The sequence below is a fragment of the Halictus rubicundus genome, chromosome 7 (genome assembly GCF_050948215.1).
Source record: "Halictus rubicundus isolate RS-2024b chromosome 7, iyHalRubi1_principal, whole genome shotgun sequence".
NCBI lineage: Eukaryota > Metazoa > Arthropoda > Insecta > Hymenoptera > Halictidae > Halictus > Halictus rubicundus.
In genome coordinates, this window is record NC_135155.1 from 11,793,044 (window position 1) to 11,865,132 (window position 72,089).

The following is a 72,089-nucleotide window of genomic DNA, read 5'->3' on the forward strand; positions in this document are numbered from 1 at the left end:
TGTTGAGTTACCGATTAGAAAAATTAAAAGAGACTATATAATCAGTATTTAATCGACCGCTTTGAATAAAAATTTTACCTTGCTGTAAAGTTCTTTGCTTGTTCATGGCACTTTTTTAAATGGCAATACTTCTGACCGCAGACCGCTACGTTTACATCTAGATGACGCTAATGAAATTTGAGAAAAGAGAGATTTTGCAGGTTTGAAGGTGTGCGTTGGGGATCGCTCGATTTTTGAAATTTTTTTCTTAGACGGCCGCGGCGGTAAAAAAAAACGGGACCCGAGGGTTTTGCCGTTTAATTATCCAAAGCTGCTCTTCATGGCCATTTAATTTAAAGTTTCGAACGGTCCGGCAAAGGACATGATTAAAGCTCCGGGAGGGTTTTGCTCTCGATGAGATCTCTCGTTCGCCCTGGTTCGGGTCCCGGTCTGGCCCCCGAAACGTTTCCGGTGGAATTACCTGGGGCTGTTACACGTGAAAAAAATTACGCAGCCTCGTTTTTGCGAGGGCGGTCGAATGCCTGCCGAAAGTTCGAGGACACTCGTGTCGGAGCACGCGAATTGTTAGACGGCTCGATTCGATTCGGCTCGTTATTCTGCGCGACTGAAAACTTCCCGGCGAGAATCGGACCCCGCGTCGCCGATATCTACCTAATTACTTTCTTTAATGAACGCGTCCCTTTGATCATTCTTCCCCTCGAAACACGGCTCGGTGAAACTCGCGACGCAAACGCTAAATGTTCTTCTGTTTCGCATTTGATCTATTCATTCCGTAATGAATGCGTAAAATCCGCAGTCTAGTTGCGGATCGTTTTGATCTAGAAGTACTGCTACGGTCACAAGTTCGGTATACGTGTTCCCGAAATCATGGTACTAGCAGGGAGTTGAAGTATCTCTGAACTATCTCTAAAATGATATTTTCTACGTCGATTGGTTAATTAAAAAATACACGGTTCCGTTAACAGAATTGAAAGTGACCTTCACGTGCCCTCTACTTCTCCACCTGCAAGAAGACCATTGACACAGAATTATCTCCTACCCGAAACTTTAGTTTGAAACATTTTTCAATACCATTGGTAATTTCGAAGATATTCGGGAAATTCGCTTCGGATCGGACACCCTGTATACGTGTACAGTTCGCCACTGTGTTTCTACGTATACATAGATCGATGCATCCACGTGACCCGATCGTTCTCCGATCGTCGTTCCTCTGCCCCCGAATAAATAATATCCGGCGTTTGCTCGCGCCTTTCACGTCTCGCAATTGACTTTCAAATTAAAGGACGGCCCGACCAGGTCCGGCTCGGCCCGGCCCGCGACACTCGTCGATATTCGAAAGCAATTAAACTGCCGCGCTTTTTGCCTGGCCGCTTCCCGGTTTCCGCTTTCCGCGTCCAGCTTTCTTCTCCGATCGGCGCGGCAATACTTATCCGCGGGCCAGCTTCCGCGAGGAGCAGAGGTAAAGCTGCAAAGCTTCAAAGCGGCCTTTGCTACCCGGCTAATTCAGTTCTCGCGAGATGCTACCGACGGCAGAGTACCCGTTTCCACGTCGAACAAAAGCGTAACAGTCCTCGAGCTCGGCGCGTCTTCAGCATTTCCATCGAAGCATCATCGATTGAATGCGCGACGACGCGCTCCGTCCTGTTCCTCGCCGCGATCGTTGTCCGTTCCGAGTTCCGGTCCCGGACCGTCTTCTCGCGAATCGAGGCAGATTCGAGGGTCCGTTTGAGGTACAGTGATTTCTCTATACAGGGTGTTTCACCTAACTCCTGCATCTATAATATCTCGCTTGTTTTTTATGATAGAAAGAAAACATTAGTTGGTTCAGAGGAGCAAATATTATGATAGGCAACAGTTCAAGGTTATATTTTTTCAGATTTCAAGGTGATCAAAGTTTCGTTTAAATGCAATGATATATTTTTGTTATCGCTATATGACAACCGAGGTCAAGACCTGTAATATTATGACCTTCACGTGGCCTTGAGTATGAAAAATTCATAAAAGTACAGGTCGTACAGGTACAGGTCAAGTCGTATTACAGGTCGTTGGATTCGTCTCGACCTCGGCTATCATATGGCGATAACAAAATTATATCATTCCACTTAAAAAAGCTTCGATGACCTTGAAATCTCAAAAAATACAACCTTGAACAAATTTTGTTGCCTATCATAATATTTGCCCCTCTGAACCAACTAATGTTTTCCTCTGCGCTTTTCTTCTATCGTACAAAAACAAGCGAGATATTTTAGATGCTCGATTTAGGTGAAACACCCTGTATATGTCGCCAAGGCCAGGATGGTAAACGTCGCGGAATTATCCCCACTACCGTATATCCCGTTAGAGGCCACGAAGCTCGAGAGGCCTCGGACGCCGAGGAGTGTAAACATAACTCGGGTGTGTCTCGGATATGCAAGATCCGTGTTTGTTGACATATATCGAGAATTCACTGTACCGCACGATCTGAACAAATCGCCGTTCGTCCCGCGAACGCTGGGAGTAAAGGCGTCGTCTTCGACGGAAAGTAGTTGCTCTCCTCCTCGAGAGCGCGGCCTAATTGCTCGTTGAATTAATTGAAAGCCAAGACAATCCTTTTGACGTGTAATCTCGAACCGACGAACGGATACCCTCGAGAGCGATGTCTCGCCGGGAAAGAAAGACAAGGCAAACGCTCTGGCTCGTCGAACACGGGAATATCCGAGAGGGTATTATGCGCGAGCAACCGCCTCGGTACACAATGCATAATCCCGGCTGCCGTCTACCAGGAGAGAGAGAGAGAGAGAGAGAGAGAGACCGCGAGCCTCAAAAATGCAACGGACACGATCGATCCAAAATCGTTAAATATTTTTCCGCTGGATTTTGATCGAAATTATTCTACTCTCGCCTGCGTATAAACATTATATTATAATAATTAGATGTTTTATAATACGAAGCTCTTACCGCAATAATAGCTGTGCAGTTTTATGCACAGATAAACCGTTCCAGGCGATCAGGATTCATACATAAGTTGGCGCGAAGAAACCACTCGGGAAATCGCATTAATTAACAGACTGGTGAGATCGGTGTTCCGATATTAAACCGATATTGTGCTAGACGTAGCCGCCAACGCGACAGATTTTCGCCGTTAATTATCAACCCGTAATTCTTCGAGCATTCTATAGAGGGAGTCCGATAGCGAGAGAAAGAGAGAGAGAAAGCAGTCGATTTGCATGTTAATCGCGGCGTCCCATCGATTGTCGAACCGTCGATACGGAATGCCGATAATTAACGACGCGTTTTCAACAATTTTTCCATCGGTCCGCGTCGAGTCGTGTCGCGTCGAGTCGATGAACCGAACCTCTCGCTTCGGACGTGGGATAAAACCGAAGAGGCGCTGGCGCGCGCGCGCGCGCACGCGGGCGGATCCGTTAGTTACACCGATGACGGAGATGATTAACGATATAATTACCTTTCCGCGTCGCGTACCACACACCCGTCACTACGGCCGGTATTAATTTTCAAGTGGCCGAAACTACATCGTTAGCCTCGCTCGATAGCACCATGATGAATCGAATTTTTCCACCCCGGACCCGAGTTATTCTCCTACGCGTTCCATTAAAACAAAAAAAAACAAAAAAATCCCCCGATGGGATCGGGTCAACTTTTCGACCCCCTGTCAGCCGGACCGGATCCGTCGATGAGACCTGTACGATATTACTCCCAGAAAATTACTCTGTCCCATCGATTATAAATATGAAACCGTCGCGCGGAAATTCGGACATCGCACAGTCGATTCCCATCATAGTTCATCGGAACAACGAAATTTTATTTTCATCGAATTCTCTACGCATCGCGAACTATGTTTTGACGTGGTATCCGCTGTTCTGAAATTTTAAATAACACAAGTTTTTATTGTATAACACGTTAACGATTTCAAATCTCTCTCTCTCTCTCTCTCTCTCTCTCTCTCTCTCGCATCACACTTCTTTTTTATTATAATCGTTATTCATCACTAGAATGTGGATTTTATGCATTTATGACAAAAATAGGTAAGCACAATTTAAAGCAGTGGACATATTAAAAAGATTTAAGAGCACCAGCGTGTTGGTTTTAGCTTGATAGAGTAATTAAAGGAAGAAAGAAATTTTTATTTCGCTTTTGTATCTTACAATGAATGAAAATGTTTTTTATTTTGCATACAGATCCGCAGTCTATTCATCACACAAACCTCGACTTTAACATTTCTATAATACAGTGAATTCTCGATATATGTCAACAACACGGGTCTTGTCAGCGTCGTGTATCCTCCAGGAGGCATACCCGAGCCGCGTTATGTTTACACTCCTCGGCGACCGATAATCCCGCGACGTTTATCATCGAGGCCTTGGCGACATATATAGAGAAGTCACTGTACCTGCACTCGTCCCTCGTCCGTATCGAGTCTCTTATCCCTTGTCTTTTGAACCATACAAATCTTGAATGGTTTTGTCTTGGTCGCTCGGCGTGACATTTCCGATTCGACACAATAGGCAACGAGAGTTATTCCAGGTCTCGTTGCCTCTGTGCGGATGTTGGAAGTTTCGCCATAGTTGGCGGGTTCGGTGGAAATAAGCTTAATTAGAGAAAGCGGACAAATAGATGGAAATTATTGGCGCGTCGATTTCTGGTGTAATCAAATAATTACGACGGTAGCACTCGCTCCGAGGCCCCCGGAGCATCGTTATCGCCTCTTCAGAGAACTCCGTTCGCGAAGCAGCTCCCCGAGGATTCAATCACCGTCTCCGGAGCCGTTGAAAGGTCCTGTCAGTTTCCGATTTAGCATAACATTCGCCTCCTGATTAGACTGTGTTTATCGGTTAGGCGCGTCGCGCATTACAGCCGAATTGTTTCACGACCCAGGAATATCGAACGAGGACCGTGATCGGTTTCGTGTATGCTGCGTCAACAGAATTCTTGTCAAACTTCAGCGAGCATGCAAAGTAAACTCTTGCGGTCGAAGCTCCTTTTCTCAAATTACATGCGACAGTTAGCCACGATTCTTATCATTTTTCCATTCCAAAGTCATTTCAATTTAGGAACGAAGCAAATCGTTTTATTCGAATCGCATGTGTTCTAATCCTTTACGCGTCACTCATCAAAATGCCCCACACGAACATTGTTTGGTATCAAGCAGGACGTACACTGTAATAAGCAGATATTTCATTTTTTTATTCAGACTCTATCGAGTTTCACACTAGATTCACGGGAACCGTGAAAATGACGGATTCTGATATTTTTAATTTACGGATATTGAGATTGTAAAGGTACATATTGATTTCTTAGGGTGTATATTATTAAAACAAATGGCTACAAATTTTGACAAATACATTCGTGTAATTTTTATAATGTAGTGCTTCGTCATCCTAGTGTTAAACTTGAAAGTTAGTCTCAAAAGCGTTGATGCCAGTAGAAAACCTAACAGGACTATTAATGCACAGATTCTTACTGATCCGTACTGTCCGTGCCTCGCAAGAAGTCTCGCGAAACGGCACAAGGACAAAGAGGACACTCGCTCGTTCCGCTTATCCCCACCATTGATGCCCGCGTAGTCCCAATGTTTAGGCTCTGACGTCACACGCTACATAGTATGTGCAACCGCTTTAGCCAATAGAGCTGCTGGAGGCGTGGCTCTTCCACTCTGACCAATCAGCCCCGCATTCCTTTCACGGGACTTCTTGCGAGTCCCGCACAGTACTTCCTGAAGAAGTCTTCCAAGCGTTCAGTTGCATTCGAATACAGATCGTAAAGGAGGAACGAGATATAGAAGTGGACCACTCACCTTTCGTGACTGTTCAATATATATTTTTCGACAGGTGTCGTGCCGCGTACGAGGGAACACAGTGGTGTTTGAACCGCGCCGCGTTCGTCGACGGAAGGGAAGAACGATGACCATCGGGCCAAAGATAGCGATACAGAATAAGCTGGGTGGGTGGGGGGGGTGGGGGGGGGGGGGTAACGTTCGTTTCATTTTGGCCGGCGCATAACAAATGGAAGTTGGAGAATCGGAATATCCTCCGTTGCACCGGTCCCGGTTCTCGCAGACGACGACCAAGTCCGTTCTATCCGCCGCGATTTCCAACTATTCGCAGAAATTCACCGTCAGCGTGTTGGCGCAGCTCTCCCGGGGAATACTAATCAAGTTTTCAGGTGATTCGTAATGGGAAGGCTGCCGCTGGTGTACGGGAATTAATTCCAACTCCAATTAATATCTACGGCATACCGCGGCGAACAATTCCGAGATTCCAATATGACGAGCATCTGCTTTGTTTGCCCAGGGTGCCGATCCCGGTGTATCGACAGACCCTTCTTTCGCGACCCTGTTCAGTTTTCCCGATTCGAAACGGTTGCTATTGGTACAGCGTTCTCGCATGGACAGCGTAGCGCGCGCAATTTCCCAGAGAAACCGGAAACCGCTTCGCCCCGTGTCCCTGGCGTACAATTTTCGGGAAGGGACGCCCCGATTTTTGAGATTTCGAATTCGGAGTGCTTTCCATACTTTTTTTTTTACTTTTCCCGGTCTCGTGCTTGATTTGACGCTCTCGAACGGACGGTATCGACCAGATTTTCTAATAGTTATTTTGCAGCAGGATTTTTCAACCTTTCTCTGGTTTCGCAACCATTGTTTTACGGTTTCGTTCAATGGGTGCTCCGTTTTGTTCAATTGTCTCTATTGTGAACATTGTTTTCTTAAAAATGAATAGACAGAAGAAATTGTTAAGTAGTATTTAAGGCTCTGAGGAGAAGGTTTGTGAAGAGAATAGTGGACGGATAACCTCGGTACGCGAACGGGAGATAATATCTTCGAGATCCGTCGACTGGAACTACAACCAGCAGCGAACTAACAGGTAAGCGAAGGTAACTTCGGCGACTTCCGGTTGACGAGCAAGTAAACGTCGCCGGCATGAAATGAACGTTCCGCCCGCGATAGTGTATCGCGTCTCGACTCGAACAGTATAAAAACGTACAATAGCTCTCGATAGCTCGTGCCTGCTCGGCCGTAGGTACGCGCGCGTCATCTCCCAAATGGATTTCGCCATTGTTACCGGGGGCTGTGTGGCCCGCTTTGTGTACACTGCCGCTCAAAAGTATCTGAACACTTGTCATTTTTATATATTAATATTACCGAACAATATGTACTATCCGAGTAGCCGAACAGCTACCGACATAGTTCACCAACCACTCGAGCTTAAAGCAGAATTTTTCTTCTGGAATTTTTCGCATATTCCTTACCACGACTCACACGTCGATGTACGCATTCTCTACGAAGAAGCGTTAACCTACTTACGTTGAAAAAATCTATTTACTTTAGATAGAAATCTATTAATTTAATGTATACAGGGTGTCCCACGTAACAGTTTTCACGATTTTTTAAGTACTTGCGATAATCCGACAAAAAATATTTTCAACAAAAGTTCGGAAAACATTTTTTTTATAGTATTCGCAAGGTCACCTTCATTTTTTTACATGGCACTTTTTATTTTTGACTTAACAGTATTATAGCCCGTGTCAAGACGAATTCAAAGACCTAGTATACCATGACATTGGGATGACCTTGAAGGCGAAGAAATGAAAATTTCAACAAAACACAACAATCTGTTTGAATGGGCGATAATAACTTGTGTTTATCATTGAGACTCTATATTAAATTTGCAATTTGAACGTTGAGATAGTGTTAGTATGTCTGTGACAAAGTATTTCGACGGAAAAGTGTCTAAACTGTGGCCTAGTACAACTGATACAACTTCTTAAGAGCCAGGGGTGGTCACGTGACTGTTTCAGAGTCAGCAGGACGGTAACAGCTGTTGAGGCAGGTGAAACCATTTTTCGCCTATTTTTGTCGGTAACGTGGTCACTCTACCTTATCGCGAATCTACGGAGTCCGCTGAAAGAATCATTCGACCGATCAGCTACTACTTGTAACAGTTAAGAAAATGTCCACGTACCTATACTTTCGAACGGAACTGTATCTCCCTCCCCCTTCTCCGTAAGCATTGTCTCGAACCGTGCAGCATTCTTCGGAATCGTTACATCCGATTAATCTCGAAATTTCGAGGAAGGAACCCGCTCAGACCGTGGCCTCGACCCTCCATTTCATCCAGGTTCTCAAGGATGAGGAGAATCTCGAGAAAAAGCTGGCAGGGGCCAGCTTGAATAGAACGTTTTTCGAATGGAGCCCTGTTCTTCGAGCAACTGCTGCACGAATTTTCTTAGTTGCGCGAGAGTCTCGCGCGAAAAAGGCGCACTCTCCATTACGGCTGATCGTTCGCGCGAGCCGAAGTGGATCAAAGGTGCGCCGCGGAAGCTCCCAATCGTCAAATGGATTTCGCTATTTATACCGAGGCGACGCGACCGGTTATGCTCCCCTCCTGCTCCTCCTCGAGCCCCATTCTTATTTCCGTGAAACACTCGGATAGAACCGTGTCGGCCCCTCCGATTCCCGATAATGCTCCCTAACGATCGATTTGATTCTTTTTGCGGACGGTCGAATAACTTTCGGACTGCTCGAGCAAGCAAAAGGGTTCGTTTGATTATATCTGAACGCTCGGCGTGATTCCGAGAGCGCCGAGACAAAAGAGCGGCTTGATTCCCATGTTGCAGCCGGGGGAAGTCGGGTCTTGTGCCAGAAATAGGGTGTCTTTGTGCAAATCGGTTTCGGTGCATTGTTTTAAGGAAATCGGGGCAAAGAAAGAATTTGTTTCCAAACGGTTCTTTGTTGTGCAAACAATCTGTTCAGCGTAGAAGTTTACTCTTTCCGGTTTCGGAATGAAATAGCGATTTTATAAAATAAACGTTCGAGAACGTTTAAGAAATAACTATGGTCGATGGGAACTGTGTAAAAATCGAGGAGAGTCGTGTCGGCACGGTAAACCGTTTGTCGCGTTTTAGTTTATTGTTCTGCGGCACACGAGCTGGACCAACAGTATTGAATTCTCAATACGGCTTCGCTGCGTCCCATTAGAGTGATTTCTACGTAACGGGTTGCCAGGGCTTCCTTTCGCATCGGTTCCGAGCCGCGTTTCAATTTTATCCGAAATTACCAATTAACCCTTCCGGCGCTGCAGAGTAGTTTTATGCGAATTCACTTGTGTAGCCTTCATGCGAATCGGGCTGTTAATAGCTCCGCTATACGATCTCACGTTTAGCAATCGAGGGATCCATTCAACTGATTCATTTACTTATATATCACGGTACAGGTCTATCGGAAACTCGGTAAATTAATTTTTGTGGGTCGTTGATTCAGACTCGTCGATACATTATTCTTGCACTTGTATATAAAGAATATAATCGCGTTGATCGACATTGACGAAAACTTTATTCAAAAATAAAGTTTGATAGACAAAAATTCAAGGTAAGATCTTAACCCCTTGCACTACTATTTATTTTGTGATTACAGTCATTAGAAATTCTTCGTCGTTCAGAATTTCATAGGAAGAGAAGATAGTTAATATTTATTGTATGTCTTCTCCAAAGGATATACAGGGTGTTCGCGATAATTTGTCCGAGCTTGTCTTTTCAAAACATGAACAATGACAATTCATATGTTGAATCTATTTCTTTTATTTCTGCCCTCGTATGACCCTGAAGACCATAGTATACTACATGTTTGAACCTGTCTCAATGTCCGTTTTCATTTGGCGTAAACAAATATGTGGCATACCATTAAAAAGAAAGCGAAGGGACCTGTGTTTCTAGAAAAATATTAAAAATACAAACAAATTTAGATACGCTATCATAGTGCTAGTAAAATATACTACGACTACCTCCTTTTCGGTTTTTTTCTAATGTTTATCCTTTACGAAAAGATCGCTGATACAAATTATCGCGAACACCCTGTATATATCATCTACAACAAAATAGAATTTTATTTCGGTTCAAATGAAATTAATAACCTATATATTTATTAGACTCGAGGGCAAGAGGTTGAAGATCAGCTTTGCACAAAATGGTGTATCAAGAATCTGCAATAGTATTTCTTGATCAGAACGCTTCGTGGCATTTGCATCCTAAAATCGGACATTTCACATGCAACAACCTAATATGTAGATCGCCGACAATTTTCCACGTCCGAGTGGCAAAATTCCCGTTCGACCGAGCAGGTGCCGTCAACGTCGGGCTGTTTCGAAACGAAATTATGGTTATCGTTGGCCCAGAACGTCGCGTCGGAGCCGCGTCGGCAGACCGGAAGCACGCCACCGGGCCAACAGGTTTCTGCTGCTCGCTAGCTGCGCTCCCAACTCTTTGAATCGAAGACAATAAAAAAAAAAAAAAAAAAAAATGAACTCTCCGGGCGAAGCATTCGGGTTTCGAGGAATTCTCGAATTGTGTTCCCAGCATGGACGGTCGTGAGTGGTAGATGCACGGTCCCCGTGGGAGAAAGACGCGGGCGCATGGCGTGGCGCGAGCGGCGCGGCGTGTAACAACCGTCGTAACTTCTCGCTCATCGCGTATTCCAGTCAGCAGTTTCGGAAGAGCGGGTAACGTCCAATCCGGAGCCGAAACTGGGTCAACATTTGCTCGCCAATCGGAGAAAAGAACGAAATACGTCCACAAGAACCGACCCGATCCGACCGCCCTTGCGATGTCGAACGAGACTCGGTCAGATGGGCTCCTCGGCTGTCGATCTGGTATCCGGGACTTCGATATTTTCGATCCGTTTCGGGGATCGACATCATCTCCCGTCTCTTACAAATTACCTCGTCCTGTCTTCGATGCGGTTCCCAGTCAGTTTTCCGTATTGTTTCCTTCAACGCGAGAACCGGATCGGTGCACCGAGCGAGAAAACCGATACGCGTCGATCGAAATTGCGTGACTTCTAGTTTCGGTATTTCAATGAAACTCGCCAGCTCCGACGCTCATACTATTGCCTTCAAATCGTATTAATATACGAATGATTCTACTGCGAATACTTTCTGCAAAATGAAAATTGTTTGCATATACTGCCTCAAGTTGCACCTACTCATTCTTGTCGCAGGCAGTGTGCCGGACCGAGACTTGTTCCCCCACTCCAGTTTCCCCTTCTACCGCGCTATTCCTCAAGTTTCCGACGCGTTTCCCCTCTGTCACGCATACTCCGGGGTGCTGACAGAGAGAGGGTAACGTTTCCTCCTCGATTTGAGCTCCTTCCCCTCATCTGGCGACTTTGGGAGGCTCACGAGCCACAAGCGAGTCCTCTTCACACTCCTGACCCGATATTATGGGATTCAGTGTCGCCAGAAGAGTCCAAAACTGGACTCTTTTTCCTCTCCTCCATTTCCCCCTCCACTATCCCATTCCACCACCATGAGCACACTCCAACATCCCCCACTAAGACCGTAGACTGGTCACGTGACGTGCCGCGTGGTGCCTGCGCGATTGAGGCGACGCTGGCGTTTAGAATTGTACTATCGTCCAGGTACGATAAGCGGTAATAACCTAAAACTTGCGACATGTTATGTTATTGTTGCGTCCCCATCGCGCACGCGCAACGTGTCAAACATTACTCTGGTCATCGGAGAGGGGGTACACTGTACTCCCCTCGATTTTCTCGATCTGGCGACACTGATAGGATTGCATGCCGAACAGAATGTTTTTCGTTCGCGGCAAACAACTACGAATCGACGCGAACGACTTTTCCAATGGCTTGCCGTGCGATATTCTTCGCAATGTTTCACCTGTGCGCGGTGCAAAGGTGTTGCTCGGCACAGAACGAGGAGTCTCAGGTGGCAGGTAGCACGACAGAGTTAGCGAGAGAGGAGGCGGACGGGATGGAGGAGGATCTCGATGTGACGGTGGCTATGACGGAACAGGTTATGGATCCCAACGTAAAAATAACGATCGTGCCGGACGTGGACGAGACCGGGGACGACTGGGACGCGAGCTGGGACGCGAACAGGGTTATCCGGGACGTCGCGTACTACATCCGGGCGCACAAATTCCAGGACTTCGATCGGCGTTATTACAAGAAGCTCGAGGACTCGCCGAGCAGACTTTACGAGGAGTTCCCGAGGAAGCCTTTAAGATCTTTGCATTGGGAAGTGCGCAGGTATTGCGTTCCGTCCGTGGCCGATCCACGATCCCCGGATCCTCCGATTCCTAAACGCTTTGTCGACCGGCCGCTCGATTATTCCATAACCGAGCCGAACATATACGCTCCGCGCTGTGCACCCTGCAACCCCACCCCGTCGCCCGTAGTGCTTCAGAATTCGCCGGGTTTCGTCAACGTACCGACAATAACGGCGACCTTTATTACCATGAAAAAGCGGGACTCGTTAACCATTCAACGGCTCCCGGTTGCTCTTTAATTAGTTCCTTTTGTGCGGCACCTTGTTTATTTTAACTTCTACGCCGGACAACGACCTATTGTAAGCGAATATCGGCGTTCCGTTGAACGGTGCCGCCATTTCTTACAAAGATGGCCAGAGTACCGATTTTCGAGGCATGGATCACCTAGCACAGGCCTCGGCAACTTGCGATCAGTGTCGCCTGATGAGGGGAGGGAATCGAGGGGAAAAAGTTACGGAGTGTGCACGACAGAGACGAAACGCGTCACGTGACCGGACAGAAGCGTGGGGGAATAGCGCGGTAGAAGGGGAAATTGGAGTGGGGGAACAAGTCTTGATCTGTGACGACACTGCTGGCGAATCGCGAGCCACAGAAGACTCCTCTCCCCACTCATGAGATATCCTACCAAACTCCTGCGGAGTGTACTGTGCGTGCCGCACAAGAAGTGTCGTGAAAGGAATGCGGGACTGATTGGTCAGAGTGGAAGGGGCACGCCTCCAGCAGCTCTATTGGCTAAAGCGGTTGCACATACTATGTAGCGTGTGACGTCAAAGCCTAAGCACACTGGAGCGTCAACGGTGGGGATTGGCGGAGCGAGTGTCCCCTTTGTCCTTGTGCCGTCCCAAGAGACTTCTTGTGAGGCACGGACAGTATACGCATTATGTTCGCAGTCACGCTAGGCAAAGCATGAAATAGTTGATAGTGGAGGATGTGAAGGAGAAGTTGCCCGGGCCTGATCGAACGTCACCATCACAATTCTTTTCGATATTAGCAGATCGTCGATTTTGGTTTTTATTATTTGGAAACAACTTAAATTTAATTATTTCTGTATCTTTCTCACAAAGACGCAATATTACAGGAAATGCACGTTGTGCGATGCAGAGATGAGAAAAATTTGACTCCGACAACGAATGGGAAATAAAAAGGAGGAAATAAGATTTTATTTGCCGGTAATGAATAGATGGCGGGTCTTTGTCTAAGATAATAATTGTTTGCATTGATTGACATTTTCTTTCTTCTTTGAATTATTTTATTAAGCTGAAACTAATACACCGATGTCCTTAAATTTTTTTCAGTATGCACAGCTTGAAATTGTTCGTATCCATTTGCATCGTGAGTGCATAAAATCCGCAGTCTAGTAACGAACGAACATGTAACCGAGCGGGTATTTTCACTAATGAGAATTAATTCTCGTTGTTCGAGAGATGCCACGATTTGTGGAATTTCGTTGTCGAGTCTCGGCTTTCATTGTGTTTTAAAGCGCACCTGCGCGCTTTCGGAGGCGATAAGGTTACGTTTCATAATTCAACAGTGTAAATTGACCGGCTGCCCGATTTGATCGATCATCAATATATTCCGGAAGACATGAATTATTACGGCCGGCTACGGGTAAAATAAGAACAACCTTGTGTGTGTGTGTCTAACATTTTTCACTTAAAATTGGATTGAAACCTCGATCCGGCACGGAACGTTTATATCCTCTTCTAGAGGCAGTCGGGATGTGTACCACGTGACGGATGTTCGACCCGATAGCGCGTGACTCTAAAATCTAAAAATCGAGATCGAGATCGAGAGGAGCGCGTATCAAGAGGCATTCGAAGATTAATTTCCAGACCCCTTCCCGGAAGGAGTTTTCAATTTTCGAGAGCTCAAATTGAAGCTAGAAATGTGTATGATCGCAATTTTCAAATAACCGCGATCTCATTCAAAAAATCTCGAGAAACAAGAATCAAAAGGTAGAAATTCCTTAAAATTGGTTTTTCTGCAGTGTCTCGTAGAGATTTTTTAGTTTTCACGATCGGATGTAAAAGCTGGAAGAAAGCACTCTTCGATAGGGTGGTTGCAATTTGAAAATAAACACGATTCCACGTCGGAAATTTTGAAAATCTCGATCGATTGGTCGCGAGAATCAAGGTTCAAATTAATTCCTCGATGACGTTTCTTAAACTGCCCGCGTCGCTCTCCGAGTGTTCGGTTTCCGAAAATGAATGTTGGAAGAGTGCAGCTCGTGCTAGATTCATAGCGATTTGAAAATACGGTCCCGCGGTTAAAATTGAAAAATTTCAATAAATTGCCCCGGGTAAATAGAACAGGAGCGGGAAAGGTAGCTAAATTTAATTTTTCGATGGCTTCCAGAGGAGTCTTTTTAATTTTCGAGAGCGCAAACTAAAGTTTAAAGTACACACTTCACGATAGATTGGCTGCAATTTTAGAATAAAAATAATCTCATACCAGCGAGCCAAAAATTGCGATCGATTGCATCGCGAGGCAAGAGTAAACAGTAAAGGATTTCGTCAAATTGACTTTTGGATGGCTTCCAATATAGCGATTCAAATGTTTGGAAACGTAAGTTCGAGCCGAGAGAACACGCATCAAGATAAATCCATTAAAGTTAATTACAATCTCATGTCGAAAATGAAAAAGAATGTCGATTAATTGTCTCTCGGAAAAAAAAACTACATGCATAAATGCTGAAAATAATTCCCGCGGAGTTTTTCATTTTCCAGAGCGCGAATTATAAGGTCGGGAGGATGTTCTTTGCGATGGACGGGTGGTAATTGAAAAATAATGACACCCTGGTGTTGCAAACCTAAATGATCGATTACAGATACTGCGAGGCGAGTTTCGTCGAGTGTCTGAAGTATCTCGAAAAAAACGTTAAGCTCGCAGGCCTGAGGCGAGAGGACGACACCGCCACGATCATGAAAGAGCAGAATTGGAACCTGGTGCACAATAGTAAGCAGGTCCTGGCCGCTCAAAAGGACTGTCAAGCCGCTCAGAAGCGTGACAGACTAACCGCGGTTCCCTTCCAAGGTCCGATAGGCAAGTGCCCTTATCCCCTTCCGGGATACTTCAATCAAGGATCCCCGAGTTAACGATCAATATCCCAACAACGCCCGCTTTCACAGCCTTTCGATCTCTCCTCTCTGCTCCCCGCCTTCGAAGCATTCTTACACATTCTTTGCATGTTCTTTCGATACCCCTCAATTCGTTCAAAAAGTATTCGTGAACTTGAACAAGAGAAGAAGAAGCATTAAAAAACCTTCTCTTCATTCTTCCCTTGGTCGCCATGCACAGCCAAGCACAATTAGACAAGTGTAGCTCTGAATATAAAAATTTTCTGTGAACTTGAACGAGAGAAGAAGAAGCATTAAAAAACCTTCTCTTCATTCTCCCCTTGGTCGCCATGCACAGCCAAGCACAATTAGAGAAGTGTAGCTCTGAATATAAAAATTTTCTGTGAACTTGAACCAGAGAAGAAGAAGCATTAAAAAACCTTCTCTTCATTCTTCCCTTGGTTGCCATGCAAAGCCAAGCACAATTAGACAAGTGTAGGTCTGAATATAACAATTTTCTGTGAACTTGAAGAAGAGACGAAGAAATAAGGTTTAAACAATTCCGCGATTGTTTCGATTGTTCCAGAACGGTTCCAGTGGCGGACGACTGTGAGCTACTACATGTGCTGGTACACGATGTTAGGCGTCCCAGAGCTGAGCATTTTCGGCGAGGCCTGCGACAATCATGCGAACTGCGAGGTCAACGGTGGGAACGGTGATCCGCGGGCCGACGACACCAAACCGTATGCCTGCGCGCTTTACAGTTTCTGTCCCGATCACTGCTGTCCCATGAGGCAAATCATACACATGTCGGATTGCTATCGCTCGCCGCGAAACCCCTGCCACGATGGGAACACGGCATGTGCGTAGAAATCAACTACCGATTTTCTCTCTCTCTCTCTCTCTCTCTCTCTCCATCTCCCGTCCTAAGAGGATTGCTTCCGTTTTCCGAGCCAAACACCTCGGCTAATTTCGTTCCGGAATATTGCGTTTCATCGGCCATGAAACACGCTGTTATCGCGGCGTCTGCTATTCCTCGCCGCGATATTTATCAATTATGCGCTCCGCTTAACGACCCGCCGCCGCGCCTGTTAACGTCTACCAGCTCTGCGGTAACAAATTTCTTTGCTTGTTCCGACGTTTCTCACGATTCCGTCGACGCCTTGCGACGAATCCAATAGACCGTGTTGCGTTTCCAGCGAGGAGCCCGATTCAGTGCTGAATTTTCGGGAAATTGTTATTCCGAATCGGTGCCAGATTTTGCCTAACGACGTTATTCCGATTCGGTGCTGCAGGATTTCGAGTAACATTGTTACTCTGAGTCAATTACATTTTACATCTTGCATTAAATAAAAGAGCTTCTTCAACACCGGTGACTCAAATGAACTTCTTCAATTCTTATTATGTTCAATCGTGAACGTGTTAAAATAATCCGAATCGTCATTTGTTGAAAACGATAGCGAAGAACAGCAAGATGAAATGCAATAACAACTTGTCGAAAATGAGCAGAGAAATGAACAGTGAAAATATGCTGGTCAAATACAGTGTGTCCCACGAACTCTGTCCACTTGAATATCTTGGTTATTTCAAACGGTACGAGAAAATGTCACTTACAGAAGTCGTAGGGTTTAAGAAACAACATATAAATGAGTTCGTGGGACACAGTGTATGCGTTGAAATAGCACGGATATTTCAAGTGGACAATGAATAGAAAATAGATGTTTATAAAAATTTTGCTGGTTCACAGCTAGGAAAGAGTGCACTCTGAATCGCCAAGATAATCAGGAGTTGCTCAGTCTGGTGGCGAATCAAATAAACGTAAGCTGCGACTGTCGGGAAAAAGGATACGAATGGTCGTCCAGATACGGGATCTGCGTGGACGTGAACGAATGCACACGTAGCACGCATGATTGTTCCTCGGAAGACGGCGAGATGTGCATCAACATGCCCGGCAGCTACAAGTGCGTCTGCAAGTTCGGCTACATGCACGAACCGGGACAGAGCGCGTGCACCGTCAGCACCGAGCTGAGAGACGTTCTAACTATGCCGAAGCCCGAGGAAAACGACACGAGAACCAAGAGCATCATCGAGACGATCATCGACGAGGTTACGAGGTCGACCAGTAATTGCCTCGAGATCGATTCCTCCTTGCTTCGTGGAATTGTGTTCTTCGGCTCGTACGAATTATCGACTGTTTTATTTGTTGTCGGTTCCGATTTATTTACGCTACTTTTACGGTAATGAGATCGAGCACACCGTGCTTTTCATACGATACGGTTTTTCCGCCCGTGCGAGGCGGTAAACAGTTTTATTTTATCGTTAGCGTAACACGGAAGCGGATAGCGCCGATTCATGCTCAGAGTGTCCGTGGCCTTTACTTACGCACGATACAGATATGTGATACAGTGTGCTGCTGCGATCATAGTCTGCTTTTAAAGACGATGAATTGCCTAATATTTTTCTGTTTCTAGACTGAGTGAATCGTGTAGTTTCTTTCCGTTTGTAGACTCTGCAAAGTGTCTGATTTCCTTCTGTTTCTAAACGCTGTAAATTCTCGGATTTCTTTCTGCTCCCACGTATTGTAAAATGTACAATTTCTTTCTGTTTCGAAACGTTATAAAAAGTATGATTTCTTTCTCTTCCCTCGGATCGACGTAGAGTTAATTATTAGGTGTTATTGAAATACTAATATTATATATTATATTATGAAATACTAATATTAGTGAAATGCTAATTGTTGATTTAAAGAGCAAAGATATTGATCAAGCGTCGTCGTAAGATCTGTTTTGCAACTATTTCGAAGTGCACGAGGGGGCCATGGAACGAATATTAAGACCATCGAAATTATTCTTCGAAGCGGGCATAATGTTACGTCAATTTCGGCAAACTGCGACGTGGAAATTTGTGCATGTTACAATTCAAGTTTTAATCTCGCGCGTAACAGTGCGATTCCGTGTGTTCCGTACGCTATCGCGAATGGCCCATCTCGACGGTTATTTGCGCCAGTATGGGAGGAACCACGATCTCCTACGGCTTTCGGTATTTAGCGTAATAGGCACGGATAGAAACGGTTAACGTTTAGCGCCCCTTCGTTTCTAGACATTCCGCGAATCTCATTCTTGAATGGCGACTCAAAAGTGCCTCTAAAAATGGCGAACGGAATACCTGAATATTACGATGTCGGACGATCCGCTTTGCAGATTACATTTGTTCCTAATGTTTCAAACAACCACTGTAATTTCTTGCTGACGAATACACTCGCCGAAACACAAACAATCGTTATATCTTTATAACGAGTATACTCGTCGAAAGATCAAACAATTCATATATATTGATGACGAATCGAAAGCACAAACACTCGTTACATATCGACGACGAGTAAACTCGCCGAGGCACACACCATTGTTACATCTTGATAACGAGTATATTTGCTGGGGGAAGTAAATTGTCCTTATATTGATGACGAGTATACTCGTCGCAAGCACAAACAATTTTTATATATTGGTGACGAGTAAACTCGTTCAGACACACACAACTGTTACATCTTGATAACGAGTATACTTGTTGGGGGAAGTAAACTGTCATTATATTTATGACGAGCATACTCGTCGAAAGCACAAACAGTCGTTACATATCGATGACGAGTAAACTCGTCGAGGCACACACAACTGTTACATCTTGATAACGAGTATACTTGTTGGGGGAAGCAAATTGTCATTATATTGATGACGAGTATACTCGTCGAAAGCACAAACAATTTTTATATATCGATGACGAGTAAACTCGTCGAGGCACACACAACTGTTACATCTTGATAACGAGTATACTTGTTGTGGGAAGCAAATTGTCATTATATTGATGACGAGTATACTCGTCGCAAGCACAAACAATTTTTATATATTGATGACGAGTAAACTCGTCGAGGCACACACAACTGTTACATCTTGATAACGAGTATACTTATTGGGGGAAGTAGATTGATATTATATTGATGACGAGTATACTCGTCGGAAGCAAAAGCAATTGAAACTCCTGGATGACGAGTATACTCGTGACGCACAGCAAAGAGGTTAATGAACGTTTACAGTTCTACGAACGTTTAAGGAGAATGTTACCTGCAGGACAGCTTAGTTACCAATGGTTAAACTACAGCATACACAACGAAGCTGACGCGAATCCCAAACGAGTAAACGAGTTTAAAAAGGAAAATCGATTTGGCGATGGGTGGTTTTCCTCGAGAGGAAGGTGGAGGGTGTCCCGGCGAGTCCGAGTCCAGCGATATTAGGAAAGCGTTCAAATTCTAAGAGCGAACCACTCTCGAATGGCATCTGCACCACCTTTCCGGGCCACTAATGGCTCGGAAAGGGTCGATCTTTCAGCGGCGACTCTTATATCGCGTTTCGCCCATTCAGAATCAAGTCCACGCTCGGGAAAAGGATCGCGAGCCGTGTCGCGTGATAAAGCGATTTAGACCCCGTAGACCTTGCTAAACAGAGAAAAAGGGAGGGACAGAGAGAAAGGAGGACACTTTAAGGAATTAGGCAGGTGATGCGTAGGCGGGTCTAAGGACGGTCGTTACTTTTGTACGTCGCCATTAGCCCTCTCTGTCAAAGAGAGACAAGCCGGGTACCGACGTGAAAGCGGGCCGTTCATTTCCCGCGTAAACCGTTTCGAACCGATTCGAACCGATTCCAGAAATTCTCTCTCTCTCTCTCTCTCTCTCTCTCTCGTGTCTTTCAGCAATTCGGGACCGCTTGACCTCTACTCCGACTCTGACCGACTGAAAGCGGTGTTGATTTTTTGGGGAAACGAAGAGCTCTTCTTAAGAGATTTAATCCGAGTATATGTCCTTTCGACTAGCTTCCTCCGTGTTCGAGTCTCTAAGTTACAACGCTGCTCGCTCGTGCTCGGATCTCTTTCGAGTTGGACAAATTCTCTTTGGAAATGCTGACTATTCTGTCGAGGAGCGACCTATTTACGAGTAGACACGATCTAGACGCTCCACGGTTAGCTATTCAACTGATCTAGCTTGTCCAAGTTGCTTCCATCCAGCGCGGAAATCGATTCTCCGGATCGATTGTACTATTCGCAAGAATAAACATTAAATACAGACATTGCAAGATGGCGGAACATTTGCGAATAGACAACACTTGGATTGAAGCACATTGTTTACATTTTGAATTGACTCGGTTCGATTGCTTTAATAATAAAGAAAATATCCTATTACGTAGCATTCACAATGAATTTATATTCTTTCACCTTGTTAACGTTTATGACCTTGAACGACCTTGAATGACTATATCGTCGAAATTGTCTCGAGAAGGGCTGCAACCGTAGGAGTTCAAAAATATGTGGTTCCATTAATAAAAAAAAGAGATGACCTTCATATCTACTTGACGCCTCCACCTATCAAAAAACTATTAACATCGGATAATCAGCCCCTCGATACCAAATAATTTTGGCCTGATGCGTTTTTTCCTGTCACCAATAGGAACCCAGTTATTCAGGTGGCCGGTATTAAGTGGCTCACCCTGTATACGCTAATGATGCAAGTGGGTTAATTTCAATATAATGAACAGATCACGGATTTTATGCATTTACGACGAGAACGAGTGACCGCAATTTAAAACGGCAGACAAACCGAAAGAGTTTAAGTCTATCAGTGCAATGTTTGTTAACCTACTAAAACTATTGGAAGAGCAAAGAAATTCCAAAGTAGTTTCCGTTTCTTGTATTCGTTTACATGTAGCTCTTCCGGTTCCGTGATTGCGACCGATTAGAGGATCTTGGCCCTGTACGACCCGGAAAAAGCAGTATTTCAGTCGAAACGATTAGACGTTTCCTGTTTTCTTTTACGAGCCGAGCCGAGCCGATTCGGCGCGCGGCGCGGTGCGGCGTCCACGCGTTACGGCACGCGATCGCTCGCTGGAAGCAACGATCTCACTTTCGATTCGACCCGGCGAGCGAGTTGCATAATCGAGACCAACGACGCGACGCGACTTACGCGAATCGCGTTGGTGTTCGTTCGATCGCGACTGTGGATCCTCACGCAAGCTTCCGTCTCCATAAGTTATTTTACAGAAATCGGTACGGCGTGGAAAGTGTGTTCGCGTTGCCGACCAGAAACTTTCGGCTGTTGGAAACGGATTTGTTATTGCTTTTCGCGGAACGTGACATTCCTCGATGCTGAATTACAGCGCGAGACCGCTTGGGTGCCAACGTGTTCGTATTCGTTAACGATGAACGATTAAGTTTTTACATTGGTAAATATCATTTTTGTGTGCGGACTCGAGTCGGTTCTGCCAGTGAGTCAGTCCTAGGTGCATTTCAGCACTTTTTCGAATTCGAGCTGGTCGAATTCGGATTTTGCAGATGCGTTCGCAAGTACAGGGATAAGTAACTGCGAGCGAAATGAGAAATAGTGTCCGCGCACGCATTATTCAGCTTATTTATCGTTTTTGCCGAGCCGGCATCGTTGACCGGGCGAAATGAGATGCCCTCGTTTAGAGCGCAATTACGGGCTGCAACGAATTGCAGCTGAAAATGCTCGGCCGCTGCGCCGCGCTGCGCCGCGCCGGGCGCGGAGCACGAGTGTCCCGTAAATCAGATATTTTGCTTTCGCAACCGAGTCAATGATACGTCGTTGCGATATTTTCTCCGTTATATCGTTTTCATGGTAATGTCGCGTCGCCCGTCGCATCGGCGCGCTTATTAATTTACGGTAATTAACTCGCACAGCCCGCCGTTTTGTCCAGCTGGCTAGTTGTTCACGATCCTTCCGCGGAAATCCTGAAAAATTCATCGATTCGACGATTTCTCCTTATCGTCGCAGAAAATCCAGCCACTCGGACAGCTGATGGACCGTTTTACTCGAAAACATCAGAGTATTGCAAATTTACTCGACATCCACTACCTAGAAATATATTTGTAAAAGCTACTAGACGTAAAAATATAATATGAGCACTAGACGTCAACGTAGACGCCAGTGAGCGTCCTAGTATATTCTAGTATATTCTAGTATATTCTAGTATATTCTAGTATATTCCTGCATATTCTGTTATATTCTAGTATATTCTGGTAAATTCTGGTATATTCTGGTATATTCTAGTATATTCTGGTATATTCTGGTATATTCCGGTTTATTCTGGTATATTCTAGTATATTCTGGAATATTCTGGTATATTCTAGTATATTCTGGTATATTCTGGTACATTCCGGTTTATTCTGGTATATTCTGGCATATTCTGGTTTATTCTGGTATATTCTGGTATATTCTAGTATATTCTGGTATATTAGAGTATATTGTGGTATATTCTGGTATATTCTAGTATATTCTGGAATATTCTGATATATTCCGGCATATTCTGATATATTCTAGTATATTCTGATACAATCTGGTATATTCTAGTACTATGGCGTCTACGTTCAAAAGAGTCGCAGAAATCCTAAATTCAGTTTGAACTTGAAAACCACAAAATTGCAACTTCGTTGGAACCAGCGTGGTCAGATGAGGGGAAGGAGCACGGATTGAGGGGAAAAACTTTACCCCCTCTCTGCCGGTACCGGATTAGTCACGTGACATTGTGATGCAGACACGACAGAGGCGGAACGCGTCACGTGACGGGATCGTGGCGGAAGCGTGGGGGAATAGCGCGCTGGAAGGGGAAATCAGAGAAACAAGTCTCGATCTGGCGACTATGGTTGAGAACAGAATGAATAGAATGAATTTCATTTAGCAGAAAAAAAATTGGAATTGGTTTGACAGGCGAGATTTTTCCGTCTGACCGTGTAAAATCGATCGGCGAACGATTTTCTATTTGGCCCGGTTAAATAACGGCGCCGTTTTCTAATCTCGTTCGGTCCTTGTCCGAACACGCCGGCGTTCTATTAAGTAGCGATCGATATCGACTCCGGCGCCCCCCATCAGAATTGCAAATCCTAAAACCGCTTACGGTAATTGCGACAGCGATCCTGGAGTCCTCCGCTCTGTAACGAATATCGTCCTATTCATAATCGGCGACGCGTGCATTTCGGAATTATTTAATAACGGCAAGGATCGGTGATTTTAGAACAGAGCTGCCGGGAATCTGTTTAGCAAATATAGTGACTCATATGCTCCCCTGTAGAAAGTTGTTACGTACATATATATTTATCCGCAATGCGCGTGAGTTATTATACACCGCGTTGCAATTAACACTTTGCTTACCGAGAACCTGTTCGAGGGCTTCTAAATGGCTGTGCTGTGTAAAAAGGATCTAAACAATTTCTCTCTCCATAGCAATTTCAAGAGAAAGTCTCATTTCCACTCGCCAAGCAGAATTTTTATTCGCATTCAAACCAAAAAGTCTCTAGGGCTGATCAGTACAATGAATTCTCGATATATGTCAACAACAAAGCTCTTTTGCCAGCGTCATATATCGTCCAGGAGACATGCCCGAGCCGTGTTATGTTTACACTCCTCGGCGTCCGAGGCCTCTCGAGCTTCCCCCGGTAGTGGGGATAATTCCGTGCCGTTTATCATCCAGGCGTTGACGACATATATAAAGAAATCACTGTAGACTGAGGAGTTTACGCATCTATGATAAGAACGAGTCGGTGCAATTAAACGCAACCTTTTGAAATAATTAAAGTAAGACAGAACTTTTTGCTTGGCTTCTATCGTTACTAATTGATGCAGAGAATTTTCCGTAATGATCCGTAGAGAAAGTTGACGATACTAGTGCTTCGTCTTTTCGAGAACGCCGGAGGCCTTTCTGCCGATGTTAGTAGAGAGTAGATTCTGCCAATTTCAAGTTGCCGCCACGAATGAAGTAGTACGAGGTTCTCAGGAGAAGGAGTTGAGATCTGTTACGTCAGAAGGTGACATTTCCACGTGACGCTCGATGTCTCCGATTCATGATTACAATGATCGTTTGATCACGAGCCAGACTTGGGTGATTGTTCATCTTCCGAGGGTCCTCGACTTTCTCGAACTCCTGCACCACTTGAAAAAACAAAGAGAAAAAGACACCAGCGTAGAAACACGTGTGTCGAAGTTTGCAAAACAAACCCCGATTGGTCGAGAGGAAAAGAGAACGAAACGTACGATTGGAGGTACAGCGGTGACAGGAGGTAAACATTGGCGTCGACGTGTGGATCGAGCTTATCCAAGTCGGTTGATAAGTCCGTCAGAGCGTCGCGACGTCGTTCGGTCCGGCGGTCGCGCGGCACTCCTTTTTAAATTGGAGCGATTCCGGCAATTCTGCATTCGCAAACAACGTGGAACAGCCGCGTTGCAGTTGCAGCGAGAATAGAGCCACGGCGAACAAGTACATTCTGCTACGCGGCGAAACACGCGCGTCCCGAAAAATGCACATATTCATAGATGGAAATAAAGCCCGCGTTCGCATATAGACGGGAACGTTACAGCGGAATCGCGTCGGCTGGCCGTATGCGCGAAAAATTCGTGCGATCCTTCGTTGGCGCGCCGCTCCAGTTCGAATTATTCCGTTCGAGCCATGTTGGTCTGCGTCATTTTACCGCGTTAATTGGAGAGGTACGATTAGCTTAAGAAGTGTATAAATGTTTCGTAAAAATGTACACGATTCCATTTCAGAAGACAAAACAAAGTGGAAATTCACGAGTCCTTGACGCCTCCTTCCGCGAAGAACAAAACTGAGAACTGTTCATGTTCCTGTGACTAATAATTAGACTGCAGATCTCTACGCGTTTATGGCGTCTGAAAATTTTCAAACAATCCTACAATATAAAATTCCACGGAATTTAGTGCGATTTTTATTTATTTCGGATCTGCGAAGGTCGCTACCACTGTGAATTAGATTTCATTCGTTTTCGCTTTCCTAAAGTTTGCCTTGAAAAATTGAAAATTGCATAAAAATCCGCAGTTCACTGATAATATACTGTACATCCTATACAATATTTATATGGTGTATAGAACACACCGTGCTGAGTAAAAAAGCCTTTACATAGGTCAAAAGGTCAACCGTTTCTGAGATATAAACATTTTCGTTTGCTAACATCGTGATTTATCTACTACTTGCCTTTCGATGTTTACAGAAGATTTTCCACGTGTCCTGCTTCCCTCGATACACAACTGACTGATTCCGAATGAAATCTACTGTCGACACTTGAATTGAGACGTTCAGAACGCGGTTTATAAACACTGAAATGAGCGTCCCATACGATGGAAATAAGTATAAGCTGATCATAATGCTAGACAACATAAATGTTCATATCTCAGAAACAGTTGACCTTTTGACCTACGTTTACTAAGGCTTTATTACTCAGCACAGCGTGTTCTATATACCATATAAATATTGAATGGCTTTTTTGAACACCCTGTATAAGCAATGAATTGACAACCTTATTGCTGCTCTGTGGATCTTTATGCAAAATTAAAATTGTCTGGATCAGTTGCAAGAAGCGGGACAGTTAAGATAGAATAGAAATTTATTTGGACTCTTAACAATTGTACCAGAAGAAATCCAGGATCCGCTCACTGGAGGGTCAAGGAAAATAGTATAAATTTTTTGAAATTCACCTCGAATCGGAGAAACACAAAAATGCAGTTTAGCGTGGCTAGGTGTGGCTCGGGAAACACAATGCGGCGTCACGACGCCAATTCGCCCGGCTCGACGAGCTACGCCGGCCCCGTTGTATAAATGCAAATTAATGATTGTTTCATTTCCCCGGAATTATTTAGCAAAGCACGCCGTTCAACGAATTCTGCGACCCGCTGTTTAATATTTATAACGTTCGGCGAACCGCCGTGCCCATTGTTGACGCGAAACCGCCTATCAGCGGCTGCTTTTACCGGAGATCGAAATAAACAGTTATCTTTCGTTTTTAAAGAATGCTTAAAAAAATCTGTATAACAAAGGTCTTAGTGAACATTTTACGTTAGAACGTTCGTTGAAAGGCATAATCAAGCTTTATACTGCGAAATACGCATGCCAATATTATACATTAATAACGTGTTCAAAACGTCGATTTAACTCTAATAATTTCGTATCACTTATTATTATAGCACTACAGTGATTTCTCGATATATGTCAACAACACCAGGAGTCATGCCCGAGCCGTGTTATATTTACACTCCATAGCGTTCGAGGCCTCTCGAGCTTCCCGCGGTAGTGGGGATAGTTCCGGGACGTTTATCCTCCAGGCCTGGGCGACATATATAGAGAAATCACTGTGTTCGTTGAATTGCGTTCAGTATTCATTGCAACGATCAAGAGCTTCTTAAATATCGATGAACAAAGCGTCCGTTACCGTTACAGACGAACTGTGATTTTTTACGGTTTATAAGTTCTAATCGTACTAGAAATTTTACTCACAAGAACGCGTTTCATGACCTATAATAATTGAAAATTATAATGTGAGCAGTTTTTCTTAAAAAGACGTTCGTGTCTTAAGTAGAACCTACTAAGAAGATCTATAGCCTTCTCAAGTGTTGGTTTTTGCAACGGAGATGGGTCAGTCGAAAGCATAGTACTTGTCCGGTGACCTAACACCACGTTCCCCGGCCGCAGACACCGGAAGATACCTTTACGGCAAAGGGCGAAGACAGTTTGGGGTTCGTTTCGGCTACAGAATCGGTCGAGCTGAGAGTTCGACGGGCTTCCACTAGCTCGGCTGCAGTTTCTACTGCTCCCCAGCTCCTCGAGGGTTGTATAGTGCTCCGTAACGCGCGACGATAGCAAACGAGAACCACTTTTGGGCCAACGTTCCCCCAGAGTGGTCAGAGGAACCGGCGAATAAGGAGAGAAGTCGCAGATGATACCGCCCGGTTTTCGAATTTCCGCTTCCCTTGCCGGAAGTATGCAGCGGGAGAAGCTCATTTTGAAGAAAAATTTCGCTGCTCCAACCCTCTTCAGGAACGCCAATACACGTGTACACTTCTCTACGTGTACGCTCAACGATGAGAACAACAAGCTCGGCGTATAGGATCACCGTTCTAACCTCTTAAGTGCTGTACGCAACTATAGTGGTTTTCGTGGAAAATATTAGGGGGGCCCATAAGTTATCAATTATTTTGAAATCTAAAACAAACTTTGTAGTCAATTCAAGTTTTTATTTCTTAATTTATTGTATAGTCTCCATCATTGTCAAGGACAGTTCGCCATCTTTCCTGCAAATTTTCAATCCCCCTCTTGTAGAAATCCAGACATCGCAAAGTATGCAACGACGAATATGATCCGCGGCCATTTTATTACAGGGTTGTAAAAAAATTATATTTTTTAGAATATTTTGAACACAGGCTGCTTTACCGAAAGCTGTGAAAGAATACGTGTTTCCTCTTTAGCGATCGGTACAGAACTAAAGGCAAAACAAATTGTTTGCAAATAATTGATTACTTATGAGTACCCCTAATATCAGTTTGAACGGTACGAACCACTATAGTGGCTTTTAGGAGACAGAGTCGTGGACGAGCGCGCTGCACTTAAGAGGTTAATCAAACGAAAAATTAATCGAATTGTTTCTCAACGAAAACTGGCAGATCTGCGAATCCGGAACGATAATGCAGTTGGTAGAAACGCACCGTTTGTAAGCGCATAAACGCGCAATGCTCGCCGTTGAAGCGCCCGGTTTTGCAGTGGTTCCATGCAAACTCCGTGTTGCCGGCAATCTTGGCGAGCCGGTGCTCTCATTTACATGAAGATGTTCCGGACGTCTTCGGGATGTCTGTGCACGATTAAGGACCGTCCGTTCCTGGTCCTCGACGCACCGGGTTCAACAGGGATCGCGCAAGAGCGGGGGGCGTCTCGGGCCACGAGATCTAATTAACCCTTCAAGCGCTCTATTTCATATCGAAGGACCTGCTTAATTACTTGAAACCGGGGCGATACACTCGACAAAAATAGAGCGGGTACACCTGCCGTAGATATCGAAATGCAACGAAGCGACAAATGTTTCCAGTTTGCTTCTCGATTGTTGCTGTTCGATGCTATTCCGGCACGGTGTTGAAATTTCACGTTTCTTGGCTTTTAGTTTATTCTAGTTTGTAGTTTCAAAGTTTCTCTTGTAATTTATATTTAAACAAAAAACAATATAGTCAGCATAAGCCTCGAGAGGATTGATTGTTATTACTTGTAAATTTTATTCTTTTCAATTTCTTTATTTTGAGATGCTCACTGGTTTCATTGGATTGTTAGCTTAATTTTTCAATTATTCAACGAAATGATAGTATCCGGGGCTAAGTGGTGTCCGGCGTTAGGAGGTTTCCTCCTAAAAGAGTTCTTAATCAAGATTAAAGATTTCCCGGAGAAACTGATCTCGAGTTAGGGAACTCCTAAGTGTCCGGTTACGTTCGTCGGTGTGCGTGTGCTCGGATCGGATGCGAGTCCGGGAACGTAGCCGGTAGAAGTGGTCTCCTGTCGCGGAAAAGCAGTCCGAAATTGCGTTATTAGTTCGGAAATGTTGAGAGGAGAATTTTCCGGGGCTTTCGAGCGGGTTGACCAACGTAAGCCCGGCCACGGGTCGGGCCGAGCCCTGGTTCTTTTTGGATAGCTCGCGAATGGCCGTCGATGCGGCAAATTGGCAGACAGATTACCGGGCCGGCGGAACTTTGCCCTCCGCGGTCCAGTTTGAATAGTCACTTTAATTCACTCTCGCCGGGAATCAGTTACATTGATTCGGCCTCGTCGAAACTTGGCCTTTTTACCGAAAGCCGATCGGAGCCTGTTGAACCAACGTAGCCCGTGTTCCCGGTTTCTCAGCCGCGAAACTTTCCTCGCGATTTTGCAACACGCGGCTGCGCGGCGACCTGATCGCATGGCCTGAGCGCCTCAGGCTCTGTCCACAGTTTTTCACGCGCGTCTTTAACGTTCTAATTGCATTTCCCCTACTAGAGCAATGCCTCGATGACATTGGCATATTCACGACATTTATTACTCATTTAATGCTTTAAACCAAGTATGAAACATGTATTTTTGAAACTTTTGATGGGGCTTCATTCGTTTAACCGACAGTGAATATAGTCAGCCGTGAAAATGTCATACTGATTCACAACTTTAGGGTGCATCTGCACGTATAAGAGCGTAATGAATAGACTGCGATGCGTTTATGACAAAAATGGATAAGCACAATTTAAGGCAGTGGACATATTAAAAAGATTTATAAGCGCACCGGCGTGTTGGTCGTAGCTTAACCTCTCAGCTTAACAATTATTTTGTAAAAGTGTGTATTATATTATATTACGATACCCGAGTCTCGCGCTTTTAAGTTGAGAGGTTAATATAATAATTGAAAGAAGAAAGAAATTTTTATCTCGCTCCTGTGTCTTGCAATCGATGCAAGCATTTTTTATTTTGCCTAAAGGTCCGCAGTCTACCAATGAATATCGTTACAATTTTCCTTTTTGTTTTATTTCGCGGTTTTTTGTCGCATCGACTGCTTATTAGCGACATCGTACCGGTAATGAACGTTTCCACTGGTGGCAATTCCTGTGACTTCCCACCTTCACGGTCTGGATGTTTTTTCTTGGTCGTACAAAGAGCGAGATGCGTCAGCAAATATGGACAGAACTTTAGGTTGAACGTTAGGCATAGTAACGGTAGGTGCAGCGGCGAGCCGGCTGCAGCCTGTACACTTTCTTTTCTCGTCGATCAGTCGATCGGTATGACTCTGTGCGAGTGGTACGCGAACCGAGAGCTCCTCGTCACAGGAGCCACCAGCGATGTCGGCAGAGCCTTGTTAGAGAAGCTACTTCGATCTTTCCCGGCCACGAAGATCTACGTTGTCGTCAGATCGAGGAATGGATTCAATAAGGACGACAGGATCAAGCAGATCTTCCTGACTCCTCGGTATGAATGATCTGAAGTTTAATCGGCTATACTTCTGTAGTCCAACGAGGGGCACCGATTAAAAAAAAAGCCGCCATTGAATTTTGTCAATTACTGCGAAAAAGATTGATACAAGTGTTTCCGAAAATATGTTAAAAAACAAATTGATAGACGAAGCTACGAACAATTCGAAACATTTGTGAATTGCACGATTCTGAAAAATATCTGTTCGGTTTCTGTCTCTGGCGGTGTTCGCGGAAAACGTTTATCCTGCATGAATATCCGCAGTCTAATTACGCGGCATACAAGACTGAGAAGATTAGAGTGGTGGGTATCAGCGTTCGAGTATTTTTGCTCGGAACGCAATTGTCAACGAGCACATCGCCGGATAAAGCGACCGACCGGGTCCCGCTGTCCTCCATTTCGCGTTTTCGACGTCGCGATTATCCTCCGGATAATTTGCCTCGCAGGAAGCGAGGGTAATTATTTGCCGGGGATATCGTGCACGGAAGTACAGCTGTCGAGAGGAGTTGGTGGGTGGAAGGGAGGGGGAGGGGGAGAGAAGAAGAAGAAGGCGGAGATTTACTCGGATCCGAAGAAACGTAATTAATTTTCACGGAACTTTTTGCCCGTCGTTTTATTTCCGGATCACTTGACCGTGCGGAATCGTGGAATCGTGGAATCGCGACGTTGCGTTGCCTTCGCTGCTGACACTTAACGCGACAGTCTGGAATCGTTGTCGTTGATTTCCGTGATAAGCAGACTTTGACTTTTTATGAAAGATAAACATTTTCTTCTTGAACTGCAAGAGACAGAAATCAAGCAGAATGTTCATCTTCTCTGCGATAAAAACAGCGAATTGGGAATAAAATATTGTTATTTTTAAATACTTTTAATTTTTAGTCGCCTGCCGACGATTTTACGCGTTTACGATAGAAAGGATCAAACGCAAGACAGTAAAGAATCTTCGACTCGCTTTCGAATTTCGCGTGTGTTAACAGTACAGTGAATTCTCGTTACGAGTCAGTTCCGCCGTTCTGGTGACTGACTCTTATACGAAATACTGGAAACCTAAGATTCATATCCGTCTACGAGTCATAAAAAACCTATGACCACTGAGCGCTAGTGACAAGAAGACTGCCAAAATGTCCGCTTTAATTTAACTTCTTTATTATTAATTATTTTTTGTGAGACTTTTACCAATATATTTCTGGCATTATTCTGATTAAAATGATACCAAACGCGATATAATTCGGATGACATTTACACTAATTTTCCGTTAATGTAATTGTAATGTGAAGTAACTTTCATCGTTCATTACACAAGTAAATATCATCGCAATTATGTCATATTTGGTTTTATTTTAATCAGAAAAATGCCACAAATATGTTGTTGAAAGTTTCATTAAAAAATAACGAAACCTAAAGAAGTTTTGTAATAGGATTAGTAGTGAGCTTCGACCCCTCACCGCGGTGGTGTGGGTAGTTCCACTGACTCTAAACTGTAAGGTTGGCACTGACTCGTAATGAGAATTCACTGTAGTATACTCTACACCAAGTATGCGAATTTACTCGGTACGCTACTTCTAGTTTATGCAGGTGATACGATAAAAATTGATCGAAATTTCGATAAACACGTGTACGGAATTTACATCGTGAAATTCAGTTGCTTTGATTGCTAGATAAATCCGGCGTTAATTTTGGGACGTTTATCCATTGTAGACGAAAGGGGCAATATCTTTGAGCATGTTAATCATCCTAATATCTCCGTTCCGGTAGATTTCGCGCGGGACGCGTCGGAGGACGGTTAATTTTATCCGTTTTTGATTGCATATCTGGAACGACTAAATAAATTGACACGGATCCCGACGCGGTGCAGCGCGGTGCGGCGCGGTGCAGCGGCAGCCACTGAATTACTAATGAAAAGCTAATCTGCGCGCGCCGCGTCTAATGAACCCATGATTAGAATGGAATGCCGTGCCATCTAACGAATGGCTGATTAAAGTCGCCCGCAATATCTAACGAATATGCATCGCGCTATGCATCCACCGACTGATTACAACGATAGAATACAATGTACACTGTGCAACCGCCGGGGAAACGCAAATGAGATACCGCAAACCTTCGCAAACAATCAATCGGGAAGATGCAGACGCCGCGCCGCCGGGAACAATGATCTTCGACTCGTTTTGTCGAAATTTCAACACTTGTACTAACATACGCGCGACCGATACATTAGCTGTACGATACAGGGTGTCCCAAAAACGTTATATTTCCTTGAAAAGAATGATCCCCAAGGTGATTTGAAATAACTTTTTCCTTTACGAAAATGTTCTCTGCGGCTTCGTTATGGAGTTATCAACCAAAAACACGGACCAATCGGAGCGCGGCTGCAGCAGACGGATTCCGGCTCGGCCAATGCTAACGCCACGCTCAGCAATCCGTCTACTGTAGCCGCGCTCTGATTGGTCCGCGTTTCTCGTTAATAACTCCTGAACGAAGCCGCGGAGAACATTTTCGTAAAGGAGAAAGTTATTTCTAATGACCTTAGGAATCACCCTTTTCAACGAAATATAATATTCTTGGGCCACTCTACATATTATTTAACTTTATTCAGAATAGTGCTCGAACTGTATACTCATAAACTTATATGTTACTTTTACGTACTTATATGTAAATGCATAAAATACAATCGTTATTATTGATTTAGTTCTTGTACAACTTTTACTATATGGGCGCGATTAAGGAAATTTATGTCACCACTTCGCACGAATGCATATTTATTGCTACAATAGTTACAAAATAAAACATCGAGATCCAGTTATTCGATCGACGCTAGTAAGTTATTTCAATTACATCAACTATCTCGAAACAGGTCTGCAGAGTTCATAAAACCGGTATGAAAATTAGTTCTAGTTGCATCCTGGTTTTTCGTTGCGCAAGTAACGCACTGTGCTTCGATTCTTGTGTTTCGGCGAAAGGTTGCGCGCACGTATCGGTGCGCTCGCGCGTTTCTCCGGAATTGTATGTATGCGGCAAGATGAAAATTTTCGTAGTTTCGACAGGGTAACGGAAATGGAAATAATTGCGCCAAATATGGACCAATTAATGTGTATGCCAGCGCCGTGTTTTCCTTCCGATTACGGTCGAGAATTACAAACACGGCCACCGTTTGCATTAATTAAACGGACAAACACACCAGTTTTCCATGCACTCGGCCATGGCTTTCTGATCGTTTACCGCGTCGAATTTCAATGCCTCTATTATTACATGTGACGCGCGATAAAGCGACCACCAAAATTAATCCGCAGGTCACCGTGTCATAACAATGCGAGCCGATTTTTACGCCCGGTCGAATTCCGGGCCGTTTATGCGAATATCCTGCCGCTCGAGGTCCTGGTGAACTGTTGCCCCTGTAAACTCCTGCGTAAGGATTAACACTAAACCTACCACGGCGGGTCAAATTGACCTTTGCAAAGTTCTGCGTACAATTTCGTATATACAACACTATCACATCGCTACTTATCTTTACGACTCTTCTTAAAGTATCCGCAAAGATGGACGGCACAGTACAACTTTGTAAATCGAGAAGAGAGCATCGCAGTACTTTTCATATAATTGCAATTATATACGAAGAAATTTTGTATCGTCATTTTATGGAAGTTGTTCGTCTACTAATTCATTCAGCAACAAATTGGCTATTATCTACGTTTATATAACCTTGTGAAGGATTTAAAAGAATTTTCAAGAACCGGTCATTTTGACCACGCACGGTAGGAACAGGTATACAAGAAGTGTCGTTGGGTTTAGTGTCAAACAAGCTGCTCCATTCTTGCACGACGTTTAAACCATTTGAATAAAATCGACAGTAAACGGGTCATTTGAAATATCAGTTCTTATTATCTCACCCTTTAAAACAACAACGCCAATTTTAGCCATTCGGACCTGAAAATAATTCAGGCTTTCGTGGAACATTCGTAATAAGTGACGGAGCGCGGGTTTTCGTCGGATAATTTCAACACGAATTATTTTCATAGTATTGTTTGTACATTCTACATAACTCCGAGCTAAATCGGTGATACGAAACTCGAGCAATTGCGCCAGTAAATTATGTTTAATGAGCTGCTCTGTATACGGCACGGTGCGGCAGGGTCAATGTAACCCGATTGCCTACCTATCTCGACTGGCGGCTGTCCACTTAATTTCGTCGAGGGCTGTGTATTTTGCAAGCGGTTTTTGTTGGTGGCAAGCTGCCGCGAAATCTGTTCTCCCCCCCCCCCCCCCTGCCCACGGAACGAGAGAATAACGCGGTCCGGAACACGTGGGTCTCTCGATACGATGCGTTCGAGTACACCGGTGCACGGCGGCATACACGTATAAATTGGATCGCAGCGTTACGTGATCGTCCACCGTAACGATGGCGATTGCATCGTAAGACACGCGAGGCAAAACTCAAGCCACCGGCTACTGTGCCACGAGGGGCCGAGCATTTTCACTGCCCGCCAAATTTATTTTCATTGGCACGCTTGCCCCGTCGACGGATTTTCGGCGCCCTCGTAAAACGCGCACTTTCAAGCCCGAAGCCGCTGGATCGTCTCGCAAACCGAGACCGAGAACTCGACCCAGAACACCGAATTTGCAGAAATTAAACTTCGGGCGGTCCCGAAAAAGTAGTCGCGCTGATTCTAGGCAAATGCTTCACCTAATATTTATTTATTAGGGGGACCCATAAGTAATCAATTATTTTGAAATCTAAAACAAACTTTGTAGTAAATTCAAGTTTTTATTTCTTCATTTATTATATAATCTCCATCATTATCAAGGACGGTCTGCCATCTTTCCTGCAAATTTTCAACCCCCCTCTTAGAGAGATCCAGGGTTCGTGAAGCAAAATATGACTCGAGGCGTCCCCTTACATCTTCTACAGCAGTGAATGTTTTATTTCTTATATAATGCTCCCGAGATCTGAAAAGATCCATTAAATCCCGCATAAAAATGAAAAAGTTTGCAATGACTAATATGATCCTCGGAAGGTACGGACGCCGCCATTTTATTACAGGGTTGAAAAAAAATTGTACTTTTTAGAATACTTTGAACACTGGCTGCTTTACCGAAAACTGTAAAAGAATATGTGCTTCCTCTTCAACGATAGGTACAGAACTAAAGGCAACACAAATTCTTTGCAAATAATTGATTACTTATGGATAGCCCTAATACAAATCTTGAAATGAACAGAAAATGTTTCTCTTCATTTCTATACAAATAGAAAGGAATTTTACAACATTCTAAAACAGAGAGTCAGTTCATCTTAACTCTGAGGTTATATAAAGCATTTAATCCTGAAAAATTGATTTTCTCGTGTGGTAATAACATTGTGTGAAACGGTATATGGCTAACATGGCAGGCAAGCTATTAATAGTATAGTATAAGTGAAAGTGTAAGTGAGTATCAAGTCGGCATCGGGTCAGCGTTAGGTTGATATTAAGCCACAACGTTGGCTGGCCACGTTCGCCGAATATTCGTTGCTCACCAGCCTAATTACTTCCTCAAACGTCGCGTCACAGTGACAACTACCTATCCTGCGGATTTTATGCTTTTATGAGAAAAACGACTAGATGGAATACAAAACTGTAAATACATTTAACACTAGGTTTCCGGGGCACTAAAAGTGATTTTACATTACTTCATGAAAATTGCAAGAGCCATTAGCCATTTTGTTTTAACAACATATACCCAAAGAGATAAATTTGTTGAATAATTCCTCATGGATGTACTTTCAGAATCTTAATAATCGTAAATTAAAAATATTAGAACCCGTCACTTGTCCCGTAAACCTAGTGTTAAGGAGTCTACGAATCTTACAACGCTACTTCCAGCTTGTTAACGCTAATCCTACCAAGCAATAAACATATGGAAGTGGGAAGATCGAATTTACTTAAAGAAGCAAATTCAGTCGCTTCCATGTGAAAGAACAATTTGTATAGAATCGATCAAAGACATCAACACTCGAGTTCAGTCTTTCAAACTTCAGGTCCTGTTTTCAGGTTCGAGAGGCTGCGTCAGATTGACCCAACAGCGATCAGCCGAGTGAAGGCGTTGGAAGGTAACCTGTTGTACGAGGATTTGGGGATGAGCAAAGAGGACAGGGAGCATCTGGGCAAGGTTAGCGTGGCATTCCACGCGGCAGGTCCTCACGACGCGATGTTCGAGTTCTGTCAGGAGCTGCCGAAGTTGGAGGCGTTGGCAGCAATGTCGAGCCTGTTCCGGCACAAGGGCCAGATAGGCGAGTCCTTGCAGAACGAGCTGGTCCCTGATGGACCGATTGCGTTGGTCCGAGTGCCATTGGTCGGGCCAGCTCTTCGGGAGCCCGCGCCCGGCTTCGTGGACGTCTTCAAAGGGCCGACAGCGTTCATGGTCGGCGCGGGCCTCGCCCTGGGCGAGTCTAGCTTCCAAGCGGAAATCATTCCAATCGACCTGACGGTCAACACCCTCATCGCCGTTGCTTGGGAACGGGCCACCGCGTAAGTACTCCATTTCCATCTCTCTCTATCTCCTGTTCCGGCTCTCCCACCACCGTGATCCTCTATTCCTCTATCCTCCTGTCCCCCTCCTCTGCCCTATAACTTGACCAAAGCGATGTGATCCGGGATAAACGCTGCCACGGATCGCAAACAGTCATGGATGTGCACGAGCGATCCTCGGGATTATTGCGTCCATCGGGATAGGCATATTTTGATCGCAGATTCATCGGAAGTCTATTCCAAATGCAGACCTTGAGGTAAACTCGCGGACGATAGAGTGCCGCGGGGAATTGAGATGGTGGGGATATTGGTGGCACGAGGATAGGTCAATAAGTAGAGGATAGAAAGAGGGAAAATGGATGGATATATTAATTTATTAATTTACTAATTTATTAATTTGGTATTATTAATTTACTCCTAGAAACTGAAATCGTTCATGAGCTAATTTTTACCTCGAAGGTAATAGGGAAGTTCTAATGAACGTGGCCGTTAGTGAAACTTTATTAGTCGTTGTTGTTTATTCCGATAATGAAAGAGGAGTGAAATAATAATTCAGTGAATAAAGGAATTCGATAGATTGCCATCGTATCCGGAAATCTATACAATTGATAATTAACATTCGACATTTTTAAATATTCTACAATTCAAAGGAGAATTGTTAATGTCGTTATTAAGTTTTTGCAAATATTTGATTCGAATGTTATCCACTACTATGAGTATGTAGATAGGTCAGACATTTTGTACTCCTAAAAATATAATTGGTGAAAGGCTTGCCGGTTGCTGACGCTCACGTAACAACAATTTTACGGTCTTTTGCATACGATTATCGCACACCTACCGAGCTTGTTTATTTCCTGTATCGTTATTTCACTGGTGTGTCATTATCTAAACAAGACAATGGCGGTTAAAAAGCAATAAGAATGACCGATAATAAGAACCGATAATATGACCTATATAAGAATTAATATAGTAATTGGTACCCCTACAGTAATCGGATCCCTTACCCTATCCAATTTCAACAAACATATTTCAATCACTGCTTCCAACACTTTTTACTTGAAACGCACCCGGCTCTATTAGCTCACGAACTACTCGTGCAACCACGCAGAAAGAATTCATTACGAAATCTTTGAACCATGAATGTGTACCAGACGATTAAGAAATGGCCGATGGTTAGTGTTTTAATAAAGGTTTCATTATCGTCCGCGTGTAGTAACACGGCAAATTTCAAAATGCAACTGTTAATCAAGAAAGTTAACGAAGGCGAAAAAGAAATATTAGCAGCTCGACGTAACTCTCCCCTCTCTCCCCTCTCTCTCGCTCTCTCTTTCTTGATATAGTTTCCCGACAAATATAGCAATAAACCGGGGCGAGGGAAAGTAAGGCAGCAACAGCGTGTTGCGGATTAGAAAAGAGACATTACGTAAAGCGGACGGTTTCGTGGCGGTCGTAAGGATCGGTTAAAACTAAATAAACGGCGATACGAATGCGACGTAAAACGATTAAGAGGACGCGCGCGCGCGCGCTTTTATGCGAACGCTATAAAACGCCGTGAGCACAGTTTACGGTAAACGAACGCGGTTCCGTTTCACGAGAGCATTCAAATTTCTTTTGAACGTCGCCGAGCCGCGCCGCGGCAAAACCTAACTGTTTCAGCGCGCGTGTTTCCGTCATTCAGCCCCGCTAACTCCACGCCGCGTCATTTCCTTCCGCTACAGTCATTCAAACTTCTTTGCCCCTAATCATTTCATAAAACGGAGAAAGAAAATTCAGATTTATTCTATACCTGCATTTATTTCAATATTCGGATCTTCACGCAAAATAACAATTCTGTAATAATCTTCTTAAACGTCGGCAACTTTATTCATAATTCAATGAATTTTTAGAATCAATATAGTGTAACAACTTCAGCTAAAATGATTGTTTAACAGATAATTATTGAGCTTCTTTCCGGAAGCTTTTCTCTGAAGATGTAGAATAGTACAATTTGGAAGCAAAATATTTCTAAAAACACAACTGTATTTACTCTGGGTCCGATCAGGTCCAGTGTAAAATTGCATGATATAAAACGGCGAGAATTAATATCTTTCTCAAAATTGCAAGATCTTCCCTTTCGCGCGAATCCAGTCAGTGCTGCGGCTTTGAGCGTAGACATTTTTTAATGAAACGTTTCCTTTACCTGGTAGGTTATCCTGGCAGCATTTAAATGCTTGCCAGTTAATAAAGGAAAGGAAATTTAATCGAGGAAACGATTTATTTCCATGAGAAAGGGAACGGCCCGCCATTGCAAATAATAATGAAAATGCAGATATCGCCGGCTCGCTATTTCGCCGCGGACGAGATTCTACTCAAAGGTTACTAACTATGTATATCTCGTTCGGAAGATTGAAACAGGACCGGGTGCAAAGTAAAATCGAAACTTGGCCAAATCAAATCTGCTTGTTCGCCATTCTACCACTAAATTCTGATTTTTTGAAGCCCGAATTTTTTTTGTAGTCACTACACTGCGGACTAGGTAAAGCTGTGAAGACATTAGAGAAACCTGAGAATATTATTACTCAGTTTCCAGCTTAGTGAAATGATTAAAAGAGAAATTTCGGTTTTGTCTAATTTCTGAAAATTATAATAATTCTGATTTTGAGAAAAATTTTGATTTTGCATAAAGTGATAGACATAAATCACTGCTAGTACAGTGATTTCTCTATATATGTCGCCAAGGCCTGGACGATACACGACGCTGGCAAGACCCGTGTTGTTGACATATATCGAGTATTCGCTGTAGCCACTTTTAGTGCTAATCCGGCGTTAATAAAAGCGAAGAAGAGGAATGTTTGAAGGGTTGTAACTCGAACCGAAGAAGTATGTTTGCGGTCTCGTTTGAACGTAGTTTTGCGATCTTTTTGCAGAAAGAACGTCGAAGGTCCGGTGGTGTACAATGCGATTTCGATCGGCTGCACGTGGAACGAGCTGATTAAGAAAGGAGGCCGAGGCAACCGAAAGTTTACATACCCGACATTCGGGTTCCGTGGAATGACATCTTCGGCGATCTCCTACTGGATTCTGGTGATGCTGTTCGAGTGGCTGCCATCCCTGCTTAGCGACACGATTCTCGGCCTGTTCGGAGCCAAGAAAAGGTACAACGACCTGAAAATTTACGATATCCTCGATTTCCCTGAGTCGCCGGTTCCGAAAGGATTCTGTTGACACGCGAGAACGCTTCGCCGAATATTTCACAAAAACCTCTCTCACCACCGACGATTTTCAAGAAGGAGCCTGGCTTTTCTTCAGGTCATCTTTTCCCAGAATTAAATATATCCTGCGGTATTCCCCTGCATTCGAATTTCTCTGGAAAATTGAGATCGTTGAATTTTTCATTTTTCATCTTTACGTGGATGTGCTCGCGAATTCTTGTCGGCTGGCAAATGAATTTTGTGGCGTTGATAATTGTAAAGTCGAAGTCTAACCCCTTGCTCTGTATTGCATGCCACAGTAAAGATAGTTAATCGTCAATCGGAAAACGATTTTCCACAATTTCGCAAGACCGTTTGCGGCACAATCTGCGAAAATTGGTGGTCGAGAGATATTTCGGGAAAAGTTGGATTTCGTTAGCGAGCCGCAAGGAATGGGATTTCAAGTGCGACGCAATCGCGACAAAAGTAAAAGTTATCTCGAACTACGATTTAGCCGAATACCAAAGTAAACAGGTTCGTCCGCGGTTTCCGGCTAGACAGTCGTGGTAAGAGAGAGAGAGAGAGAGATTGGCACGGAAGAGGGGCAAAAAGACAAACAGTCGAAAGGAAACTCGTTTCCTCCAGCAGGAGGAGGGTCGAGAACTTGCGGATTCGTTCTTTGATTGCTTTTAAAAATCGCGAGTTCGGTTCACTGACTGCCGAAACTTCCCGAAAAATCTTGACAGTTCCCTCCATTGAAGTACGCGACTCGCCACCACGCCCGCCTGTTGCGAAATGATGTGCCGGACAGAAAACCGGTCCGCTTTTTAACTTTAACTTCGCCGCGATTCTCTAACGGGCTGCACACTTCGTCGGGATTCTGTGTACTGTTCGTGCCTCGCAAGAAGTCTCGCGGGACACCACAAGGTCAAGAGGGCACGCTCCGCCTATCCCCACCGTTCACGTTCCAGTAGGCCAATCCTTAGGCTTTGACGTCACACGCTGCATAGTATGTGCGACCGCTGCAGCCAACAGACCAGCCAGTACGCGTTTGTGCAAACTTTTCGGTGGCGTGCGACTCGACATTAGGCTCTTCTTCGCGAATTATGTCTTGGTGCCTCCGTCACACTGTTGCGGACGCGGCACATTTTTGAAATATTTTATTGTGAGGACGCTATCTCCAAAGGAAAACAGGTTTCGGAGTTGCTTAAAAGTGAGATTTTGCTGAGCGTAGAACACATCGAATCTGCGAAAAAACTTAAAGATTTATCGAAATTTGGAATATTTATTGCACCAATACTTGAATATTTGAGGATTTGCATATTTAAATGTATGAATACTTGAAACTTGGAATATTTAAATACTTCGATATTTGAGAGTTTGAATATTTGAATGTTTGAATATTTGAATGTTTGAATATTTGAATATTTGGAAATATGAAAATTTGAATAGTTCGGATATTTTTTTCTAGAAACCGAGTGTTCGGTGGAATCGAAAGTTCTTGCAAACTCGAAGCCTCCGCCGCGAAATTCGAAACTCGGAACTCTCAAGTCGAGAATGAAAACTTGAAACCGGAAGACAATGGAAACATATCGAAACTAGCAACGAAAACTGACCTGTACCGTATCGATTTCAGTGCGGTTCGGCTATTATTTGTTGCATCATAACGGGGTATATCGGTCGAGAGAAATTGCGTCGCCCGCTTTCGCGTGCAATTATATTAATCGATTGGCTAGCGGAACGATATTCATAATTAATTGGCTGGCAGACCATGATTACGTGTCGCGTGGCAGCAGCAGCAGCAGCAACAGCTCGAAACTTTTTATGGGGTTGATCGAACGAATCGATAAGAGTAAATTCCCTTGCAAACTTCTCGTGCACTTTGCGCGAGTACGGTGCTCGTCGGAGTTACGTCAACGACGATCATCGCGACGCGAAGCTTCCTCGTACTACGTAAAATTCGAAGAGTCGCGCAGAAAACAGCAAAGTTTCACGGGAACAACTTGTTCGAGAGACCGCGCGAAATTTAATTAGTCATTTAATTCTCGGGAACGCTAACTTCTAGTACTTTCTCATTTGCGCCGAACACTCAAACTGTGTTCTCAAAAACGTACACTTTACGGCTGCCCTTTTTTCATCTCGTCAAACATCTCCGCTCGAAATTGAGAATTAAAATTACACATTCTGAGTTTAAATACTGTGGGGACTAGAAGACAGGGGAAACGATTTATTGATCAACTCTTCTAATTGTGAGCTTACTCTCCAATCACAAGGAATTGGTAATAGCTTTAGATAACGCTGTGAAGAATTTCGTCTTCCATCTTTCGAGCGAAATAGTCTCTGAAGCAACGCGGGAGGGCTGAAAGAAGTGATTTTCGGGGAACTATCGCGCGCATAAATTGCGAGCAGGGTAGACTCTGCCGAGATGGATGGTATCGTAGAGGATTTAAGCATTTATGGTCGCGTCGACGCGGCAAAAAGCGCGACACGCGACGGGATCGCGTTGAACCGCGGCAGAAGGGAGCAAATAGATGCGGATCGAAGAACAGGTAGCAACAAGGTGGCGACGTGGTGGCTGCGCGAAGGTGTGACGGTGCGGGTGTGTGTGGGTGGGTTTGAAAGATCAGACGTCCCGAGGTAAAAACCTTTGCTTCTCTCCGCAGGATCCTGCGAGAACACGAGAGAGTTCGTAATGCACTTCGATCCCTTGAGTCAATTTCGTCGAGGCCGTGGTCAGCAGAGAGGAATCGTGTGTACCTGCTGCAGCAACGTCTCGCCGAGGAAGACCGAGATGCATTTCCGGTTGCCTCGGAAATCGACATCGAGAGTTACGTTCTCTGCAGCGCCGCCGCCGCGAAGAAGCATTGCGTCGACGAGACCAATATCTGGCCCGTGAAAATCTTTCGACTGCTCTTCCTCCTGGTGGCCTCGGCTGTCCTCTTCTACTCGCTCTTTTTCTGCTACAGACACCATTCGTCCATAAGGGACTACAAAGTATGACGAATTTTTTGTTACCCTCGGCACTCTGAACATCATCGTCCCCAAACGCACGGCGAATCAAATATTGTGAAATCAAATATTTCACGCTTAACGAGCTCGCTACCAGAATTTTCTTCGTTGTTCGGCTTCATCGTTCGAATATTTGATCAAATGTAACGTTCCTCCTTTATGAGATATTAAAACAATTTATTAGAATACAGTCACGGAATTTCTGAATATTATGTCACGCACTAGGACTTCCCAGAACAAAGGGGATCGAATTAATTTATCTTTGAGATAATTACGAGAATAGGTAACGAGTACAGTTGAGGCAAGAACAGTTGTATTAGAAAATTCTGGTTTTGCTCTAATTTTCCCCCAACTTGCATCAAAATATTTCTTTTGAACTGTTACACCCGAGTGGCGACTCTAAGGCGCCGCTAAATTACTATACATGTTAAATATTGTGTGAGCAAATTGCATCAGTTTCATATCCTAGGTCACGGGGAAACATCCTAGGTCAAGGAAAATGTTTGATTTTCGAGGTAAAATTGCTCCGAGTGCAGAGGGTTAGTATTTACAGATATTTATATTATGAAAAATTATCGATATTTTGTCTGGATAAAAGAAAAGAGATCCTCCTATAAAGTCATATTTAGGTAAACTATTTTATGTCACATTTTTATCGAAATTCTCCACATTGCCATTTGTTATCAACCGATAAACAATGTCCAAATTGATTCGAAGGAACAGAAGCTAAATGAAACTATATTTCTTCTTTTAATAATTTTATCCGCAGTCCAGTTATTATTCATCATTTTAACTTTGGCCTCAGCGATTCGTACAACATTTTTAGAGGATTTCGTAGATTTGTTTATATGTTCATACAACATTCGTTTCTCCATAAATTGCGATCATCCGAAGCGATTGTATACGAGAAGTGTATTATATGAAATTGTTTGTAATGCAGCCGAGGCAAACAAATACGTAGAACAAGCTAAGGATAGATCTTGAATTGATAGGTTTTTTTACAGGTTTTTTAAGATGAAGAACATTTATAAGTAAACAAGTAGTTATACTTGACATTTAATACTTTTTATTACGAGGCAAAGAAATGCGTTGAAAAAGTGAGAAGAATAATTTGCGATGCTGATCACGGTAATTGTGCCATTACGAACGCACGATTGCATACATTTTTAACGATACAATTAACAGTATTATAAATTGATTAGGATGACTCACTTCGTCGACAATATTTGTTAGATATCGTTCTAAATATTGTTAATTTGTTCGAACACCGTAATATTCTTGTAATAGAAAATCGTTCAAACACATACGGGATTGTTTGAATCTTTTAATAAAAATATCAGAATTAAGGAATAACAAGAAATGATCTTTATGTAACGTAAAAATTGTTGCATCCATTGAAGGAAAAGGGAAAATAAATAACAATGTATTTGCTATGTTAATCCACATCCTGTCCTCAGCTGCTCAGATTAGTTTTTCGTTTGGAATTACGCTTTGAAACTCTGACAGCCGGAACGATAACAACTCAGATAAAGATGCGCGGTCTATTTGATACGCAACCCGGTAGAAATATTTACGGAGCGTAGAAGTTCAAGTCCGTTGGCCTTTTCGGTGACTCCGTCAAGGAGAAAGTCAGGAGTTGCAGGCTGAAAGACCGAGGCGACAGAAGAGAGAAGAGGGCGCGCTCGAAGCGGAAGGCACGCCAAGATTGCGCAACAGTTATCTTCAGGCTGCTGAAGTATGCGATCTAACGTGGTGCGAGCGAGAACGATGGGGTCGCGAGCTTGAGTGGTCAATATTTTCAGCCTCGTCGTAAATGTCTGCGTGAAATGTGTGGCTCGCTTCTTCAAACGTTTTCATATGTCGTTTACAACGTCCGCCGGAGCGTATTCTAGACTAGAGTAATCGTTTAGCGTCGCCCGTGAAGGAAGGTAAACTCGCCACAATACCTACAGTTCCCCCCAATGCTATGGTTCAATAATTAAAAAGAAAAAGATGACTGCTGCACGCATCATTCTAAAACTTTGCTGGCTCGTTCGCCCAACTTTAAATACACGGTAAATTTTCTAAGCGCTAACATCCAGTCGATTAAAAGTTATAGCAAAGAGAGTATCTTGATAAAAATTCTGCAACGCTTCGCGGTGTCCCATTAAATACTACAAGAAGTACATTTTCGACTTATCTTTTCACGGGTAATCACCCCTGACGGCTGTACCACTGTCCCCGGGACAATTAAACGGTAAAGTGGCAATTAAAGTTACAATTAGGAGCGAAGGTCTGTTTTCGAGTCGAATTGACCCGCACAGTGGCACAAGGGTCGAAGGACTAAGAGACAAGAACCAAGTATAAACTCTAAGATATTTAATGCAACTATTTTCGAGGGCAAAGAAAAAATACTCGGAAAAGTCGAAGGACGCTTTTGTGTAGGCACGCTCGATAAAAGAGAGATTCCCCGAACGAATCCCGTTCGGATTCAGAAAGCGTCGTTCCAGCGAATCCGAGGCGATAAAAAAGAGCTCTCTCTCTCTCCGGACGCGACTTAACTCGCTAAAACGCGAAGTAATTTCCCTCGAAGGAAGTTCGGCTCTTGTAAAAAGAAGACATCGTTTACGAACGGAAGTCCGATCTTTGTTCTTTCCTTTCTGCCTCTCTTTGCGGGCACGAATGTAACCGTACAATAACGCCGAGCCACGGCCGGGCCGGGCCGAGTCGGGTCGGGTCGGATCGGATCGGATCGGATCGGATCGGATCGGGCCGAACGAGTTAATTTGAATGCTGCCCTCGGTGAGCGGGTCAACCGTATTTCTCGAAGTGTTCGCAGAGCTTCTCCATCGAGGGGAAAAAGAGCCTCCCCCTATTTTACCCTCTATCAAATATGCATGTTAATAAGGATATTCGAATTCGCTGATTCAAGCAGAAAACCGGGATGACGGATGGAAAGGGACCGTTGCTTTCAGGCGACTTTTTGTAAATGTGAGTAAATTTTTTATGGGGTATCTTTGCAGACAGTTTACAGAACTCGTCTTGAGGTAAATGTCCCGGAAGTTTTATTTAAAAATGTTAAAAAGGCGAAGCGAAAATTATGAACAACATGACGCGTTTATACGACGCTGGTGCCAAGTGAGTAGACTGCAAATATTAGGGGAACCATAAGTAATCAATTATTTTGAAATGTAAAACAAACTTTCTAGTAAATTCAAGTTTTTATTTCGTAATTTATTATACAATCTCCATCATTATCAAGGACAGTATGATATCTTTCCTGCAAATTTTCAATCCCCCTCTTATCGTAGAACCGAGTTGGCCTCGGTGTAAGGTAGGGCATAGCTAGACAGTCTTACCCTTCAGAAACCTTTTCGCAGTCGCTGCGCTGCAAGCTGCACTCTCTCGTTCATTTCTCAGCGAAAACAAAATTTTCGAAAATAACAATTTTCTAGCCTGCTGGCCCGGAAGCTGGGCTTAATGCTTCCGGTTCGAGAAGGAGCGGCCCTCGCGACATTTCGAAACGGCGGAACTGCGTTATTAAGGACTCGGGAACGGTTTGCCGTAACGAGCGGACGGATGTTTACGGGAGACGTAAAATTGCGAAAGAATCTCTGGCCGCGTTCCTCGTTCCTCGTCGAGGAGAAGCATTTCCGTCTGAGCGTTCATAGAAGTGGAGGACGCCGCGCGGCTTGTTTTAATTTCAAGTGTCCATCCGTGTCGGCGCGAGTGGCCGGGGCCAGTTTAATCTCCGTTTACGACGACGCCCGTTTTTGTCCCCACCCCCGTTTCCTCCGCTTGGGTTTAATGTTATTCATCGTTTTTATTCGCCGGTCCACGGAGGGCAAATTCGAATTTCTGTTTTCGCCCGGCGCGGCCGGAGAGAGTCAACCAATAAAGCAAGGCCGTCCGATACACGCTCGTAAAACTCGAGGACGTAAATTACCGTCGTAATTCGCGTTGCTGCCAGACAGAAACCCGGAGACAACGTTGCGTTTCTACGGAGAAAACTACACGGTTATTACCGCTCGAAATATTTCCGAGCACCTTGCGATCCAATCACTGAATGACGACGTAGCCGACGGACTCGAAATCCTGATGAACCGTTGCGACGCAAAAAAAAAAAAAATCATAACTCTTAACACTAAACCTACCACGGCCGGTCAACTTAACCCTTTGCACTCGAAGCCATTTTAACTCCAAAACGAAACATTGTTTCCGACCTAGAATTTTCCATTCTATATATATTTTGTCATGCTATACATACGAAAATGGTGCAATTTACTCGTACAGTACTGAAATGTGTAGTAATTTATTAAATACAAATGAACGTAATACTGTAGAAAATATTTTGAATAATGATACAGGAATTTTTATTGGCGCCTTACAGTCGCCATTCGAGCGCTAAGGGTTAACCTTTTCAAATTTCTGCGTGCAATTTAAATAAAAAAAGATCCTTGCACGAAGAATTAAATACATTCCAAGCACCGTCAAATGGAGATATTTGTTCAATTGATCAGCAAAAATATTAAAATAAAAATTTGGTACTTAATGGGAGTTAAGATATTGTTCCGAACAATGAACAATAAGACACCGTGCACAGACGCGAAGGGAGATTATTTTGAGGAGGACATGAATGGCAAACTATCCGCGGCATTGTAGAGTTGTCATTGATGGGTCGCGCAGAATGTTTCACGATTCCGCCGGCATTCTATCGAATGTGCAAATACGGCTGCAGCCGGGCCGGAGAGTGTAGCAAATATTCGCGAGAATCGCGCAAGACGCCTATACACGGGTGCAGAATGGTATATCCCGGTGAAAGTTTCCCCGAAGAGCATCTACTTGCCTTCGCGCACCGAGCCAAGGAACACATATCTCTCGCATGTTTCCCCGTTTACGTAACGCGGCTGCACCGAGCCGCGCTTATCGAGCTCGCCGATCCGCCGGCGCGGCGAGCAAAAATACCGAACGAACGCCCCACCCCTCCCTCCTTCGCCCCCAGCTCACCTTCGCCTAACCTTGCCTCGCCTAGCGTCGTAACTTTGTAAATGACTGCGGGGTCCTTCTGACGGAAATATCGACGGTTTCGCGAAACCTCTCCAAATTTCCGCGAAGTTCACCGTCTTACCAGATTAACCTTTTTAGCACCGCCCTTGCCGAGGCGCATCGAATAGACGCGAAATCAGACGCAATTTCCCACGTGACTCTCTCGGCCGTCCCTCTCGCTGGTGCTTTCGCAACGCGAAACTTTCCGAAACTAATTCGACTGAAATGAATCGACAAATAAATACGTGCAAACCACTGGTGCGTCGATACTCGCCGTACGATTGAATTACCAAGCGAAACATTTCGCGTTGTATCGCTTCCACGAGAGACAAATAAGAGACTCAAAATTCCCCCTCGACGTTCAACCCGCCTCGCAATAACCTTGTTCCGTCGTGCACGGCTAGGAGACGGATAGAGAGTGCAAAGCTGAAGAAATTACGGTGAAGTCAATATGTTACTAGCTTTACCGTTATGGCGATTCCGTGCGACTTGAGTCTTTCAGATTAAAAGTAGGATTCGACGTGAAAATGAATACTCGCGTTTAGATTCGCGTGTTACAACACCGGCACTAGTATGTGGCGTCACATGTGAGTATACAAAGAAGTATATAGGGTGATTCAAATAAGTGTACCACCTAAATCACAAACCTAATCGCGACGTGAACTCCGGAGAAACGTTCAAGTTCCGAGCGACACTATCAGGACAAGCAACGAGTCCACGAAGATTCGAGTAAGTCGCGTGGCCGTGGAAAAATCTGCCGCGAGTAAACAGAACGCGTGTAGTTTCGGAACGATCGCGATAACGGTACGCGTGTTTTGAAATGTGCCCGAGCAGAATGTAAACGATTATAAAAGCTCAGAAAAATGATAACGAGCCGCTAATCTGCTATGCTAATCGCCGTGGTGGCTACCGGCCGAGAAAGTAAAAAGCGCCTTCGCAATTTACATCGCAAATTTGAAAATCTCGCGAACGTTTCGCCTTGGAGCCGTGGGAACGTTGAATATTAACCGATTAACGCAAATGTGGTGTAAGGAGGAAAGAAATTATGAAAATACAAAACTGTTGAATTGTCTAACAACGGAAACAACGATTACCTGCCAGCGCCGATCGAGTTGACCGGTCCCAGGTAATTTATTTTACAATTTTTAAAATCAGAAAAATTCATTCCACTGTAATAAAAATAGCAAAAGTCTAGATAAACTGAGTCATTTTTATAAAACAACACATGCCAGGCGCTTTTTGTGCTCGGTAGGTTTACAGGAAGCATGAAATATTAGCTGAAACGACTATGTTTCTTTGAGAAACAGTACTCTTTCCGAATTCCGTATTTCTGAGGTGCGTACGAGGGTTTCCGGAACTCCGACAGCCGAAGCGCTAATTGGTTCTCGCTGACGCGAGACGTTCTCGGCAAGGATCGAGTGGCAAAGGTTGCTCCCGGTCGGGTCGGTTAATAATGGGGGTAAACGGTGTGCATTAATCGCGATAGACGACAGTCGTTAATATTCTCGTCAAGGTAACGAAGAAACAATAGCCGGGGCCGTTCCGCCTGGCCCGGTTTTCCTCTCATCGAAAAGTTGGTTCGCGTGACTGCACGGCAGCACGGTAGCCGCGGATCCAAGTTATGCTTTTAAAATCCTGTTACCGGTTGCGAGCGCGAAATTTAACAAAGAAACTTACGGATTAGTTCCGCGGGATATAATTGGAGGTGCTGGCTGGAACTGTGCCTCCGTAATAATAATTGGGGAACGTCTGTTCCGAGGAACTTCGTTTCGCGAGAGCCGACTGGCTCGTTGTCTGCCGACCTAAGGCTGCGGTTATGCTTCAACCGATTTTCGATCGCTCGCGACACTATTCTCGGCTGGTACACTAAACCCCACCAAACTCAACGCTTTTACAACGATATCTGTAAGGTGCACTACGAGGTCTTTATACTATCAAACCTGATCCTCATGTTTTGATCGTAGAGCAGCTAAAAGAGTTGTACTTCAACGTTTAGAGGGTCGTTGTAAAATGTAAGCTTCAATCTTCAAATTCGTGGTAGATTCGGTCACAAAGAAAATTTGTCAAACTTTTCAGAAACGTTTCAATTCAGACCATTTTCCAGAAAAGCAGGTCTTCAGTTTTCCACCCAGTATATCGTGCAGCAGAGGGCTGCGAAAATAGAGACATCAGGCTTTAAAATGAGTCCGGGTTGATTGTCGTGCGATCATTTTTTACGAAATTATAATAACTTCAATATGGGTAGCGCGCGACGAGAGCCGAAGTCATCGGACGCGAGACGATTTGCGCGCGTTTTCGGAAATCGTAACAATTGATCGCCATTGCTGTCCACGCCGCGATACGGTAACGAGAGTTTTGATTTCTCGAGTTTGTTCTATTGTCGTCCGGTCGTGTTAGAAACAAGTCCGTGAACAGGTACGCGTCGTGCGTGGTTGAGGATCGCATTCGGTACCGCGTCCTAACCTAAAAGGGACAAGAGGCAAATGATGAGGGGGTGAAAGCGAACAGAAGAAACGGTGGAACGAAAAGGAGAGATTAAAAGATAGGAAAGCAACCGAGCGGGGGAAGGAAACGGGGAGACGGCATGAAAGAGACGCGGGTGAAAGTACGCATTCAATTTCATTGCAACGGGAATGAATGAGATGTATATATTTACGTATACGAATTGCCTCTTCGGGAAAGTGGCTTACGTTGGCTCGGCCCGGCTCGACGGAACGCCACGTTCCGGCAAAGGAACATCAAAGGGACTTCTGGAAATCCATTCAGCCCGCTTTATATCCATAGAAATATTTTAGCGAACGTTAAGTATGCCCGCCCGTTTCTCGAATCACGCCTATTCTCGCGACCGTCGAAAACCGTTGACTTACTTACCGCCATTGCGTTTCCGCAACTGATCGGACAGATTAGTCAATGTCCCTGCCAAATCGTCATGGCAGAGCTGTGCGACGTATCCGCCACCTTGGTGAGGGCAAGTGAATTTATGTAGTGACCCAGATGCGTAAAATACTTACCTTTTCTGTTATTAACTATTTGTTGTCATTTTTCCTCGATTAACATATATTTTATCTTACTTACGTTTATTTATTATTCGATGCTGACTGTTACAGTGAATCGCGTACGATGCAGAGGACAGTGACTATATTAAGATGTATGCTGCTGATGTATGATACATTTTCAATCTTCTTGCAATCTGCTAATCTTGACCTTTGGTGGTAAATCATCAAGTAATCTGAATATATTAGATCAGAAATTCGTTTTTGAAACAGGAAAAATAATTGAATGTTTTAATTCTTTTTAGACACGGAGTCCAAAGCGTTAACAGACCGTGGTTTTTATCAACGATTATAGAACCGACGCGACGCGACAATGCGTTACAACACATTTCTGATCGGCGCGAGACAGTTTCGTCGCGGCGTGCTTGCCAAGCCGATTCCACCAGCTCCACAGACGCGTCTATCTGCCCCGGAAGCGAACTTCGATATAAGCTGGCTGCCGTCGCCGTGCGTTCCCAGCTTTTTATTTGTTTACGAAGATTGAATCCTTCGACACACTTTGCCGTGCGCCGCGACAGGAATTTCGCGTTCTCCCTCGACGGGTCCGCGTTCTCTTGTCACGCGCGAATTCACTTTCGCGGGAATGCTGTTCGCTGACAAAGTTCACGGCGGTTCGATCGACAGGATCTGATAGCAGCTTCGCAGTGTTTTAATCCTGAGGCTCGGAAATCTTTCAATCCTTCGCACACACTAAACATTTTCAATACTAGTCTCAAGTGACGAGGTGAATAAGTTCCTTTGAATGGAACATTTTATTCAAAGAATTCATTTCTTAATCATTCTCTTTCTATTTGAATAACTTATTCCTTATTTATTTGGATAGATAAACCATCTTTTTTGAAGGGAGACGTAAGTCTGTGTAGGTGACGATCACTTCCGAGATCTTGCGAACAGTTTTTGCAAATAACAGAAAGTTAGGTCATGCCGACCCTGGCAGAGTTAAACGAGACACCCGGTATACACTGTTGCAACCTTACCGCATCTAGGAGGTGAATAAGTTCCTTTGAATGGAACATTTTATTCAAAGAATTCATTTCTTAATCATTCTCGCTATTTGAATAACTTATTCCTTATTTATTTGGATAGATAGACCATCTTTTTTAATTTTTAGATAGATTTATTTTTTCCAATTTATTATTTATTTTGGATTTATTCGTCCGTTCGAATAAAAAGTTAGTAAAATTTAGTAAAATTACTGAAAGAGAAGAAATACAGAGAGCGCAATATTATTCAATTCACTCGGAAAATCTCTGTTTTCCATAAACGTCATAGTGCACTGTACACATTTTATGGCAAATCTGCGTTTCTTGTGAGAACAACGAGAGCTATGACGCAGTATTCGGAATTATTCCGCAGAATTGCGGCTTCCATCGTTCGCACAGGCTCGGTCGGGAATACATATTTTCGTCGCTATCTAATTAACTTCAGTAAATATGCTTATCCCCCCATTCACTTGCTTTGAGATTTCAAACGTGAACGTACACAGCCAGGGTCAGGGATCGAAAGCACGGTTGCGTCGAGCTAAAATAAGAAACGGTTTTCTCGAACGTTCGTAATTTTGCTATTTCATGCATCGATTTTGTGCACGATTCAATTCACATTCGTAGAACTCAAGGAAACCTGCATATCAAAGAAGATTAACGCTATTGGACTCGACGTTCACCATAAAGGATTTACGCGCATTGTTGCAGGATAAATTGTAGGATATCGAACGAGGAATACAGCGTGATAATTAGTTGGTTACAAACAACTTCCATCGGAAAACAATTTCCGAGCGGTACATTTAAGTGTCTCGCCCAGTACAGTATGTTGTCCACAAAGTATATTACACCAGGGACTTAAGATGTTTCCAGGATCCAATATCTTTTGGGATAAATCCGTAAGAAGATCGAGATTTAAGAAGTTCCGTCGGTTAAATACAGTTATCGGCTGGCAAGAAACGCGCGAATTCGAATGCAAAGAAAGCGCTCTGGGTAACGAAGAGAGACCTCGATACAAGCTCCGGGGAGTCCCCGAGTGCCGGGTGAATTATTGGCGACGCGATTGTTCTCCCGATTCGTTCCGAATCTATTTTCTTGCTCGGTAGGAAAGGGGAACGATTACCAAACGGGCGGCGGTGCTGCACCGAATTGGTTGGCTGTTCCATTGTAATTGGGAGATTAATCGTGTCAGTGACGATTCTATTTCCCCGGGAGCACCGGAAGAGGAAACAAAGTGGTTCGGCGTGTCGGGGGATCGCGTGGAATGAAGATCGCAAATAATAGAGACACGTAGCTTTTCTTCCGTGCAATTAATACCGGCGCTCTACGGTGGTAGCCGCGGCAGTAGCAATTCTAATAGTGGCAGTAACGGTAACAGAGCAGCCCGTCCAAAGCGGACTGGATTGTTCTCGGCCGAGATACCGAAACAAAACGAACCAGCCAATGGAAAAGGCTTGTCGGCGAGGCAGCGACAAAAAGGCCGAGTTCTTACTGAAGGAGACCGCCCCGACTCTTGGCAATCCTGATCTACAGGACTTCTCCATTGCGACTCGGAACGGTCGGCGAATAACAGCCCCTTGCTCGCTCGGTGTGATCCTCCGAGCGTGGCACTCATGCCCGGAGCGTGTAATCTACAAAGGTAACGGGCGCCGACGGCCGACGAACGTTGATCCAACGCGAATCGACGATAAACGCATCGGGCTACTTTGTAGACTCTGCAAAATGTAGCATGACCTGAATGTTCAGCGGAGCGTACAGTATTTTCACTCTCTCGCGGTGACTTCGATAAATTTCCTAGCCGACGAACGTATTCGTGGTACCTGAGCATTCGAGTACTCGAGTCAGTTCCGAGTACAGTAAAGTCTCGATCGAAGCCGAACGGGGCTACACGATCTTAGTCGGTTCGGCTATCCCCTCCACTGGAGGTCTTTATTTTTCACGGACTTTCGCCAACTTATTTGTGGTATTTTTTCTGATCAAAATGACACTAAACACGATACAATGTGAACTGTATTTAGTGGTCGACGCGGCCACAAGAAAATAGTAGCCCTACACGATCTATGTCACAGCGATCTGGCCACTTAATACTGACGCATTAAAGGAGATATTTTGGGGGGTCACACTTAGGAGAGGCGCCCTGTATATCTCGAGTCTTCTGGCCCAGCAAAATTCATTTAGAAACGCGTGTACCGGCAGTCTATCTTTTCCGCGTATCTCGTGTTTTTCGCATCGCGAAGAAGAACGGCGTTATCATACGGGTGCAGCAGAACGCGATGGGTTCCTTAAGAACGGCGACGTCTACGCCGTGTAATCTCGCCGATTAATCTAAGGGATTAATAGCGTGGATCTTATCGGAAGTAACATCAAAGAGCCCGTTAATGTGTTCACCGTGGTACTCTTGTTCCTGTTTGGCTCACGGTTCGCGAAATCGGACCGAGATCCCTGATACGTTCGCCCAGTCCCGAGATCTCAAGGCAAAAGAGCGAGAGAGAGAGAGAGTTTCGTGATTTCGTTTAATTAACCTCCGCCGCACCGGTCTGTGAAGGATGCTGGAAGAGAGAATATTGCCGCTTCTAATGCGTATTACGATACTCCGCGCGAATTAGCCGGTGGAAATGAAACGCGCAAACACTCGGCCGTAACCGGAAACGCGCTTTGACGGGGTCCCATAAAGTTACAGTTACTCCCATTCAGCGGAACGCGAGTATCCACTCCCACCAACAATTTTTAAACGCGCTCGTTGCCCCCGAATTTATTCGTGTCATCGCGCAGTTGAGCATTTATTTGCGGTATAAATTAATCCGCGGTTCTCGTGCGGAATCGATTGTAAAATTATTTAAAATTTGTTATTCGGCTCATTAGTCACCTGTGGTTATTAATGCGCTGAAATGAATGCGGATCGTGTTATAATATATTCCATAACGTTTCATTTAAAATTGTTGCGTGGTACGAGCATATACAGTCAATGCACTAAGCTCTCTATCTCTCTCTCTCTCTCTTTCTCTTTCTCCCTCACTTTTCCACTCTATTCGCTTTTTTAACAAAATACAGTGTTTACTCTGTATATGTCACAAATGTCTACCCGATAAATGTCCCAGAACCATCCCCACTGCCGCGGGGTATACATCGCGAGGGGTCCAGAAGCTCGCGAGGAGCGTAAGGTCGCGTGGATCAAAGAATAATATCTCCTAACTGATATATGTCCGTGGCTGGACCCGTGTTTCGGACGAAAATCGAGTAAACACTGTATTCTGAATTTGTATTGTGCTTTCAGGATAATCTTTTGTCTTGGCCGTTCGTGAACGAGCAATTTTATGAAGAAAGGTGCCACCAATTAATATATACGCGATTCGTCGCGTTCTCATTCGATTATTATTCAGAATGAAGAGCAGATGAAAAATTCCCCCGCGCGCCTCATTTTACGTAAGCTCCGCGGTGTACTCTGTATAGTATAGCATCCCCAGGAAACGAAGATGGACATAATGAAGAAATGCGGCGCAAAAAGGAAGGAGCAAGAAAACAGAACATGATCCCCCGTGCGGAAGGGGAAGAAGACAAAGCGGACGAAAAGGGCGCATGAATACGAATGGGGCAGCCGACGCGCGACGCGAGGCGACGCGAGGCGACGCGACGCGACGGGGCGCAACGAAAAACCAATGAGCTTTTGCGGCCGCGCACGCCTCGCTTTTGCTACCGGGCCGGGCTGTCGTCGATCGGCACGCTTTTGCTTCCATAATTCACCGACTTGCAAACTTCAACCCTACAACTATCCAGATTTAACAACTTCTGGAGATCTACAAGTTCGTCCGTGGAGATTTATTCCGCAGTTTGAATCATTTCGGTCATTTACGAGTACAGCTTATTTGCAAGTCGTACGCTTATCACGAGATTGCGAATCTTTATGCGTTAAATCCTACCGGTGAATTAATGTAGTACTTAATCTGTTTAACAGAATTTAGTCTATTGTAGACAGTAAAGTTGTTCCTCACTTTATGTAGCTAAATACTTTGGTATGTTTGGCCTGTAGACATTCTTGCTACCATTCATCTAGTATTTTACTTGCAGTGTGTTTCAAAGACGTCTTCTCAGGGCACTTCAACACAAACTCCTGAACGTCATCTTCTACACAGTTTATCTGAAGTTATGTGTCTCTATTGTTGAAACTCTCCACCTGGTGATACATTCCGGTCTCTGAAATTACGTGTTTCGTCATGCTCTTATTATTTGTTTCTGAATGAATGATTCATCTAACACGGTATCTATATCGTTGAAAATCACTCACTTAGAAATAAGATTTATTTCTTTAAGTTCTTGTTGTTTATTTCTGTAATGAAACCAGGATCTTCATGCACTCGGTCATAATGGAAAATATCGGGGAGATGTATGTATCACGTGCCTCGACCTTCGTTTAGTGGACTCATTGACAGTCGCGTCGCATCTCGAGGTTTATGACACGTCGATTGCTATTGGCCGGGAGCCAGAGGCGCAGATGCGCACGTGTTTACCGAAAACGTGCAGTAATGAATGAACTTCCAGTGGCCCGACTCCAACGTTAATTAGACGACAGCTTTGAATACCGCTGATAGCAATACTTTCGTCAAGGTAATTACAAAAAACGTTTGTATGCTTGTGACGGACTTCAACGCCGAAATTAAATTTTCCTCGTGGCCGGCGGTCGCTGCAATGATTGGAAAATAGAATACTATAACCAACCCTTATTCTTTGTCACGTTAAATACTCATCTGGAAAGCTACGCTTGTAAGTCTCGTATAACAAACCGAAAAGTTCGTTTGCGCGGTAACGGAATGTACTAAATTTGATTATGGTCTCTGAAATGTAAGAATATTGACAAACTATTCAACACCACGAATCTTAACTTCTCAGTGTTAACCCCCGAGCACATTTATTTTTCATAGACACTCTGGGTTGTTCGTGGTCTAGGACTATTTTTTCCACCGTTTTCGGATTTCAAAAAATCTGAAAAAATTCTAGGATACTTATTCAGGCGTCTATTTTCGCCTGGACATGAACGACACCCAGCGAGCCTGCGGAAGGTTAGTATGAATTTGTGACGTCAGGCTAGTCGAACGAAAACAACTAAAGACCCCTAAACGTGGATTCGCCGGGTGACAGATGATTTGACAGGAAACGTCGTGGTCGTGGTTATGATCCCTGGGCGAGGTGGTCGCGATGGGAAAGCGGATCGGGACAGGCTTTGTCGCGACGAGAGCAGGAGAGGTGCAACGTGCATGCGGAGGCACTAAACCAGCTGAAGGTTCAAACGAACGACAGGGTAATGCAACCACCACTCTCGGCTGAAGGAGCGAGAGGGTGGCGCATAACTTATAGTTGGCATTGTGAAAGACCCTCGGGCAAAGTTGCGCGAATCCGAGCAGAGAGTGGTGTATGTAGGCACCAGGCACTAGACGCTAGGCTGCAGACTCCTCGAGCGGAGCTAAGCATCGTTTCCCATTGGGTCCGGGGTGCAGGCGTGGGTGCTGGCGTGGGTGCGGACGCGTCAGTTAATTTACACCCTCCTTGCGTTAAGCTTTTTTTGCTCGTCTCCCTCGCTTCATCTTTCAACGTCGAGAACATTAGCGAGTTCCGTCGGAATTCTGATCGAGCATCCGAACAATCAACTTCAAGATTGTCCAGCTACCAACCACGTTAGAAACAAATACAAACTTCCGATCGAATTAAACAACTCACTAGACGGCGATGAACCCTACATTGCAATTATTTCGCTAATTAACGACACGCATTTCTGTAAGGATAGTCAAGTGTCGTTTATTAAGAGAGACTCGATCTTCTTTTGTCTACGATCTCCTTTTCTCATACGTATCACTCGATTCAGTTTTCCACTACTGTCTGATGCTTTATCTTAAACATATACAGTGAATTCTCGATATATGTCAACAACACAGTGGGTACCCAGAAAGTGGGTACCCGGTTATTAACGCTAAACCTGCCGAGCCTTAAATATAACTGGTACACGTTCCCTTATAAAAATGACAAGATTGATTTTATTCAGATCTTATGCGGCTCCTGCTGTGATACATGCTCTACTAAAGATGTCTGTACATTCATGTGTTATGAAATAATATTTATCATTATTCAATAATTGTAAAATGAAAAATCTGGAACCGGTCATTTTGACTTTGGTTTAATATACCCGAAATTGTTAACGCATCAATGATTCTTTTGCGAGTAGGTACCATGTAATTCCCGTTTAATTATCCCGAAAACTGGATCTCGCGTCGTCGACGAGCTCCCGCCACGCAAAAGGTGTGTACATATACTGGTTGAGCAGCTTAGAACCGCGGCGCGAAGTTTCGGTTGCGTCTGCAGTCGTGGCTTACCGAAAATATTTGGTAGCGGAGAGTCGTTAATTATACCCGCGGAATCAAAGTTTATTTAATTGTATTAATTATGCAACAAACGTTACGAAATGCAGGTGTGCAGGTCGGATCGTGTCGCGTTGCGTCGGCAGCGTTGCGCCCGGAGATTATCCGAAATCTGAGCAGCAGCACGCCCAACCGCTACTTCGCAAGTTGAACCGTAGCCGAGTTCTGTTTATTCGGCCAAGATCGTCTGCCTAACGCTGAGCACACCCGAACTCGCAGTCGCGGTGTAAGAAAGTTTAGCGAACCGAGCGAATTATTACCCATGGCTTCACTAGGTTCCGCCAAGCTCCAAAATCCGCCCCGCCGCGCTCCGCGAAAAGTGTCTTTGACGATACGCCTGCAAAAGAGGATTCTTTTAAATTTCTAAGATACGGCTTTTTTATTTCAGACCAACGGCTGGAATCGCATCAGGCAAAAGGTATCATTTCTTCGAAGCCGTTCCCCAAGGAACTGTAACTCTAACGATTTTAAATACTTGGACTTGAAAAAATTCCATTATGTCGTCCAAATGATGGACAACGTGTATGCAAAACCTCGAGGCAAAACAGTCGTCTGATGTCTTCAGAAAAATTTCCAAACGAGGCCCACAATATGCCGCTCCAGACCAGAAGACGGAAGATTTGTTTTTCCTAGTTTTGTTTACAGTCGCATCAACGTCACAGGTTATTTGTAGACTGCGGATTTTATGCATTTATGACGAAAATGAGTAGGTGCAATTTGAAAGAATAGGAAGATTAAAAGAATTTCAAAGTGTAGATGTATTAGAACTTCTAAGTTGTTGAAATCATTAGAGAAAGAAGGACATTTCTACTTTGTCTCTGCGTTTTGGAGCGAACAATTTTTATTTTGCATAAAGATCCACAGTCTACTTATTAGCGACTACTCTAGTAATGGGTTCTACACAGGGTGTCTCATGTAATTCTGCCACATATGGCCGCTCCAGACCAGAAGACGGAAGATTTGTTTTTCCTAGTTTTGTTTACAGTCGCATCAACGTCACAGGTTATTTGTAGACTGCGGATTTTATGCATTTATGACGAAAATGAGTAGGTGCAATTTGAAAGAATAGGAAGATTAAAAGAATTTCAAAGTGTAGATGTATTAGAACTTCTAAGTTGTTGAAATCATTAGAGAAAGAAGGACATTTCTACTTTGTCTCTGCGTTTTGGAGCGAACAATTTTTATTTTGCATAAAGATCCACAGTCTACTTATTAGCGACTACTCTAGTAATGGGTTCTACACAGGGTGTCTCATGTAATTCTGCCACATATGGCCGCTCCAGACCAGAAGACGGAAGATTTGTTTTTCCTAGTTTTGTTTACAGTCGCATCAACGTCACAGGTTATTAGTAGACTGCGGATTTTATGCATTTATGACGAAAATGAGTAGGTGCAATTTGAAAGAATAGGAAGATTAAAAGAATTTCAAAGTGTAGATGTATTAGAACTTCTAAGTTGTTGAAATCATTAGAGAAAGAAGGACATTTCTACTTTGTCTCTGCGTTTTGGAGCGAACAATTTTTATTTTGCATAAAGATCCACAGTCTACTTATTAGCGACTACTCTAGTAATGGGTTCTACACAGGGTGTCTCATGTAATTCTGCCACATATGGCCGCTCCAGACCAGAAGACGGAAGATTTGTTTTTCCTAGTTTTGTTTACAGTCGCATCAACGTCACAGGTTATTTGTAGACTGCGGATTTTATGCATTTATGACGAAAATGAGTAGGTGCAATTTGAAAGAATAGGAAGATTAAAAGAATTTCAAAGTGTAGATGTATTAGAACTTCTAAGTTGTTGAAATCATTAGAGAAAGAAGGACATTTCTACTTTGTCTCTGCGTTTTGGAGCGAACAATTTTTATTTTGCATAAAGATCCACAGTCTACTTATTAGCGACTATTCTAGTAATGGGTTCTACACAGGGTGTCTCATGTAATTCTGCCACCCTTAATAACTTTGCGCTTCGTACAAAAAACTGTTTTGGGATACGGTTGTCGTATTTGAAGGGAGACGTAAGTCTGTGTAGGTGACGGTCACTTCCGCGATCTTGCGAACAGTTTTTGCAAATAACAAAAAGTTAGGTCATGCCGACCCTGGCAGAGTTAAACGAGACACCCGGTATACACTGTTGCAACCTTACCGCATCTAGTAGGTAAACTTCGTAGAACAGAGACGTTGACGGTGAACGTGTCATCGACGAATCGACAGGGTTGCGAGGACAGGCTCGTTAGGCAGAAACGAATTTGTTCGCGGGCCCTTCGAGGACTCGGAAGGGAAGGGTACGCACGCGCCGGGGATAACCGCGTTAGGAAGGAAGTTAGCATGCTCGCGGCGCCGCGCGGCAGAAACTTCGTACATGCGGCGGACATCGTGGAATCACGAGTTACACTCGGCAACTACGAGCACCGCGAGGCGAATAATTATTATTATTGTCTGCCGCATTATCCTTACGGGTCGTCGAGAAGCTGGCTAACGTAACCCAGCTTGTAACGGCCGTTGCCTCCGTTCCCTGCGCGTCGCCTCTCCTGCGTTGAATACGTTTCCTACGTTGCCTCTCTCCGCGTCGCTACGGTAAGCTGCTTCGCTAATGGAGTCGCCTTCTCCCGGATCACGCGGACGTATTTAAATGTCTCCTTTACCCGTGCAATTAGACGCGCTTTTTATACACCCTCGAGGAACCCGGCAACGGAGGAACGACCTCGCTGACGTGCACGGCTGCCTGCGGATCCTCCAGAATAGCGATCGTCCAATTTTTTTCACCCTCGTTCGCCCCCCGGTTTTGCAACTCGACTATCAAGGTCGCTTTTCTCGCGCAACCGGCCCCGTTTTCACCATAAACATTCTTAAAATATGTCCCGAAAATTTCACAATCGTATTCAAACGAATCATCAAGTCATAGCTCGTTCGATCAATCAGGCTTCTTTGAAGTTGTTGCCATAATATCTCGGGAAACCAGTGCACCGAACGAACTTAAATGTTGCGTCTCCTGTAGACATCGGTTTGTACGCATGTATCTATGACAAAGACGAGTACGTGAAAAACGTTAAAAGGATTTAAAGAATCCTGTTGCAGTATTTTCAACCTATTAAATTCCATTTCACTCGAGAATGTTGCAATTCGGGTGGAAGATCTCTGAAAACAAATAGAAGTCGAATAAATCGAAATCTTGTATTTAAAGCTGCCACATTCGAAGAGTATAAATCGCTCTGCACGAACGATTGGAAGAGACTAAAAATTCCCCGTACACCTGAAACATGGCGAACGACGCATTCGTGCCGAAAGATTTCAGGAAATGCGACGGTGGTATCACCGGCAGTTATTTTTGCGCGCACATTTCCGCGAAAGCGCGAAGCACCGTCGACTCCCGAAGCGTTCTTTTTAACTGCGAGGAATCCGATCGAATCTCCAGGCAACGTTCTAACCGGGGAAATGACGGTTTCTTCTTTGTTTCCTGAGAGTATCGGGCCGAAGTCGGTCGCAGCATCGGATACACGCGCGCGCGCCTCCTCCCGTCGCGTCGCATCGCGACGATGGAACGGAAATGTACACGTATTCTCTTATTCCGATGCGCTTGGCGAAGTACGCGATTTTACACCTTCCAGCGGCGCGATATGCGAAAGAAATGAAACACACGGTCGTGTAAAGGACGTGTCGACGTCGGGAAGTTTGCCGCTTCGATGGTCGCGCGTCGAAAGAACCGCGAACCGCGCCGCAGGGAAATAAGAACGCGCGCGCGCGCAAAAAAACAAAACAAAATATTCGGCGAACGTTTACAGCCGCCCCACCATTTACTCGCGAACGCTCGGTCGTTTCAATGTGAACGCGGTCGCGGTGCTCGTTAATCGTTGCTGGATCGAAAGGTTCCTGTTACTCGAACTGGTTGTTTCGACGTCGCACTTTGGAGATCGTTAAAAACTCTACAGTCTGGTAGGCGACCATCTTTGAAAAATGTACAGTGTAGTCCAGTACACATAAACGCTTCCTTAACTGCGCTGATTTTGAAAATGTGAAGAAAACTTTATTAACCAATGTTTTTCGGTGCAAGGATGACTACAATATGGCAGTAACAGTTTCTTTTGGTAGGTGAAAGAATGTTTTTTTTAAATAGAAACATATATTTTTTTGTGCACCACTTGACGCAGCTCGTCATTCTCTATGAAAATGTATTCGCCTATGTACATATGTCGAGAAATTAATGATTTTAACCAGTTAGCTGTTGCGACCTCTTTGAAAAATGTGTACCTAAGTTGCGTCGCAAAAATTAACCGCTGTTTGAATTATAGCTGTTTTGTCGGGTATACTCGTCATGACACAAAATATTGCCATTTCTTCATGACGAGTATACTCGTCAAACACAGTTAACTGGTTAAGAAATATTTCTACTTGAATTTTATTCAATTCTGTAGATCTTATTTACCATATTTACATGTTTAACAACTGGTAGTAGCTTTCAATACGAATAGAAATGTTGTCACAAGGTCGGCGACGACTTTATTTATTTACGAGCAGGAAAATCGTCAAGAGGGTTTAATCTGGAGCACGTCGGAGTTCCTGTTGTTGAACAGAATTTAACGATTTGTATTTATTATTGCTATTGACCGAGCGTCGAGTCAACAAGGAAGAATTTTGACGCACGCCGTTTTGTACCAGGGTCTACCGAAGGGAACAAGAAAAGCTTGGAGAAGAGAGCATACGGAAGACGCGGGTATTAATTCAACCGAAGGGTGGAAGGGCCGCAGAGAGGGTAGGCTCGAATTTCTATATGTGTTTGCCCAACTCTGCGAAGCGTCTCGTTACGCGCTGCGAGGCGCTTGGGTTCGCGCTTTTCGCGCTTGTGTACACACTTACAGGCCAGTGTTTATGTATCATTTATGCGGTGCACCGGCCGTGGAAAAGCCGTCTTTTCGCGCGGAGATGCGAGCAGAGTGCGCGTGTCCCCTTCAGATAACGTTTGAATTATCAACTAACCCTCCTCCGTGACAACCGTCTCGGAAATCCTGCCTGATATCGATGCCCCTTTGCTCCGCCCCCGTTCCTGCCCAATTTGAACAAGCAACTCCATTTCTCGTGAAAAAATATCGACCTCCCGCATTTCTTCTCAAACGAAATATTTTTATTACGAATTTTGTGCATTTATAAGCAATGTCGGTGGGTGAAATCTCGAACCGTGAAAAGCTTAAACGAATTTAAGAACATCTACAGTGAATTCTCGATATATGTCAGCAACACGGGTCTTGTATCGTCCAGGGGACATAACCGAACGATATTATGTTTATACTTCTCGGCGTCCGAGGTCTCTCGAGCTTCCCGCGGTAGTGGGGATAGTTCCGCGACGTTTATCATCCAGGCATTGGCGACATATATAGAGAAATCACTGTACACGTTATTTACAACTTGCGGACATTATTGAAGCAAGAGAAACATTTCTATACGTTTCCTGTGTCTCACGAATCCGCAGTTACTGGCACGAGTGGCGATACTTATTCCGCAAAGGGTTAACAACGTGGACAAGATTTTGGATGACGGTGTAGCAATTTTTATCGGTGCCTCAGCTTGCCATTCGAGCGCAAAGGGTTAGAAGATTCCGAGAAAATCGATGCTAGTCAGGATAAAAGAAATTTCCCTGGCAGGGGAGGATTCTCTCTCCCCGAGCTTTATTCTCTCGAATAGCTGGCTGGCCGCCCGCTGCGTGTTCCTCGATTACGCGGAAATCGATGTGTCGCGCGGAGAAAACAGAAACCGGATAAGACGTCGTTGCTCCAGAACGAATTATGAATCGAGAAAGCCCGCGACCCGCCGAGGAAATTGAGCTGCAACGCGAGCTCTCGGGCCCATCGATCGAAACGTCGCTTCTCGATTCCGCTTCCGCGAAATCTCGTTCTCCCGCAAGCTTTCTGGATCCACGGGCTCTCGAGTCCCTTTGTCGGGCTTCCTCGTGTCGGTTATTTGTGCTGTTTAGTCGTATATTCTGTTCGGTTGACTCCCCGCGCTTCCAGACATTAAATACCACTCACAATACTCTATTCAACACGTTAAACGCCGCGCCGGTCCCTACGGACCGGCCATAGTCCTTTTGTTTATGTTACAGAGCGCAGCGTAAACGAAAGTGCTAATAGTCCTTCATTGTACAGAAATTCGCAAAAATATTGAGATACACCTACTATGCGCCCATCAGGAGGTCCAAATGATTTCAACAGCGGGGTGCAGGGATTGACACAGGTGCGCAGCGCAGAGTTGCCACATCAAGACTTGTCCCCCCACTCCAATTTCCCCTTCTACCGCGCTATTCCCCCATGCTTCCGCCACGGCTCGGTCACGTGACGCGGTTCGTCTCTGTCGTACATACTCCGGTACTGGCAGGGAGAGAGAGAGAGAGAGAGAGAGTAACCTTTTCCCCTCAATTCGTGCTCCCTCCCCTCATCTGGCGACACTCAGCGTCACCACATCGCTCGCTTCCAGTCACACTCGTGCTTTGCTGTCTTCGTCAAGCGATTCGGCCAATAGCGGAAGACGTGCAGCGCGAAGTAGGGATATCACGTGGTGATAATTGACAGCCACTGAAAATTGACGATTCCGGAACGATTATTTATTAAACATCGTATAGGAGAGCCGTTACAGCAGTCATGTATTTTAACCTGTTGTGGACCAGGATTTTTGACAATATTGGAAATATTTTCCTCGGAAAGCGAAATCCTATATTATCACTTTATCCACCGGAAGCCGATTAATAGGATCTTCAATAATTGCGCTATAGCAAAATTATTGGATCATTGTACTTGATGTGACCTTTTGGTTCACGAGTAAAATATCACTGTTGAAAGATCTATTAAAAGATCCTTAGCAATGGGCTATGGACTTCGAAGAATTAGGAAATAATCGTCAATGGATAATGTGTTAAGATGTTTAATTTTAGGAAGAATTTAGAAAAAGTACACGAATCTGATAGGATTCGACATTCGTTCTTAAGGTGTTGAACATATTGCGAATCTTTCAGTGAACATTTTCCAAGTCAATTATAAAGGGCGAAAGCTCAATGAAAATGTATTCTTTCCGTTGGTAATTCTGTTGGATCAAAATGTTGCAACAGCTGCTAAATTCTTGTAACGTTTTCAGGAGTTAACGCATTGGTGGACGGTTCGTGGTCGAGGATGATCGGTGGATCGAGGAGGAAAGTGAAAACGGAAAGCTCGCGGAGGTTGGAGCACCGGGACCCGAGAGCAGGTGTGCAGCGATAAGCGGTTCACGGCTGGTTAGAAGATAATTCACGGCAATCGTACGCTCGTTACGGCCGAAACGATGTCCGCGGGACACCGATTTTCCAGCACACGCAACGGTAACCTCGCCTAACGAATTGTTTGCCTTAGAGCAGTGGGATCCAAGAGCCAACCGGGATCCGTGGGATCCGTCCTCCAACCTAGTCAAAATTCCATGCGCCAAGGCTGATGAAAATGTTCTTGCCGACGCTTATTGTTAGATCCAGGGCTTCGAAACCGTTTCTAGAAAATTATGAAATGTTGTTGTGCCGCTGCGTATGACACAAGGTTGTCCAGTGTTTCCACGTGGCGTGGAATAATGGATTCCAGTAGTTCGATCAATCCACATAATGGAAAACTTCAAGCCGTGTTCGATGCACTGGCACATGTACAGGGTGTCAAAAAATTATATGTCACGGCCACCATAGCGTGATTCTACACCTACGATTTGGTGGAAATTGACATAAAAAACTCCCCGCAAGATTGACCTTGACCTTGAAAATCAAGGTTAAAAAACAAAAATTTTTTTTTAATCGTGTTCTACTGGTCATAAGGATCAACTTTGTGAAAGAAACCATGGGTCGCATCTCAACAGTTCTCTTAAGAAATGATGTTGCATTTCTTATAATTTTCGCAGCTTCTTTATTTGTAAATTTTTTACATCCAGCGCCAATATGTAAGTAAATAGCGTACTATCATACAGCGGGTACCATCAGTGAGCTATCTATCGTTGGGTATGAAATTATCATAATCATGATACTCCTATTTCGCTAACTACAGAATGAAAGAAAGAAGCTGCAAAAATTATAAGAAATGCAACATCATTTTTTAAGAGAACGGTTGAGATACGACCCATGGTTTCTTTCACAACTTTGATCGTTATGGCCAGTAGAACACGATTAAACAAAAAAAAATTGTTGTTTTTTGACCTTGATTATCAAGGTCAAGGTCAATTTTGCGGGGAGTTTTTTATGTCAATTTCCACCAAATCGTAGGTGTAGAATCACGCTATGGTGGCCGTGACATATAATTTTTTGTCACCCTGTACACATACACAAAAAAATATCCATAGTGGGGAACGCGAGTTGTCGCGTACTTCGTAAATTGATTTTCGGCGAGCCATTGATAAGGACGCACCGGCGTGCAACGCGTCGCAAGAATTGCACGTGTGCATATCCATTATTTCGATAAGAATTATTCGGCCCGGTATCGTATCGCGTCCCGTGCGTGGCGCTCATAAAACGAGATTCCGGCGGCCCGTTGCATTATGCAGCGAAACTTCCCTGGCTGCAGGTGGATAGTTACAGTCGTCGTGTTATCTTTATGTCTCATCTTGCGGGATATATTTCCTACACGATGTCTTTGTACCTTATGAATTGTTACCGTCTTCCTTGTATCGAGCGCATAATTTCGCTCCCAGATAGTTCTCCGTTATTGCTCTAATTGTATCCCCGAGAGTCTAATTCTCTTTTCTATTGTTCCAGTGGCTGTCGGCGTCGCACGGCAGCAACTTTCGTCGAAATCCTGGCCGAAAGTGAAAAACAGTTTTCCTCCACTCTAAAGATTTATGTACGGCGTTTCATTTGCGAATCGTGATTTTTCGCTACGATAAACTTCAAGAAACTACCGCATAAAAAGCTGAATATATGTTACATCCTTATAACGTCGAAAAGGTACATCGTTATCATTTATCGGAGCGGTAAAAATGTTCTTCACTGGTCGCAAGAAACAGGAGCCAAGTGATAATTGCGCTTAGAACTTGAAGTGGGACAGGCTCTGTATTTTCGTTTCCTCAATTCCTGAAATGTGAAACATTTGATCCTGCTTTGGACCCCGAGAAAGTGCATAATGCGGCCCCGGCAGCGATAGTCTTTCAATTTCGCGCCGCTCGGTGGACAAAGGGCGCAAAAAAAAAAAAAGTGGACAATTTCTCGGTGGTTTTAATGCAGGACGCTCGTAAACCGAGCGCGGCGGAATGCAGTCGAGAGCTGGGGCAATGTGTCGAATGTGGATCGCCGCAGCTAGTTAGGAAAATTGGAATAGAACGAACGCGGAATACCGGAAACTATCGGACTCGAGGATGGAGGGGGGTAGGGGGTGGTTGGGACCACTGTTCCGCGGAATTTCGATAATTAAAGTCGAAATAATGGAACTGTCGGCGCATCGGGTATAATCGATCGGATCCTGAGCAAATATGTGGAGAGGTATCCGGTCAAATTAATTCGATTAAACGGTCAATTAACGGGGGATAATTCGGAGCGATCGAATCGCGACTCGAACGATCAGTGTCTTCTGTTCGATCGCGACGCAAAATGAAATTTCGCGAGGCGAACTTCTATACAGAGTAAATTGTTATTGGAAGAAATTGCAGGCTGGACTGCGGATTCTTATGGAAAACAAAAATGTTCCGCATCGATTGTACGAAACAGGAGTTTCAATAGATTTAATAGACGTACAACAGTGCAAGAAAGTTATCAAGTTCCATTTTCTCTTATTTTAAATGCACAAAATCCACAGGTCTAGTTATAACAAAAAAGATCTCTTTGGTGAGACATCAGCGAAATTACCATAGTATTGCTGTATAAATTTCAACACGAAGCATCATGAATCTTATATTTTCGTGTAACACGAATTATGATCGTTGATTGGTGTTTATTCGCTGGACAGGTCACCGTACAATTATTCTGTGTAGAATCTCTCCGTTTTCGAATATTCGAGCCACGTTTAAACAAAATCCCAGAGCAATGCCGGCAAATATTTGGTTTTTCTCCGGATCTTTTCTGCTCGGCGTTAGTATATCCTTTCTGGATGCGACGCGACGCGACACATTCCTCAAACATGCGGCCATGTTTTCGCAACTGGGAACAGCGATATTCCGGCCGCGTGTCCCGACGAGGCGTTTCTATTTTTGCGAAACCCGCTGGGAAAGCGGTATACATAGATTCGTTTCCCGGGGACGTGTGGTCACGCGCATGGAGTTCTCATTTAAATATCGGAGAGAGAGCATGTGTTCGAAAAGGTAATCGTTAACTCGTCGGCTGGTCGGTTCACGGTTGGCCAACGCGGATCCAAACTGACACGCACCCGGGCTTCGTTGAACCTAATTTAGCAGGCATAAACACCCAAGGAACGCGGCTCTACAGTCCCGAAAACTGCAGTCATTCTCCGCGGGGAACAATTGAATAACGTGCAAACGATTATTACTCCAGCGACGAAATGCTGAACGCGTGACAGTGAGCACAACTCGATCAAACTTGAATATGTATTTCATGTATTATGGTTACACTCACGGCAAGCAATGTGTTAAGATCACCAGGAAGTCATGGTGTTAAAGAAATTGAGGAGTTAGACATTTTTAAGCTGTTTCATTTGAATTGCAAGAAGCGGAAGAGTTATTTGGAAACATACAGGAATATTTTTAAATCTTCAATCAATTTGAGACAAATATTTTTATATGAAAAATTGAAGAGCTGGCCGGGAAAAAATATTGCGGAATTTCCATTCTACATATACAAGGGGAACGTAAAACTTGTTCACTGGAAAGCGATGGTATTGGAAAATTTGAGGAGCTAAATATTTTCAAGGATTTCTTTTTGAATTTCAACGACTGAAAAGATCACTGCGAAAAATATACGAGTGTTTACGGACTTCCGTGTACGCGGGGGAAAATGTTTTCAAATTTTTTGTTTGAATTGAGAAAAATATTTTTGTACGAAAAATGCGTTCAAGTGTTGTGAAATGTAGTTACAAATTAAATGGAAAACGTTAGCGAATGACGGGGGTTAATTGAGACATATGAACAAATTCTAGGTATGTATGACCATAAAACGACTAAGCAGATTACGAGAAAAACGACAACGTTGGACGTACCGTCGCTTGAGATATTGAGTTCGCGAAAATTGTTGAATTGTGCAACCATCGCGCTGGAATACCCACTCAACGTTTCGCCAATGAAGAGATTTCCGTTCCTCTGTTCCTCGTTCGGCGTGTTATTGTCCGGCGAGCGTCCTCCTCAATTTTTTTCGCGAGAAGGGTCGATGTCGCGGCGTGCCTTGAATTTTAATTCGCCGATGGCCCGTCCGCTGAATGAACCTCGTTAAAGAACTGCTTAATAATGCAAGGTGGTAGAGCCGGAGGAACACAAATTGCGTCGATTTCCCGGGGACGACGATTTCTCTCCGATTTGTTCGAAAAACGCGGAACATTCGAAACGGATGGCGGCCGCATTAAATTATTAAAAACGTAGGCGTTATCGGGGGGGGGGGGGTGGGAGGAGGAAGAGGAAGATTCTTGGGCAGTTCGTCCCATTTCCGAAAGTTGGTAATTAAAGGGACGCGATCGGAACCAGCGACTTCTCGATTTCCATCGAGATCAGGAAATAATCTACTAATAGGATCATAGATTTCGCGACAGTGCGATGTGTCGAGGATTAATCATCGAGTTAGCCGCGTTTAACCGTTCGTCTCCACCGAAATTGCTTCGGAATTGAATGTTCCATTTGTTCGTGGCCGAGTTTGCGTGGGTTTCCGAAATATTTCCTCGTTTTCTGTTCCTACGACTCTTAACGCTTTATTTGCTTGATTTGACATTTTTCAGTAGCCTTTTTCAAAGCGAAGTCTGAAAGCAACAACAATTCCATCCATAAATCAACCAATTTTTGGAATTAATGTGCCAACTGCTTCTTCTGAAATCATTATTTGAAAGAAAATTATTCAGCTTCTGTTGTATACAGCTTAGTCACCGAGCTATTAATAGGCTTCCGGTAGATAAAGTGTCGCGTTAGGAAGGCTGTGCTCGAGTTTTCAGAATAAGCACACATGCTTTCGTGTGACCGATTTATTATACTGGACAAAGTGCATAGGCTGCAAGTGCACACGGTTGGTTAACCCGTAAACTGTTCAAAATAGAAGAGAGCAGCCGAATTTGGACTGGAGCCTAAATTGAACTTGACCCGCGACACATGGCCAACCAATTTCATCGAGTCTCCGTAATCGGCCTTCCAAGTCTGAGCGCAATAAAACGTCCAAACAAACAAAGAAACGACGCTTTACATCAGAAAAACTTGAATCTCGCCGCGTTCCCCGCGACTCGTCACGCTTTCCCCGAGGTCTTCGATTCCATCGGAGCCCGATTTTTCACCTGGCATTCCGTTTCAATGGAGCCATTACTTTCCGTGTTAATTAGCGTTTAATTATCGCCGCGCGTGCACCGATATATAACCGAACATCTGTCGCGAACGGTGCAACGTATCACGGGTTAAACGAGTGTCGGACCTATCGGGGATGAAATTATCGATATTACACGGAGCCGGTCTGGCTCGTTTTGTTTTTCGGTAATTGGCGCTGGATCGTTCAATTTATCTCCAATTTATTATCAGACGATTTTAAAAATCGATTTTGCAGTAAAAAATTCGGAAAAAGTCGTGCATTCTATCAGGCAGAATGTTCACGAATTTTTTCGCAATTTTTAATTCAGCAGGACAGTAGAAATAGAGTATAATTTAATAAACCGTGCTCACTCTATAGCTACGCCTGTAAAATTGATTTTGCAGTGGAAAATTCGGAAAAAATTCACAGTCGTGTATGCTATCAGGCAGAATGTTCACGAATTTTTTCGCAATTTTTTGTTGAGCAGAACGGAAGAAATAGAGCATAATTCAATAAACCGTGCTCACTCTATAGCTACGCCTGTAAAATCGATTTTCCAGTCGAAAATTCGGAAAAAATTCAAAGTCGTACACGTTATCAGGCAGAATGTTCACGAATTTTTTCGCAATTTTTTGTTGAGCAGAACGGAAGAAAAAGAGCATAATTCAATAACCAGTGCTCACTCTATAGCTACGCCTGTAAATTCGATTTTGCAGTGGAAAATTCGGAAAAAATTCACAGTCGTGCACGCTATCTGGCAGAATGTTCACGAATTTTTTCGCAATTTTTTGTTGAGCAGAACGGAAGAAATAGGGCATAATTCGTTAACTAGCTACTTGAAACTTGCCGCAGAGAGTTTTCTTTTGGGGGTCGTATCAAGCGGCATGGAGAAAGATCAATTTGTCTTGGGGGCACATTTGACCACCTTATCCGACCATACCGTCGCTAAATCCGTAGGTTTAATCGTGTACTATCGTATACGTGACTTTCTGGTCCGTATCCGGTCAGAGGGTGGAAAACCAAATACGGCAGGTAGACCGGCGTGTCCTTCGTTACCGTTAATCTGTCGCGGAGGAGCGTAAAACGGAGCGTTCTCGTTAAAATACGTTCAATCCGTAGCCGAGGCTGCCAGCCAGCGAGACGTGCGAAATTAATTTCCGCTCGGAGATGAAACAGGCGCCGTCGTTTAATTCGTCCCCCAGTATCAATGCTGCTATTAACGCTTCATCGGCGCGGCCATTTTGTCCGTGCCCATTCCTGTCCACTTCTGCCCCCCTCCGCCCCAGTTTTTCCTCGAGCGTGATCGTTCTTAACGCGAACTCGTTCCGCATCGTAACGATCTAACCGGACAAAAGTGAATTTTTTAATACCCGACACCGTTTCCCAATCTTCGTATTTTGTTCATATTGTCAGCTCGTATCCGTGCAAGTTACTGGCAACCATTAAAAACGGTGATGTCGGAAACAAACGAGACGAGCTCTCATTGGTAAGGTCAATCGCTCAATTGCTGGAGGTCGTGACTAGGAATTTATCCACTTGTTAAACATTTATTAAAATGGTGAAAAAAATGAGGACAATTGGAGGAATACTCTCTTCAATTTGTTAAAGGTATTGATTGAATAGTTTATT

General features: G+C 44.2%; 2 protein-coding genes across 2 annotated transcripts; both read left to right on the forward strand.

Moving 5' to 3' along the window:
• The first annotated feature begins 11,775 nt into the window (after positions 1-11,775).
• On the forward strand, positions 11,776-17,743 carry LOC143355396 (uncharacterized). Its single transcript, XM_076790175.1, has 4 exons — positions 11,776-12,037; positions 14,885-15,099; positions 15,700-15,975; positions 16,861-17,743. Exons 1-4 carry the CDS (start codon positions 11,790-11,792, stop codon positions 17,352-17,354), a joined length of 1,233 nt encoding a protein of 410 aa, XP_076646290.1. The 5' UTR covers positions 11,776-11,789; the 3' UTR covers positions 17,355-17,743.
• An 11,918-nt stretch (positions 17,744-29,661) lies between these two features.
• LOC143355420 (fatty acyl-CoA reductase 1) lies at positions 29,662-43,958 on the forward strand. Its single transcript, XM_076790207.1, has 4 exons — positions 29,662-29,917; positions 35,940-36,416; positions 39,323-39,550; positions 42,250-43,958. The coding sequence occupies exons 1-4, from the start codon at positions 29,733-29,735 to the stop codon at positions 42,584-42,586; spliced, it is 1,227 nt and encodes a 408-aa protein (XP_076646322.1). The 5' UTR covers positions 29,662-29,732; the 3' UTR covers positions 42,587-43,958.
• Positions 43,959-72,089: the final 28,131 nt, after the last annotated feature.

Bases quoted from the DNA above. Each gene is read 5' to 3' on its own strand.
- LOC143355396 (XM_076790175.1), top strand. From the start codon at position 11,790: ATGACGGAACAGGTTATGGATCCCAACGTAAAAATAACGATCGTGCCG. The intron at 12,038-14,884 runs GTATTGCGTTCC...GATCGATTACAG, and splicing joins TTGCATTGGGAAGTGCGCAG to ATACTGCGAGGCGAGTTTCG. The intron at 15,976-16,860 runs GTGCGTAGAAAT...GCTGGTTCACAG, and splicing joins CCACGATGGGAACACGGCAT to CTAGGAAAGAGTGCACTCTG.
- LOC143355420 (XM_076790207.1), top strand. From the start codon at position 29,733: ATGACTCTGTGCGAGTGGTACGCGAACCGAGAGCTCCTCGTCACAGGA. The intron at 29,918-35,939 runs GTATGAATGATC...TCCTGTTTTCAG, and splicing joins CAGATCTTCCTGACTCCTCG to GTTCGAGAGGCTGCGTCAGA. The intron at 36,417-39,322 runs GTAAGTACTCCA...ATCTTTTTGCAG, and splicing joins GCTTGGGAACGGGCCACCGC to AAAGAACGTCGAAGGTCCGG.